Consider the following 60948-nt stretch of genomic DNA (forward strand, 5'->3'; position numbering starts at 1 on the left):
AATAATGTTAACTACATCTTAGCGTTGCGGTGAAAAGTAGTAAGCTAGCCAATGAAACACCTGTAGGACATATTTAATTAGCGCTGCATTCAAAAATGTAATTAAAAATGTAATCACTGTTGTCATTACCACTGGTTGGACAGTTCTTCTGCACGTCACTGTTTTAAAGGCACGCTGTCACTCCATTCTTCACAACATGCCAACGCAACAGGTTCTCTGTTTAATCCCACCTTATAGGTGTGAAAATGGAGGTAGTTATGACTTGTCCAAGGGCCCCTCCGCTAGTGAGGGGTGGAGCCGGGATTCCAACACGGGTTTGCCTGGCTCCAGAACCACGGCTCTGAATCACCATGTCCCCTGACGGGGCATCTATATGTAATTGCCCACTGTGGGCCACTTCCTCCGTGAGGCTGTGGGGAGGAGCCCCACAGCAGGTGCTCCACGCTGCCTGCCCCCATCCGCACCCAAGCCCTCCCTGCTCTCCAAGGAGAAAATGCAATCTACCGAACGGGTTCCGCGTGCCTCACCAGCTCTGTTCTGCAAAGGCCATTCCTATCCCTTGTCCTCTGTGGTCCTCAACACCTGGATAAGTCAGCAGAGCAGGGATTATTCCTCCCATTTGACAGATGCAAACACTGAGACTCACAGAAAGGATGGAATCAGGATTTGAACCCAGGTTTGTCTGTCCCTTTCCCTTCCTCTTTTTTTGCCCAGCCCCCGCAGGGCAAAAGTGACGCCACTGGATATTCTGGAACAGGGTGAGGTAAAGGCAAGAAGAACCTGGGGTTAGAATAGAGAACCTCAGAGCTGGAAGGCGCCTCACTGCACTGGGCCTGTGTCCTGACCACTACTTAGCAATGTAGCCAATTCTACCATCTCCTACTCATGGTCTGGAGTTCATTCACGGTATAAAGGAAGTGGAATGACACGAATTCCTGGTGCTAGCTTAATTTTGTGAAATATGCCCGTCTGACCTCTGACCAAAGGATTGTAGGGAGGAGGGGGCACCTGCAGGCTCCTGGCTCATGTTCGCCTCTCCTAACACTTCCACTCCAACCATGGGCCTTGTCCATGCTCCAGGGTGGTTACCAGTAAATGATCCCTGCGGTTCACATGTGTGGGTGCCTCAGTACAACCCTGGAATCTGACAGCCAAGGATTTAAATCTCCACCTATTCACTGTGTGGCCTGGGGCAAACCACTTAACCTCTCTGGGCTCCTGTTTCCTCGTGTGTGATCCTTTCTCATCCAGTTACTGTGAGGACAGAGTAAGATTTGTTCATACGGTGCTTGGTAAAGTGCCTGGTGTACGGCCAATGATTTTATTGTTATTTTAGGCATTAAAATCCCATGGTCCCCACACAAAAAACTTCAGAACTCGCTGTTAGCATGGGAATGATGAAAAGATTTACCTTTTAGGAACATAAAAAAATAATTTAAAAGGAAAGGTTATTTTGGTACAGTGTGGAGGATGTATGAGGAGGGACAAGACTGGAATTGAAACATGTCCATTAAGAATGGGTTTGGCTCGGGGCGCCTGGGTGGCTCAGTCCATTAAGCGGCCAACTTGGTTTCGGCTCAGGTCATGATCTTGGGGTCCTGGGATCGAGCCCCATGGGGCTCAATAGAATTCTTAATTTCAGCAGGGGACATGGCAGCCTGGAATGAAGACAATTCCCTGCTTCCTTTCCACATCCTAGGTATGGCCATGTGAGTTCTTACCAAAGAGAAATGTTTTGTGTGGCTTGTAGAAAATGTCTTAAAAGGGAGGGTATATACCTTACTCCTCTCTTTCTCTTTGCTGGCTGGAATTTGATATGTCATGGCTGGGCCTCAAGCAGCCATCTTGGACCATGTGATGAATTAAAGATGGCTACTGATTCTTTGGTCCTTCTTCCTTCAAGAGGAAGAGTTTATTCGGCAGAGTCTACTTCCTCTCCTCTTGAACCTGGGCCACTCCTGTGACTTCTTGGACAGAGTAGAGTGGAATTGATGCTCTGCTCATCTTGGGCCTTGCCCTTAAGAAAACTGGCAGCTTCCGCTATGGCCTCTTGGATCCATGAGCTGCCATGGAAAAGGTCAAACCATCCTTCTGGAGAGACCACCTGGAGAGGCCCTGAGACTTCATGAAAGGAATAGGGGACCCAGCTGAGCTCAGCATTGCAGTCTTCCCAGTAAAACCATCTTGATCCTCCAGATGAACCCAACCATCTGCTCCAGATGAACCTAACATGACCAAGTGACTAGTCAATGCCCATGGATCAGAAAGATCACCCAGCTGAGCCCTGCCCAAATTTCTGACTCACAAAATTATAGAAAATAATAAAATGATTATCATTTGGGGGTTGTTTGTTGTGTAGCAATAAATAACCAGAACAGACCACGAGGTAGAAGGTATTTGTTGAGGATGGCACAACAATTACACCATCTGGAGGTCTGGCCACCTCTGGATTTCTTGTCATACAAGAATAGTAAACCCTATTTGTTTAAGCTTTGATGATACTTTGGGTCATTGCTCACGGACCTCAGTTTCCCCACAATTGTTCAATGGAGGATTCATGCCTGCCCTGTTACCTCCTAAAGTACCTTAGAGGATAGACTAAGAATCAAGAAGAGACCTTTTTCACATAATATAAACAGTGCATATATCCGAAAAGATCAAGTGACACGCTCAAGCTGCTATAATACGTTTCACGTGTTCGTAATGGGTATGAACTTGTCAGGAACCAACTGCAATGGATTTTTAGAATCAGATACGTTAGGGCTGGAGGCTCAGCTCTGCTACTTTCTAATGTGACAAATTGGACCAGTCACTAAATCTCTCCAAGCTTAGTTTCCTCATCAATAAAACACAGACGATGCTATTTCCCTTGTAGAGTCTGTGTGAGGATTAAATTAAATGAGGTCAATCCATCCGGTTGATAAATACTGAAAATCTCCTATGTGCTAAGCCAGACCCACTCCTGATATTGGTGGGGCCCGGCCCACTCACCCTTCAAAATCTAAATATTTAAACATTATACATCAGGCTAATATATTGTTTTTAAAATGTTCTATCCTTTTCCTCAATGAATATAACTTCATAACAGCCTGGAAAGCCAGGTTCAGTTTGGAAATCTCAGACCCCTCAGATACCTGCCCTGCAATGCAGAATGGTAGCAATGGGGAGAGCTGGTCCCCAGCCCACAGCCTGCCCCTTTCTTCTCTCCCCAGCTCCACACCGCACCGCACCGTGCAGACCCCACATGCATGTGCATAGACATCCCATGCCTTTACAAGCTCCCTCCGCCCCCCATGCTCCACACTGCCCTTTGCCTCCCCTGCCCCCCACCCCAGTCTACTGTTCTGCCTCCAGACAACACACCAGGAAGATGTTTGCATAGGCCCTAGAAGCAGGCTTGGGACCTTTGGATTTCAGGGATCTTGGGAACCCAGAGTATGTCTAGAAAGGGGATAAAGACTTGGGCGGCTCTGTCCCCTTGGCCCTGGGGTGAGGGTGGGGGTCATAAACAGCTGGAAGAGGGCCCAGAGAGGACCTTTAACAGGTGAGGACAAAGGCAGGAGAGGCCCTTTAACTCATGAGGATAAGGGCAGGGTCCCCCTTGCCTAGGTTTGAGGGTCAGGCCTATGCTGGTGACTGAAACATACCAATAAGATACCTAACCCGTTCCTTCAGGCTGGGCCTTGGTGTCACCCTGTCTATAAAATGAGGGCTTAGCCGATCTGACATCTCCAGGTTTGTGTTGGAGACCAAGGGCAGGTGAATGTCATCATGAATCTCGTAGAGGCCAGGAGATCCAAAGGCAAGGGGCCGTGTTTAAGAGCTAAGTGACCAACTTCCTCCTCCAAGGAAGCCTGGCAGAGGCCCTCCCGGCTCTGCCATGTAGTCTGACCCGTTCATCCTCACAGCACCTTCAGTCGCCACACCAACAGGACTTCCCATCACAATAGCAATGAAATCCCAACTCCTTGCCAAACCTGCTCCACCCGGCCTCTGGCCACCTGCAGTCTCCTCGCCCACCACTCCTGCTGTTTTTCGCTCACCTCCGGCACTCTTGACCTTGCTTGTGTTTATGAAGTATACCAGCCCACTGTTCCTACCTCAGGGCCGTTGCCCTTGCTGTTCCCTCATCCTGGCACACCCAGCTCTTTACATGGCTGGGTCCTCTCATCCCTTCAGGCCTCGGCTTAGAGGCCCCCCCCCCCCCCCGCAGAGACGGTCCCCGACACGACACCCCGTTGGGAATCGCTCTGCTCTAGCCTCAGCGCCTCTCTTTCTGACATCGCACAGCCGGCGTGACAGACTGGAGCATTAAGAGGCCGCACTTGGAGCCCAAGTGTCGCGTGCAGTCCATATCTGGTCTTGACCGTTAGCGGGACACTTGAGGAAATTGCTCAACTGCTTTCTCATGAATAGATTCTTCAACTTCTCATTTCCCTCCAATAGGTGATCCAACCTCCATTTTCCCATCTGTGAAAGGGAGTGATAATTGCTCTATCTCAGGTTTGCCGTGCGCTTGGAGGGGCCGACGCACATCCCGCAGCGTTCAGAACAGAGCCTGGCACGAGCTGTACCCTTGCGCTTCTATTATATTAACACTTGCTGTTATTTCAAATTATCTTATCTGTTTTTTCCTGTACTTGTTTATTGTCTTACTCCTCTAGGGAACACCAGCTCCCCACGGCAGCCTCCCCTTCCGCCCTGCTCCCCGCGGCCTTCCGCAGTGCCTGGAAAAACCGCATTCCAGCCCGGAGCTGGCACGGGGCTGAGCCCTTCCCATCTCCCAGGGCAGATGGACAAACCGAGGCCAGGGCCGGAGCGCCCGGGAGCGAAGGCCCGCGGGGACCAGCCGCGCCGCGCGCGCCGCGCCCGCGCCCGCGCCCGCGCCCGCGCCCGCGCCCGCGCCCGCGCCCGCGCCCGCGCCCGCGCCCGCGCCCGCGCCCGCGCCCAGACGCGCTCGCAGCGCGGGTTTCCGCAGCGCCGCGTTTCTGTTCCGGGCGCGTGTGTGTTTCAAGACGCGGCAGAAGCGATCGCGGAAAAGCGGCGGTTGCGTCCCCTCGGTCCCCGGTGCGGGAACAAAGGCCTGCGCACGCAAACACGATCCGCGCTTGCCGAAGGGCCGGGTTGGCCGAGCGCCGCGTGCGCCGGGGGCCCCGCAGCCGCGCGCCCTGCCCGAGCCGGCCGGGGGCGGCTAGGGCGCTGGGGCCGCCGGCGGGGAGGGCGCCGCTGCGCGTTCGTCTAGACTCTGCGCGCGGGCGCAGGGCGCAGCACGCCGCGGGCCTCCCGCTCGCCTGTCCCAAGGGGGCGCGGAGGTCACACGGCTTATCTCCAGGGGAAGGCAGCGTCCCTGAGGGGTGCGCGCCCGGCACGCAGAAGCGACTCGGTGAACGCGGCCTCGAGCCCCTTTCCAGCGCTCTTTCTCAGCCACCTCTCCTGTGCGACCCCTCTGGGCAGCCCTCAGAGGCTGAATGAGTTAAGTGGTAAGAACAGGGAGTCAGGAGCCAAGGAAATCTGGATTCAAATCCTGTTCCGCCACTTGCCCGCTGTGTAGCTAGGAACAAGCTACTCTGCCCCGCGAGGCCTCAGCTTCTGTAAAACGGGGGTAAAGCAGTCTAGAAGGTCCTTAGTTCAATGGCCCAAATTAATTGCTTATTTCGTTCTTACAATCACCACTTCCAGTTTACAAATGTGGAGCAGGTTCAAGGTTAAAGGGGCTTTTTCAGGGTCGCGGCAGGGGGTCAATGGCCAACCCTCCAGATTTCCTGAGTTTAAGGACTGTTATAGTCTTAGCAGCCTGAAGGTCGAGTTTTCCCAATGGGTTTATAGAGCCGGGTGGAGGTCCGGGTCATCTCCCTCCTCTTCCCCTCCCATCCCACTCTGCCACCCACCCTCAACCCTGCCCCCTGGGGACGCTGTGGGTAATGGCTGGATGATCCACTGCCTGGAGGGGGTTCTGGGATGTTTTTGTCCCGAATCTAAACCATTTATTTTATTAATTATTATTGTTGTTGTTGTTCCTCTTATTATTTTAATACGGAAAGCGCGAGCCCTTTCTGTAGGAGCCCGCCGGCCTGCTATGCTATTCAAGGCCGACCTTGATCTCTCTGCAGTTGCTCACCGGAAAGGAAGCCGCCTGCTGCCCTCCAGTGGTCAGGCGAGGTTGTGCCGGCCTGGCAAAGCTCGCCAACAAGGAAACTGGCTTCACTGAGCACGCGGTGGAGGCTGCCTGGAGGAGGGAGGGAGCGAATACAGCTTGGCTCCCCCACTGCTATTTGTAGCCCTGTGGATCTGGGAACTCTTGGGAGTAGAGAATAATAGGCCGAAATTGAAAGGCACAGGAGGGCTTTTTTTTCATTCTGCTTTTATTTATTTTTGAATAGATAGCACATTTACATGATTCAAAAGATAAAAAAGAGTGAAAAGGAAGTGTCCCTTCCTAGTTCCCCTTCCTAGAGGCAGCCATTGTCCTGTTTCTTGTATAGCCTCCAGCCAAAAGTCTATGCACATATAAATATTTTACAGGATCAGTAGCTTCCTCTCTGTGCTCTTCTGCATTTTGCTGCTTCACTTAAAAAGCACATCGTGGGATTCATTCTTTTGAACAGCTGCATAATATTCCATTGTCCAGATCTCATAATTATTTGATCAGTTTCCTGCTGATGAGACTTTAGGTGGCTCTTAATCTTTTACAATCATATTGTTACAACCAATAACCTTGTATGCACACCTTATGCTCAGGTACGAATGAATCACTTAGCTATTGCTGTATCACAAAAAGGTTTTGTTATTGTTCATATGAATCACTGGTGGCCCTGCTGATCGGGGTGAGGCCAGGCTCCTTTTGCCTTGCCTTCTATGTCTAGATTCCTCGAGAAGAGTGGGCTCAGTCATGTGGCTGGCATTTGGCTGGCTGTCGGCTGGGGTAAGAAGGGTGCCTGAGCCATGTCTCTCATCATCCGGCGACTTGCAAGGCCTTTTGAGACTCCGTGGCTGGTCTTACATTCCACTAGTATCACATTCTTTCAGTCCAAGCAAGTCACGGGCTAGCCCCGATTCAATGGGGCAGTAGAAACCAGCTCTCCAAGGGAGGAGAGGCAAAGTCACATTGCAAAGGGTATGAAGCAGGGGACATGAACTATTTATTGTGGTCATTAAAAAATACATTTAAATAATGTTTTTGTTTTATGGTAGTTAGATTTACCCCCCCAAAAAAAGTTGCAAAGGTGACACAGGGAGTTCCTATATACCCCTGTACCCAGTTTCGCCCATTGGTAATAGCTTATATTTCTGTGGTACATTTGTCACAACTAAAGAACCAATAGTGATGCCTTACTATCAGCTACACTCCATACTTTATTCAGATTTCATTAGTTCTTCCTCAATGTCTTGTTTCTGTTCCAGGATCCCATCCAGAATACCATGTTACCCTTAATCATCTTAGCTCCCTAGGCTTCTCTTGGCTGTCACAGTTTCTCAGACTTTCCTTGTATTTGATTCTTTGACAGTCTTGAGGCATGCTGGTCAGGTTTTTTTTTTTTTTCTTTTGTAGACTGTCCCTCAATTAGGGTTTGTCAGGTGTTTTTCTCACGATTTGATGGAGTTCTGGGTTTCGAGGAAGAAGACCACAGAAGTCCTTTTCAACACATTACATCAAGAGAACATGCTATCAGCATCATTTACCATTAATGACGTTAACCTTAATCACCTAGTTAAGGTAGTGGTGGCCAGGTTTCTCTGCTGGAATGTTACTCTTTCTCCCCCTTTCCATCTTGTTCTCTGTAAAGGAAGTCACTGTGCAGAGCCCACACTTAAGAGTTACTCTCCGCCTCCTTAAGGGGGCAGTATCTATACGTAAGTTATTTGGAATTCTGTTAATTGTTTATTCAATCATTTATTATATCAATGTGGACTCGCTGGTATTTGATTATACTTTGCATCATCATCTAATACTATGTTATCTATTTTGTTGCTCACATTTTTCCAGTAGGGACTATTAAGGTGACATCCCAGCCCTTGTGACATACCCTCATCATTTTGTTGTTTTGATTTTTGTTTTTGAGCACTTCCTTACATTCTGGCGCCGTCAGAGCCTCCACGTTCATCCACTTTATCTTCTGCCCCAGTTCTAGAATCGGCAATTTCTCCAAGGAGCCTGTTTCCTTTTATTGGAAAGTGGTATTAAAAATCAAGATTAAAAATCAAGATCTGGGGGCTGAGTGTGCTTGTTGCAACGGGGGTCCATTTTCAGTGGGTACTGTGTATCTACACACACACACACACACATACACACACACACACCCCTACTAGCCTGTATATATGAATCACTGTAACTATTTCTAAATCTATCCATTAGTATCTATATGAAGCTAAACATAAGTTCATGCTAATGCTTCCAACTCAAATCCATTCACAGCATTCATTCTATGTTCTCCCCTTGCTTATCTATCATCCCCCACTTCAGCAGTGAGACGCCTGCTCCCACCATCTAGCATCCTTGTTTATTTAATAGTTCAATTCTAGCACACGTGCATAGGAGTTTCAGCGTTGTCAACCCATACTCCGTGAAAAATAACTTTACCAACTAGAGTACAGTGCTTATGGACAGTTCTTTGGTCTTTAGTCTTGTTGCCAGGGATTTCTAAAGTTTTGTAGGTCCACACATCTATTGCCAACATCATTCAGTGAGATAATGTCCTCCGTTTATAATATAGTTAAATTCTTTTCTAGAGTCTGCCTATATTAGGATTCACTTTGACCCTTGTTCTGAAAAGTCCTATGAGTTTTAACAAATGGAGAGTCATGTGTCCACCACTCCAGTGCCATGCAGAATGGCTTCATGGCCCCAAAATATCCATGGTGCTTCACCCAGGCAACTATCCCTCTCTCTTCAAATCCCTGGCAGCCACTGGTCTGTCTTTGATCTCCATAGTTTTACCTTTTTGTTAATCATATAAATGGAATCCATTCATGGATGTATGTAAATGTATAGATACACAGTACCCGCTAAGTATGTAACCTTTTGAGACTGGCTTCTTTCATTTAGCAATATGCATTTAAGATTAATCCATACTGTTGTATGGTTTAGCAGCTGGTTCCTTTTGATCACTGAAGAGTATTCTATAGGATGGATGTATCACTGTTATCCATTCACCTATTAAAGGACATCTTAGCTGCTTCCAGCTTTATTAGGAGAAGGCTGCTATAAATATTTGTGTGCAGACTTTTGTGTGAGCATAATATTTCTAATCAGTTGGGTAGATTGCTGGGTCATATGGTAAATCTGTGATTAGCTTTATAAGAAACGGCCAAACTGTTTGCCAAAGTAACTGTGACATCTTGCATTCCCAGCAACCGTGATAAGAGTGTTGTTTGCTCCTCTGCATCTCCATCCACACTTGGTTTTGCCAATGTTTTGTGTGGGGGGGTGGGGGTGGGTGGAATTTGTCCATTTTAATAGGCATGTAGTTGTTGTTTTCATTTACATTTTTATTTTAATTTGTATTTCCCGAAGATAAATGATGCTGAGAATCTTCAATATGCTTATTTGTCACCTGTGTATCTTCTTTGGTGAGGTGTCTGTTCATATCTTTTGCCCATTTAAAAATTGCGTTGTTTGTTTTCTTCTTGGTGAGTTTTAGAAGTTCTCTGCATATTCTGGATATGATCTTTTATCGGAGATGTGATTTGTAAATATTTACTCCCATCCTGTGGCCTCTCTTTTCATCCTCTTAACAGTGCGTTTTGCAGAGCAAAAGCTTAACAGAGTCCAACTTATCACTTTTTTCTCTCTCATGGATTGCATTTTGGAAAACTCACCACCAAACCCAAAGTCAAGCAGATTTTCTCTTGTTTTCTTCTAGACTTTTATTGTTTTGTGCTTTACCTTTAGGTCTGTGATCAATTCGAGTTCTCTTTAGTTACTTTTCATGTAAAGTATAAAGTCTACACCAAGGATCTTTTTCTTTTATGCATATGGACATCTAATTATTCCAGCACTGGTTGTTAAAAGACCATCTTTTCTCCATAATTTCAATACTCTAAAATTTATTAAGACTTTTTTTTTTTTGGCCTCACATATGCAATCCTGGAGAAGGATTTTCCCATTAGAATCTTAAACATTATAGTTGCAGTTATTTTAAATTCCCTGTCTGATCATTCCAACATCAGTGTCATATCTGAGTCTGCTTCTCATGTCTGTTTTGTCTCTGCAGTCTGTATTTTTTTTTTCTTGCCTTTGAGATGGGAAGATTTCCCAGGATACATGCAGTCACATCCATCCATGAATCCCACAGAAGAAGAGAAGGTGATGTGACCATGGAGCAAACAAATAGAGTGACTCAACCACAAGTCAAGGAACGGCAGCAGCCGCCAGAAGCTGAAAAATGCAAGGAAAAGATTCTCCCCTAGAGCCTTCAAGGGGAGGCTGCCCTGCTCACATTTTGATTTCAGCCCAGTGGTAGTGATTATAGATTTCTGGCTTCCAGGACAGTAAGGAAATAACATTTCTGTTTTTTTAAGCCACTGAGCTTGTGGTTATTCATCACAGCAGCCTCGGGGAAACTAATACAAGCATGCTTTGTAAATTTTTGCTGAAAGCTGGACATGTTATATAGGATAATAAATACTAAGGGAGATAGACCTTTGGTGTGAGGATTGATGATGTTAATCTTTCTAGGCGTTGAGCTGCGTTCAGTGTTTGCTGTAGCTCTAGGCACCGGGGGTTTCAAGTTCCTTTGTGTCCTTGTTCTCTCTTTCCTTTTTGGCTCTGGAGTTTCCCTTTGTACTGTTCCTCAGAAAAATATGTGGTTTATTGGAGCCTTACTGGTGTGATGGTAGGGCTGAGTGGAGGGCGGGCATTCCTAACCTGCTAATGAAGTTTCAGGCTTTTAGTAGAGTTCCTTTTATCTCAGGAGTGTGGCCTTTTGGAAGTGTTTCTGTTCCTCTTTCCAAGGTAGAGTTCCCCTCCCCCTGCTTCTGGTCTCTTCTCTGACTACAACAGCCCAGCCAGTTTACTGTGTTGTCTACGGCATGTGTGTGCGTATATATATATATATACACATCCCCCACCCCAGTCCCCCCACCTCTGATTGAAACAGGAAGTCTGAAGAGGGCTGGAGTCCTACAGAGTTCCTTTGGCCTTAGCTGGGATAAAGTCTCTGAACTGCCCTCTGGCAAAGTCCTATCCACGGGAGTTGAGGGGAAAAATTCTGGGAGGGCATCACCATGGCCACTCTCCCTCTCCTTGCCAGGGCCACATGGACAGCTCGCTCAGATCCTCCCCATTGGAACCTAGTGAGGTTCCTAGAGGAAAAAATCTGCAAAAGTAAGAGGTCTTCCCCACTGCCCATGACCGGGGCTTCTCAGGGGCTTCTGTATCTTATGCTGGTGCCTCAACTGCCTTCAGCAATTCATCAGAATTACTACCTAGGTGTTCCCATCAACTTTTGGCATGGCTACAGCTAAGCCAGGCTTGGGTGACATATCTTTTTGGATGCACCCTACGCCTCAGACTCTGGGGTGGCAGTTTGCCTTGCAACCTCAGTTCCCTGGCGGATTCAAGAAAAGTCATTGTTTTTCAGCTCACCCAACTTTTTCTTACTGTTAGCTTTTAAGCTCTGTATGTGTCAGAGTTGAAACCAGAGGTCCCTCTTATGGCCACTTTTTATATCAATCTACCATTGCAATTAAGAAATACTAAGGGCCACAAAATCATAGGACTATAATCTTGGGATCATAAAGACTGTGGCATATAGACTTAGAGTTTTGCACCGGGGAATCATAAATTCTAAGGATAAAAATCCCCCGGATTAAAAATCACCATGGGCTCTGCACTGCTTACAGGGTGATGTGACATAAAATGTTTTTCATTATCTGACCTGTCCCATCTCTCCAGCCTCATTTCTCACCACCCATCTCACCTCCCACCCAAATCCTGTCCCCACTGCCACTCCCCCCAGAAGACAAACTCAGTATCACACTCAGGGTTCCAGCCATGTATGGAATTAAGTGAGACTCTCTGATGCACCTTGAACATTGCCTGCAACATGGCCACCCTTCAACAGTCATCTGTTAATCTAATTAATGAATAAAATTATAAAGCTCTTATCATAGCGTGTAGCACATGGAGGTATTAACAGTGGGCTATCTCTATCATGCACCTGATTTGGGCCTGACGCTCTTCTAAGCACTTCACATGTATTGATTTATTTTCATAGCCTTATGTGGTTTTAAAGATGAGGCACAGAGAGGTGAGTAACTTGCCCAACGTCACCCAGATAGATGGTAAGTGCCAAAGATGGGATTTGAACTTGGAGAAACCTCATCAATGGGTTGTAATCAGCATGAAGCTCCCACTATTGTGCTAATGCTAGACATATTACATACGGGATCTCCAATGCTAAACTAACTCCCGTGAGATAACAGAGGTGCAGAGAGGTTAGGCGACTTGTGCAGGGTCACACAGCTAGTAAAAGCTGGAACTAAAGTTCAAACCAGGTCTGCCTGCTCTAAAATCCCACCCTTTCCTATTCTCAGCATGGCTCCTGGCTATCTCTTGAGAAAAGGAGTGCCTCTGCCACCTTGTCTAGCCATCCCATCAGACTCCTACTCTTCCTTCAAGACAGTTCAAGCGTCCCTTCTGCTGTAATACTTTCCCTGACTCTCCCTAACCCACCCCAGCTGCTCAATCAGACCCTTCTTCCTTGAGCCTCCACACCCCCACCTGTACCCTCAGGTGGTCTAGGGTGCAAATCAGGGCTCTGCTGGGTGTCCTTGATTACTCCTTTGTGTGACCATTTGAGTCTTGTTTTTGTTTTTGTTTTTGTTTTTCTCACCTGCAGAATGGTGCTGAGAAAAGCACTTCCCTCATGGGTTTGGGTGAAATATGCATGCATTTTGGCCAAGTGCTTACTGAAGCACTTGCTACACTGTATATAAGGATCTGCTTAAATGTCTGTCTCCATCACTTGACTTGAGGGCAGGGACTGCTTCTGATCTATCTCCGTGCCCCTAGCACCCAGCGTGGCTTACAGGAGCTATTAAATAAATGTGAAGTAAATGAATGTAAAAGAAATAAATGAATCTTAGAAGTCCAGTCTCATAATTTCATACATAAGATCTAAGAACCTTCCCTCATATGACTGCAAAGTTAGAAGGTTCTTGGAGAAGAACTTCCCGAGGCTTTCAATCTTTCTGACTAGTACCCACGGCGAGTAATGCACTTTACATCGCTGTCCAGTGCAAACACACCCACACACACACACGCACGCACACACACACACACAGAAAATTTCAAGAAACAGCATTTTTCCGTACTACATGGGATAAACCCATGACATTTCCTCTTGTCTTCTCTTGTCTCGTCTCCTATCTTTTCCATTCTTAAAAAAAAAAAAAAAAAGCTGCTTTAGGTCCTTTCTACTGATTTCATGCCCCCACAATTGCACTGTGGCCCATGGTTTGGAAAAACACAAAAAACACAAATAAACCACTTCCCTAGTCCCCCTGTTCAGCCAGAACCTTTCTTCAGCATCCATGACACGTGTCACGTCCAAGAGACAAGAATGACTTGCACACCCCTGTTGAGGGGAAGTTCCCTCTCAGAAGGTAAGAGGTTTCACTATTGGAGAGTGTTCATTGTTAGAAAGCCCTTCTTTCTCTGAAGGTGAAACACCTCCCTGGAACTTCCCCGTCGGCTCCCATGTGGCTGCGGGTCTCTATCAAACGAGTCACTTCATCTCCCCCGGCTTCGCTTTCTTCCTCCTGCTCCCACACATGTGCCCCCCCCAAGTGCATGGAGCCCTCAAGTCCATCATCAAAGCCACTCTTTGGGCCTTGATCTTCACCTGTCATCTCCTGTTATTTGCTTTTATTTTCTTTTGCTTTACGGGAGTGGGGTCACTGGAGTCAATCCACCCAAGTGGTCAAAGTTTTCAGTCCTGAAACAGGGAAGTTGTTGGGACCGTGGGGGATGGCAGAGAGTCTGGGGGGGTGGGGAGGTGCCAATGATAGCAGGGACCCAGGCACCACAGGCGGGCCCAGCCGGGGTCCTCGGTCCTGGCACACAGCAACCTGAGGGGCGTCTTCCCCTTCCTGCTGCAGGATGCCTGTCACCTCTGCGGTGGTTCCCCTCCTCGCCCAGAGGAGGCCAAGGGCGTGCAGGAGCACAGACCACATAATTAACAGGGCCCGGTGCAAGCTGAGAATGCAGGGCCCCTTGTTCAAAAATCATTAGGGGTTTCAAGACAGCGATGGCAGAGCAGGACATCAAGTGTGAGTCTGTCCCGGTGTGGGTCCTACACAGCTGCAAGGGTCTCACGCCCGTGATGCTGACCCTGCCCTTTGCTGGGGAAGCAGGCTCAGCAGACAACGTGCGAGGGAGGCCGGGGCTGGGCGGGGCCCCAGACTGCAGGAAATGAACCCGGCTTGGGAACAGTCAAGCAAGAGCCTCCTTAGAGGTCACCTGACCCAAGCCCCTACATGTCCAGTTGTGGAATCTGAGGCCCAAAGAGATGGCCTAAGGTCACCCTGCAAACTGGTGGCAGAGCCGGATTACAACCCTAGCCCTCGGACCCTCCCCCTCTCTCTCCTCTCCATTCTTTCCCAATTGCCCCTACCCCATGCAGTGAGGACACCCTTCCCTTGCCAACACTTTGCAAATGCTTATCTTCCCCTCCCCACCATCCCTCCCTGTCTCTCCCCCAAGCTCCAGCCTCCACTGCTGCAGGGGCCTCTTGCTTTCCCTCCTCCCACCCCCCATGCCACCGCCCTGCCACGCCCCTCCCTGGCCCTCCTCCCACCTGGCTCCCAGCCACCTGTGTGTGAGCTTTTAATTTACAAATCAGATCCTGTTGAACCTCCGCCCTCAGCACAGATTGCAATCCAACCTCCTTACCACAGCCCACAAGCTGAGGCCCTGAGGTTTCTCCCATGACTGTCTACTCTCCTCTCCCCGCTCCCATGCTGTGAACCTGCTGTCCTAGGACTGCACCCAGATCACACCCACTCTGCATGCTGATTCCTTCTCTGCAGCACTCTTCCCCAAGATGGCCCCGTGGCTTCCCCTCATTCAGGTCTCAGCTCATGTGCCTCCACCGCTGTTCCCCGCCCAGGTCTTCCCATGCAGTCCTTCATACCAGTTAACCCTCCCTAAAATTATGGGGAATATTTGTTCCTTTATTTTTCAGGCTCCCCTCTAGGATGTAGCTTCCCAGAGGGGGGAGACCTATCTTGCTCACTGCTCACTTGCTCGGTGACTTGCTGGTGCCTGGCACATAACTGGCGCTCTCTAAAGAGCTGTTGTAGGAATGAGCAAACTCATAATGGAAGGATTCACTTAGCAAACATGTGCTGCGAGGCTATTCTGTATCAGGAGCTGTGCTAAGCACTGAGGACTCAGACATGGAGCAAGTGGACAATGGTCCCTGCCCTCAAGGAGTTGGGTCACCATCTTGGGGAGACACACATCTTTGGAGGAGCAGTAGGGTGACCAGAGTGCCTTGTCTAAGCTGAGTCTAAGCCTCATCTGAGAAGATAAGGTGGGGGGAATGGTAATGGATCCTTGCAGGAAGGTGTTGGATTTTAGGGACCATCATTGCCCCTTTTCTGAGGACTAGGAACTCTCTGTCTCTCTGGCTCCTCAGACCATTAGGCCAGGGCTGGGGTCCACATTCATGATGATTTCTCTCGGGGCCCTCCACCCATAAGACATTGTGCTTGCAAACTGTTTGAGATTCACTTCCTGCTGCCACTGGAATCAGAAAGAAGACTGGCGTAGCTCCACTCAGGAAACCCAGCATCACCCAGCGGGCACAAGGCCCAGCCTGCATGAGCCCTGTGGTTACCTTGGCACTCCTCAGACCATCCCCAAGACAATTCCAATCTCGCACTTCTTCTCAAGCTTTCCAGCTTCCCAAGGCAGACTGCCCATGGCTATTCACCCCCTACAGCCCCAGCCTGATGTTGCCAGTCCCTTCCTTTCTTGCAGATGGTATGACTGAAGCCTAAGGGCAGAACAGAGCCCTTGAAGACAAAGTCACTTCCTCCAGGAAGCCTTCTCTGCTTTCTCATTAGTAGCCCCTCCTCCTTCTCCTTACCCCCAGAACACACATCCTCTCTTGTTTGTTTGTTTATCTAAACATCCAGCCAGCCAGCCAGCAAACATTCATTGAGCACCTACTGTGCCCCTGTTCTTACCACTTATTCACAGTGGTAAGCAAAAACATGGTCACTGCCCTCACAGAGCTTATAGTCTAATAAAGGAAATTATGCAACCAACTGCAAATTAAAAAATAAATTACAGCTGTGATAAATGCTATGCCAGAGAAGCACCCAAACCTGGGGGAGGGGGGGCGTTAGGGTAGGGATGGCTTTCCTGAAGAAGGAATGTTTCACCCAAGACAGTACTATCCAAGATGGCGACCACTAGCTACATGTAGCTACTAAGCACGTGAAATGTGGTCAGTGCCGCAAAGGGAAGTGAATTTTTAAAAATATATATAATATATATTATATTAATATTCACTATATTATTACATTATATTAATTATATTATTATATACTATTAATACAATATTAATTATATTACTACATATTAATACATACATAATTTATATACACACGCACATATTTTAAAATTGAAGTAAACATACAATGTTACATTAGTTTTGGGTGTACGATATAGTGATTCGGCAATTCTATACATTCCTCAGTGCTCATCATGATAAGGGTGCTCTTAATCCCCTTCACCAGTCTCACCCATCCCCCCACCCACCTCCACTCAGGTAACCACCAGTTTACTTTCTGTATTCAAGAGTAAGGGGTCTTGTTTGCTTGTCTCTTTTTTTCTTCTCAGTTTGTTCATTTGCTTTGTTTCTTAAATTCCACATATGAGTGAGATCATCTGGTATTTATCTTTCTCTTTCAGACTTATTTCATTTAGCATAATACTCTCCGGATCCATCCATGTTGTTGCAAATGGCCAGATCTCATTCTCTTTTATGGCTGAGTAATATTCCATTGCATATATATATTATATCTTCTTTTTCCATTTGTGGATGGATACTTAGGTTATTTCCATATCTTGGCTATTGTAAATAATGCAGTAATATAGGGGTGCATATATCTTTTCAAATTAGTGTTTTTAATTTTGGGGGGTAGGGGCGCCTGGGTGGCTCAGTCGTTAAGCGTCTGCCTTCGGCTCAGGTCAGGATCCCAGGGTCCTGGGATCGAGCCCCACATTGGGCTCCCTGCTCCGCGGGAAGCCTGCTTCTCCCTCTCCCATTCCCCCTGCTTGTATTCCGTCTCTCGCTGTGTCTCTCTCTGTCAAATAAATAAATAAAATCTTTAAAAAAAAAAAATTGGGGGGGGTAAATGCCAGAAACGGAATGAGTGGATCATAGGGTAATTCTATTTTTAATTTTCTGAGGAATCTCCATACTGTTTTCCACAGGGGCTGCACCAGTTTGCATTCCCACCAACAGTGCACAAGGCTTCCTTTTCCTCCCCATCCTTGCCAACACTTATTGTTTCCTATCTTTTTGATTTTAGCCATTCTGACAAGTGTGAGGTGATATCTCATTGTGGTTTTGATTTGCATTTCCCTGATGGTGAGTGATGTTGAGCATCTATTCAATGTGTCTGTTGGTCATCTGCATGTCTTCTTTGGAAAAATGTTTATTCAGGTCCTCTGCCCATTTTTAAATCAGATTGTCTGGGGGAGTTTTGGTGTTGAGTTGTAGAAGTTATTCATGTATTTTGGATATTAACCCCTTATTGGATATATCATTTGCAAATATTTTCTCCCATTCAATAGGTTGCCTTGTCATTTTGTTGATGGTTCTTTTCTGTGCAAGAGCTTTTTGTTTTGATGTAGCCCCAAGAGTTTATTTTTACTTCTGTTTCCCTTGCCTCGGGAGACATATCTAGAAAATATTACTAAGGACATTAGTGTCCTTAGTAATGTCCAAGACATTACTGCCTATGTTTTAAGGAGTTTTGTGATTCAGGTCTCACATTTAGGTCTTTAATCCATTTTGAGGTCTTTTTGTGTATGGTATGAGAAAGCAGTCCAGTTTCATTCTTCTGCATGTAGCTGTCCAGTTTTCCCAGCACCATTTATTGAAAAAACTGTCTTTTCCCCATTGTATGTTCTTGCCTCTTTTGTTGTAGATTAATTGACCATATAAGTGTGGGTTTATTTCTGGTCTCTCTATTCTGTTCCACTGATCTATGTGTCTGTTTTTGTGCCAGCACCATACTGTTTTGATTACAAGAGCTTTGTAGTATATTTTGAAACCTGGGCTTGTGATACCTCCAGCTTGATTCTTCTTTCTCAAGATTGCTTCACCTATCTGGGGTCTTTCGTGGTTCCATGCAAATTTTCGCGTTTGCTCTAGTTCTGTGAAAAAATGCTGTTAGGGGAGGAAATGAATTTTTAATTGCATTTAATTTTAATTAATTGAAATTTAAATCTAAAAACTGAAGCAATGTAAAAATATGTATATCTTATTAAACGCTACTTTACTGTTTTGGTATGACTACATTTCACTTCATTGAAACTTTAAAGACTAAAGGAAAAAATAATATAAAGCATCACAGTACTTTTATAGCATTTACTTATCGAAATGATACGATTTCAGATGTTGGGTTAAAATATATTAGTTAAAATTAATTTCATCTTTCTTTTTACTTTTCCCACATGGATACTAGACCTCTAAAGCTCCCTGTGGCTCCCACTGTATTTCCACGGAGAGAGCTGAGTGAAGAGCAGAAAGGTGAGTAGGAGGAGTTAACAGGTGGAAGAAACCCGAGAGGTATCAGGACGGGGTCACGTTTCTCGGGATGGAAACTGAGAAACATTTATTTAGGTTTTATTTTATGCTCAGGACTTTAGACATTATATGCACACGACTCGGTCACAGGTAACAATCACTAGTGTCTTGCTACATATTAGGAAACCGAGGCTCGGGTTTGACCAAGGTCCTGTGACTGGTGCAATGACTTCATTGAGCTGGCTGAACCTGGCAGGGGCCCCGGCCCACACTGGTTTTATTCGCCCTGCTTCTAGCGTGCCTCTGTCACATTCCTTCTGCCTGCCTCTCTTCTCTTAGGCGGAGCCCACGTTTCTGGACACTTGCCGGAAGATGCTCTAGGACAGTTGAGCAAATGGATGACCACGGATGAATCATTTCACCAAACTCTTATGAAAAAGCTCTTCTGTGTCAGGCCCTGTTTAAAGCCCAGCCCCACCAAAGCCGTTTCCAGATGCCAACATTACTCCTTCCCTCACCACGGCCAGCGCTGCCCCCAAGTCTCTGCTGCAAGATCCGGAAGGGGGTCGAGGCAAAGGGGTTCTCCTGTTCCTCCTCCCGTCCCTGAATTGGGTCCCAGCTGTGAGTCCTTGGAGGGCGCTGTGGGCGTTCACCTGTGCGTGGGCGTGCATGTGCGTTTCCGTGGGCATGTGTGTGTGTGTGTGTGTGTGTGTGTGTGTGGTGTAGGGGTGCCCACGGCCCAGCTCTCTCATGCACAGTCTGATCCAGCTTGGCAACTCCGCCTCCAGAGTCCGTGTTGCAGCCTCTTCCTTCCGGAGCCCTCTTGAGTGGGCTGCTGACAGGCTGCTCTGAGCTTGCCCATCCTCCTTCCTGGGGGCTCTCTCAGCACCTGGCCCCCAGCCACACCACATGGGGGAAGTGCAGGCCGCACCTCCACCACCTTATGTCTTTCCAGTTCCTTTTTCTCCTGCTAGTGTGGCAAGTCCACTGCCTAGGGGAAGGGCCTACTTCCTCTTTGTGCACGCACCCCTATCCCTAGGAGGTATTTTTGGCGGGGGGGGGGGGGGGGGTGGCCTGCTTGGCTGAGGTGACAAGAGGAGAGATTGCAAAGCAGCACCGCCCCCCCCCCCAGGCTAACAGCTCCATCCTCACCTGGGTGAGTGAACAGAGAGCAAGGGGGAGGAGTGACGGCTGTGGGCCCCACCAGACTTTGCTGCTTTTTATTAGCCCTGAGAACCTACCTTGTCCCATTCATTTTTTTTTTTTTTTTATCTGAGAGAGAGAATGGGAGACAGAGAGCATGAGAGGGGGAGGATGAGAGGGAGAAGCAGACTCCCCGCCGAGCAGGGAGCCCGACGTGGGACTCGATCCCGGGACTCCAGGATCATGACCTGAGCCAAAGGCAGTCGCTCAACCAACTGAGCCACCCAGGCGCCCCTTGTCCCATTCATTATTATTGAGGACTTATTATGTGCCCAGCAAGGTGCTGGGCACAGCAATGAACGAAAGACGGCAATCCTCACGGCCAATCATTCTTTATGGGGGAAAGGGATCAAAAATGAAGAGGTATAATGTCAGAGCTAGCCATTGGGAAGCCAAATCTAGTAGCATAAGGGGATGGGGAGCGGCCAAGGGGAGAGGCCAGGGCATTGGTAGCTGTATTTAACATTCGGCTTCCCCCGGCCTGGAACCTACTAGACAGTTCCAAGCGCCAGGAGAAGCCAAGCCACGCCGTGCCAGCCTAGTGAAGTGGCGGGCGGGGTCTGGGTATCCAAGTTGGTGCCCCTTCTTGGTTTTATGTCCCAGCTCACTTCACCAGCCCTCCCGGAGCGCATCCAACCCACTTTGTAGACCCGGGAGCCACCATGGCCTGGGACAGAGCAGGCTGTCCGTCACGTTTGTTCAGCACCGAGGAGGCTCAGCATATCACAGCAGCTCCGTGGCTCCGAGCTCAGGGTGGAGCCCAGCCCCTGCCAGCTTCCCCATCGGGGGACCTCAGGGATAGTTAGCACGCAGGCTAAAGGCAGCAGACACCTCCCCAGCCACAGACCCCAGGCCTGAGGGTTTGGGGTTTGGAAGGAGGCCTGGGCCACAGGGCCCACTTCTCTCCCTGTGGCTCAAGCCACTGCTCCAGGCCCCGGGATGGGCGTGTGTCCAGGAAGCGTGTGGCCTGCCCTCGGCTGTCAGGAGACCCAGCAGTGGCTCCCGGGCTCATGCAGAGCCTGGTCCAGGGTTGGTGCCCAGCACAGATCAGGGACACTGAGCCTCCTCACCATGGCTGCTACACGTGGGCAGGCCCTGGGCTCCCTCCTGTCCACCCTTCTGCTGGGACTCACAGGTAAGTCGTGGGTGCTGCCCAGAGACACCTTCAGAGCTGGCAGGGAGGCCCTCGGGGCTTACTAAACCCAGATGCTTTGTGTTGCAGGGGTCTGGGTCCCAGAGGACCTTGCTGAGCCCTGTGCCCACCTGCCGGGGCGCTAGTTTGCATCCCTTTCTCACTGTGGACCTTGTGGGGAAACAAAGGTGATGGGGGCCAGGGGGTCAGGAGGACACAAGGGCGAGAGACTGGGGAAGGCAGGGAGTGAGAAGGAGCCCACCTCCCACCCGGTCTCCCTGATGTCAGCTCTGGTCTGAGTGGCTAGCAGATCTCAGTCAGAGAGACCGAGGGAGAGAGGACCCCTGAGTGATGGCACCTCTGGCATGGCGGGAAGAGTTGCAGGACTCTCAGGCAGACAAACCTGCTTAACATCCTTCCTTAGCCCCCGACAGGCTGGGTGATCTTGTACAAGTCACTAAACCTCTCTGTCTCTGTCTCCTCTTCTGGGGTGAATTCCTCCATCTTCCACGGGTCATTTTTCTGGTTTATTTACGTGCAGCTTCATTCTCTAAGACTCCTGATCAATTTCTTGGGTGTTCAGAATGATTTGAGGGGGAGGGGAGTCTAGTCTTGCAGTTGTCCTGGGAGGACTCTAGGACACAGATGCTAGGCTAGAAGAGGGTGGGCAAAGCTGCCTCAGGTGGAGAGAGCTCCCCATCCCTGGAGGTGGGCAAGCAGAGCGTAGATACCCAATGAGATGTGGTTGGGAAGCATCTGATTAGGAGGCCCAACCATCCCTGCCTGCAGTGGCTCTCGACTTCACACTGATGTCCAAGAGGGAAATCTCGAGTCCTCACCATGCCTCTCCCCTAAAACCAGAACCATCCACCCAGATGCCCGAGAGAAAAGCCTGGGAGACATTTCCCCATAACTCACTGTGTCCCCGACACCCCTTCAGGCTGTCACCAAGTCCTGCTGGCTCTATCTGCCACATGGGTCTCCGGTTCCCCAATTGCTCACCATCCTGGTCCAGGCAGGCCTGCACCACCTTCTCGCTGGTGTCCCGGCTCCTACCCTGCCACCCTCTTTCCCATCCCCCACACGGCAGCCTGTTTCCTTCTAAACGACATCCATGAGGCCATCTGCCCTTGTGTTCACAATCTCCAGTGGCCTCCCATCATACTCAATATAGAGTCAGGAGCATCACCCTGTACCACAGGCTCTTCCCCAATGTGGACCTCTTTGCCCATGAGGCTGGAGTCCTATGGATCTCTCAGCCTCTCAAGCCCACCAAGCTCTTCCTCCCAAGGTGTTCTCACCTGCTAGTCCCACTTTCTAGAATGTTCTTCCCTTGCCCCTTCTCATGGCTGGCTCCTATCCATCCCTCAGGGTCAGCTCAAAGTGCTACCTCCTCTAGGAAGCCTTCTCCATTCTCTTCTAGAATAAGCCTTCTGGCATTTTTTACCTCTGCACTGCTGGTTTCCCTGAAGTTGAGGCCTAGTTTTAATGATATATTTGCTTGTTTACTTATCATCTGTTTTATGCTCCCCAAGGCTGGAACCAGACACAGCGCATAGTAAGCCCACAAGGCCGGACGTGCCCCGGGCAGCCCTTACAGGCTGTTGAGTGTGGGATGCGTCCTGTTCTGTGTGGTCGCAAGCTTTCTTTCACAGCTGGAAGGCCCTTCATCTCTCTGACGGGCCCATCTCAGGGGACAACCCCTGGAAATCTGGTGCCTTTCAACTGTACTGCTGGCCCCTTCAGCTCCTGGGACTTCAACGTCACCTGGATGAAGGGCAGAGACGAGCATCCAGCCTCACCTCAGCACCTGGTGACTAACGACAAAGGCAACTAACTATTCCATCACCAGTAAGGTGTGGGTGATACTGGCCCACCAAGATATCCTATTGGGGATCACCTGCGAAGTCACCCACAGGGTGCTGGAAGAACCCCTGTGAAAGATCATGAACCTCTCCCAAGTGCTCTAAGGTGGGTGGGCAGTAGGTGAATGTGTGTTGGGGGGGATGTCATTTCCCCAACAGCACTGGCTTCCAGAGTCTTCTGCCCAGAGCCCCAGTTCACAACAGGGAGCCTGGTGTTCCTCATTGCCATAGCTGACCACACATGTAACCAGTAAAAGCATAGGTCTCAGAGGCCGACCATGTGCACTGAATCCTGGCCGTACCGCTCTACATGTGTGATCTTGAGTGAGTTACTTAACCTCTCTGTGCCTCAGTCGCCTCTTACAATGGGAATAAAAATAAAACCACCTTGTAGGTTTCAGGTGAGGATTAAATGTTATAAAGCACCTAGAACAGTGCCTGGCCCCCAGCAAGTCGTTTATGAATGTTTGGCCCCAACCTTCCATTTATCATCATTATTATCTTGCTATTATCTTATGATCTGGCCCCAACCTTCCATTTTCCAAACATCTTTGCTCTATTAATATCATTGTTACTATTTTTAAATTAAAAAAATGTCTTATTCGTTCAGCCAGTAATGAATATCTACCGTGTGCCAGGCACTGTTTTAGGTGCTGGGGATACAGCAATAAAATGAAATCCCTGTCCTTGTGGGCATCCTATTTTAGTCATTCTTAAAATTATATTTCACGAGATGAAGTATTTCAAACGTGCAAAGACTAATATACCAGACACCTAGGTACTCCTACCCATATTTAATGAACATTAACATTTCACTTTATTTGCCTTACATCGAAGATACAAGAAAACATTATTTCTGAAATCTTGCCATTTGCAACAACGTGGATGGAACTAGAATGTATTACGCTAAGTGAAATAAGTCAATCAGAGAAAGACATGTATCATATGATCTCACTGATATGAGGAATTCTTAATCTCAGGAAACAAACTGAGGGTTACTGGAGTGGTGGGGGGTGGGAGGGATGGGGTGGCCGGGTGATAGACACTGGGAAGGGTATGTGCTATGGTGAGCGCTGTGAATTGTGTAAGACTGATGAATCACAGACCTGTACCCCTGAAACAAATAATACATTATATGTTAAAAAAAAAAAAAAGATAGTAGGAAGAGAAAAATGAAGGGGATATCGGAGGGGGAGACAAACCATGAGAAACTATGGACTCTGAGAAACAAATTGAGGGTTCTAGAGGGGAGGGGGGTGGGGAGATGGGTGAGCCTGGTGGTGGGTATTAAAGAGGGCACGTTCTGCATGGAGCACTGGGTGTTATACGCAAACAATGAATCATGGAACACTACATCAAAAACTAAGGATGTAATGTATGGTGATTAATGTATGGTGATTACATCCTTAGTTTTTGATGTAGTGTTCCATGATTCATTGCTAAAAAAAAAAAAAAAGTAACCAACGAGAGAGTGAGAGGTCTCGTGGCAGGTTCCTGGGAGAAGGAAAGGGCCAGGCAGGAAGGGGTAATTTCAACAGATGCTTCTGTTTGTCTAGTTGTCCCCACCCTGAAGATCACCACCAAGACCTCTGGGACGCACATCCGCGTGCATCAGAGAGTGAATCTCACCTGCCACGCGAGCCACTTCTACCCCTCCCACCTACGTCTCACCTGGATGGAGAACAGACACAAGGTCCAGACAGTGGAGTCCCCACAGGTCACAAGAAACCCAGATGGGACCTATTCTCTGGAGCACATGTGGCAGGCAGAGGCCACGCTGGAGGGGAGAGAGTTTGCCTGTTGGGTGGTCCAGGATGAGCAGCCCTCAGTCCAGGCCAACATCACCCTGCGGGCCCAGGGGCCCAGGTTGGGGAAAGGTGGGTGCGGTCTCTTGCCGGCCCCTCTGGGCAGCATGGCTGGGAGGGTCAGGCATGAACACCACAACCATCGGCCTGGGGTGCAGGCAGTAGTGAGGTCAGGGACTCAGGGCAGCATTGGATGAAGGTTAAGGAAGGGGTCTGGTGGGTGATAAAAGGGGTCTGGTGGGTGTACTGGGGTGGTGATAAAACTCTGAGCCATTCACCCCTAAGTTCCCTCCCTCCCTCCCTCCCCACACCCTCACCAAGAAGGAGCAGGACTTCCCTTCCCCAATTCCATATGCTCCTCAGGTATGAAGTTCTCAGCCTTAACACTTGAGTGCAGGAAATGGCAGACATTATGGACTGCTGGGTACCCAAGTCTCTTCCAGGAAGGCTTTTAATCAAGACTGGTTCAGCTGGAAGTTTCTGGGAGTCGTTATTATTTTCTTTTCTTTTCTTTTCTTTTAAAATATTTTTATTTATTTAAGACTGAGAGAGAGAGAGCAAGAGCGAGAGCACACACAAGCCGGGGAAGAGACAGAGGAAGAGGAAGAAGCAGACTCCCCACTGAAAGGGAGCCCAATGCAGGATTTGATCCCAGGACCTTGGGATCGTGACCTGAGCTGAAGGCAGACGCTTAACCGACAGAGCCACCCAGGCGCCCCTCTGGGAGTCAATTTTAAAGAGAGGCCGAATTCTTGACTCCCTTAGCTGGGAAGCAGAGTGGGTGCTGAAGCAAGATTCTCCTCTCTACTATTCAGTGTTCTCTGTCCTCTCTCTGTCCTTTCTCTCTCCTCTAACCCCCTCCTTCTCTTCCTCTTTCTACCCTCCCTCCTCCCCATCCTAATCCTCTCCTTCCTCCCATCTCTTGTCCTTTTTGGCCGCAGATGACTTTGTCCACTGGGGGGAGCTGCCTGCTAGCCGTTCGGACCCAGGAGCGCTCGCGGCTTTTCTTGGTCCAGCCTGCATCAGCTGGGGAGAATGAATGACTGGTTTTGGGGGCGGGGAGAATGTCGGGTGGGAAGAGAAGAGAGTATTTTGATTGGCCAGGCCTGGGTGAGCCCAGCGCGGACTGACAGCTCTCCGGAGCCACACGAAGTGGGGAAGGACCTCCAGGAGGTGTGAGCGGCTGCGTCGGCGTGAGTGCATCATGGCCCACGCTGCTCCCCGCAAAGGGTGGATGGGGGCGAGGCTGGCGAAACATCACGTCTGCCCCGCAGGGCTTCCACCTGCATCCCATCTCTCCCCGACAGGTCGGGCCTTGATCTGGCTGCTCTAAGAATTCTTGGGGAATGATCCCACTCACCGTTCAGTTTCTCGGGGTCATTTTTGTTTGTTGTCCAGTAGAAATAAGAGAACCGTTCACCCAGTGGGTTACACGGATCTGGGTGGCCAAACTGGTCTTTTCTCTTCGACAAGGGTCGTTATTTCTTTCTGACTCACTTCTTTGCTGACTCACTCCGAGGCTTTTCCTCGCTGTCTCATCTTCCTTTTCTGGCGTTCGGCCCCCTTCTGTTTTGTGTGAGCGGACCTTCGCAGCTACACCTCCCCAGTCCGGCCCACAGACCCCTTGCCTCTTCAGCATCCCCACCTCGGGCCTCCGTTGGCGTTTGGCTGACATCTGCAGGGCACTTCCCGTGTCCCAGGCGTGCTCGCATGGCTCAGCTGACATATGACAGGACAGGCAGCAGAGGTCTCAGAGGTCTGAGCTGGGGTCAGAAGGCAGGACGGTCTCTCCACAAATTCAGTGTGCCCTTTTGTATATTTCTCCCCCTTCCTGCCTGAGATTACAGACCTCCGTGTGATCTCACATCTCCTCTCGAATCTCAGTCTGACACCCTCTATTTCTGGTATTTCCTTTTCCCTGAATGGCCCCCACGGTGCACAGGGTTCGGTCCCCACAGGGACACTGAGCCCCCCGGGCCTCCTGCTGCCGGGCTCTGTCTGCTTGCCCCTCTCCTCCGCGATGGGACCCTCGCTCGCTCCTCTGTAGCAGACTCCGGACCTTGTGTTCGGATGTGGCCAGACTCCGGAGCTAAGCAGACCAGTGTCCCAGCACAGGGCTGCCACCAGCTGTCTGTGCCCTCAGGCAAAGCACTGCCTGTCCTGCGGTCAGTTCCTCATCTCTGTCCTGACAGCTGTGGCACCCTCATGGCACCTGCTGAGGATTCCTTTCCTGGACCCCTGCTTGGCAACCGAACAATGGGGCACAGAGAGCGCTGCGCCATCACTGTTTGCGGTCCCCGGGGCGCCCAGCCCAAAGCCCGGCTGCAAGAAGCAAAATATTAAAATGATCATTAGGGGACCAACTGTAGAAAAGTAAAGGCTGCTGTGATGTAACAGAAAGAGCCCTTGACCTGAAGTCACAACCCTAGGTTTGGAACGTGGGTTCTATTTGCTGTGAGGCTCGTGGGCAAGTCACTAACCTCTCTGAGCCTTTTCTTTCTCTAACATTAGAAGTACGATTAACAATTTCTCAGATGGTTATTGTGAGTATAGGATGATGATAAATCATTTATGGAGTGATCGTTATGTGATCACTCTATTCTACTCTAGTTCTTTTACTTAATTTATTAACTGAAAATTAAGAATCGTCCCCAGTTTGCAGATGGGGAAGCTGGGTCTTCGAGAGCTAGGTTGCTCAGCTCAACCAGTGGAGGGTCTGGGAATGCAAACTCTGCTGCCTGTCCTGTCAAACTTGAGCACCAAACCTGTGCTCCTAACCTCTTCTCTGTGCCACCTGCTTTTATATGACCTGGGCTTTGAGCGCGGGGGGCCGCTATTCCATTCCTGGGGATGGAGGACAGACAGACCTGAGCCGAGATGGCTGACACAGACCCTGGGGCCAGACTGCCTGGCTAAGAACCCCGGCTCTGCCACTGACTGACTACCTAGCCTGGTCTGGGCCTCAGTGTCTTCATCTGTGAAATGGAGATAGTAAGAGTCCCCACCTCCTCGGGTTGCAGTGAGAACCTGGTGAGTTAGCAGAGCTGGACAACAGAGTCCAGCGATGTGGGGGTTTGCTGGGAGGTGGGGGTGGGAGTCAGCCCCATACAGCTGCTGTCATTGCCCGGCCGCTGATGTCGGCTTCAGAATCCAGCTCCTGTCTGGAATTAACCTTTACACCCCACAGAGGAGGAAGCCATGGGACTTCTCAGGGAGCCGCTCGCATCTGGGCACCTCCATGCCTCTCACCGGGAGGGGTCTCTCCCCGACAGGTCGGGCCTTGATCTGGCTGCTCATCTTCCTTCGATTGGAGCCAGGCACAGGCATCCAGCTGACCTACACGTCCTCTGGATTCCCCTCACATCAGGTGACCGTGACCCAGCTGAAGAAGAACCTCGAGCTCCCCAAGTGGCAGACGCAGGTCCACGCCAACGGAGACACATACAATGTGACCAGCAGAGTGCTCGTCCCGCTGCGGACTGACGATGTGTTCTCCTTTGTCCAGTGCCACGTGGATCACAAGTCCACACCGGTGTTCCAGAAAACCATCAGCCTGGACCAGTACCTCCGTGGTAAGGCCATTCACCCCGCTCAGGGGGCTCAGTGCAGAGCTGGGCTGTGTGTATCTCTGCCTCAGTTGCCTCTTCTGAGAGTGGTACAGCCCTCGGTTGGTTGTGGCAGGGATTCCGCGAACTAAGACCTGTAAAGTAGGTACCACAGGCCTTGCTCGTGCTAACCACTCAGAGTAGCAGTTGCTCCGGTGGATACTCATTCTTATTGGTCCCATTCACATCACCTCTCCGAACTCCATTTCCTCATCTGTAAAATGGAGAACAGTATCTTCCGGGAATTTCATGTTTTTATTATTATTGTTTTATATGAAGAGCACGTCAAAGTCTTTTTTTTTTTTATCTGATTTTTTCGTTGTTGATTTTCCTGGCCTGGACCAATGCTTGGCAGGCCTGTAAATTCAGTGAGGTCATACGTATCACGCCTAGAAGGAATTGTAGCAATCATCCCATTGTGTATGACAACTCTAAAGCCCAGAGAAGGCAGGTGAGTGGTCCAAGGTTGCACCGCAGGAAAATTAATTCCTTAAATGTGTATAGGACTTTAAAGTTTACAAAATATTTTCCTCAATATTTTTGCTATTATCGTGGCAATAAAGACATCATGTTACATGAATAAAAATATTGATATTAACACCTCAAATGAGCATAGCACACAGTCAGTAAAGCACACGCATGGGGGTTGACTTATTAAGTGTGTGTCCCTGCCCTATACTGTTCGTCCCATCGGTGATTTACACAAGGAAACTGAGGTTCAAAGAGGTAAAGTCTGTCCCAGGTTGTAAAGCCGGTGAGTGAGGGACCTTTCATATGAATTCAGGCTTCTAGCTGTTTTTTACCATCTGTGGGATCATCTGCTTCAGTATCTTTGAGTGTGAAGCAGGAAAATGATCATTCAGGGTTCCTCCTTATCTGAGCATTTATTATATAATTTCCCAGAGTCAGGACAAGTATATAGAAAAGCAAAAATCATAGAAAATACAAATATTCACAAATGAATTAATTACTCATAAAATTAGCCCCTACTCAAACCCTGCCCTGCTCAACACTGCCTGTACCTCTTCTAGGTTTCCCATCATTGTGGGTGTCTTTATCTGGGTTCTCCTGAAAGCAGAGCCTCAAACCAGGACTGGGTGCAGGTGTTTGGGAAATGATCCACAGAAGCACAGAAGTTGGGATAAGGGATGGGGAACGTCAGACAGGGAAAACAGGACACCCAAGAAAGGGTGAGTTATTGAATGGGTGCCCTGGTAGACAACTGAGGCTCAGTGCCACTGGGACCCTCTCAGGAACTAGGTAGATTCTTCCTCAGGATGGTCCCTGGGTGGGGTCGGGAAGTTGGGACGTGCCCACATGGTCTGGGTGGCATTTCATGGTTATGGAGAAATCCCAAGGCGGAGAATCCGGGAAGTGTGGGAGTTGCAGGAGGGACAAGGCACCTCCCAGCACAGCTGCCCTGAGATCAGGCAGTGCGGGGGAGGTGGTGTGGAGCCCAGAAACCCTCTGCTCTAGATCAGCATTGCCTTGATTGAAGTGTGGCAAGCAAGAGACCACACTGTGCAGAAAGAATCTGCATCCATTGCAAAGTGAAATCAGAGATCTTGCCAAAGTTGTATTTCAAGAAGTTGATGCCAGTGATGTGGGGGAACTGCTGGGATGACAGGTGAAGCCTCTGAGTGCTTCAGATGGAAAAAGAAGAAAAAGGTCCATGATGCTTATGATTCCATGGGCACTTCAAAAGAGGACACTTGGATTGAAAGAGGCCCCTGTGAAAATTGATAGAACATTCAAATGCTTTCAGATAATTTTTCCATTACCTTTTTTTCTCCTTTTTTTTGTATTCAACTCTCTTTCTTTTTTTAAATTTTATTTTATTATGTTATGTTAATCACCATACATTACATCATTAGTTTTTGATGTAGGTTCCATGATTCATCGTTTGCATATAACACCCAGTGCCCTCTTTAATACCCATCACTGCTAACCCATCCCTCTAGAACCCTCAGTTTGTTTCTCCCAGAGTCCATAGTCTCTCATGATTCGTCTCCCCCTCCGATTCCCCCCACCTTCATTTTCCCCTTTCTGCTATCTTCTTCTTTTTTTTTTAATGATGGTGCCGCAAATGTGAAATCTGTAGGTACCATACGGATTTGTTGGTACTGTCGGGTAAGGTTTTGGGAAAAATTATATCTACCTTCTTACAGTCCCAACACTTGTTCTTTCTAAGAGTTGGTGCATCATTGTGGTTATATTTTATATTTAATTAAAATATAAATTAAATAAAATTCGTTTTATCACTGAAATGCTTTTCAAGATGAAATTTCAACCAATTCTTCCTTGACAGTGTCTATGAAATTGGGGACTGTTTTGTATAGGTTCCTTCTAAGTGGCTTCTTGTTGTTTTCTGATACCAAGTAGCCTTCCGTGTTTAGCTCATTTGGTTTTGTGAGGATACAAGGAGACATCGTATGCACCGCCATGCCGTGCATGGAAGCAGTGATCATCTGCTGGGCCCGGGTCTCTGTCCTCCAACACTGCCTGGATACCACACAGCTAGAAGGACTCACTGGCAACTAGAAGGGGAATCTGAGCCTCTTCTTCCTTTGAGTGGTCTTTGGCATCTTCTATGGCCCATAACCCTTGCCTGGGGGTACCTTACCCTGGCCTATCCTTCCTGGACATCACCCCAGTTACGAGGCATGAGTCCTCCCTTCTCAGGGTCCACCTCTTTGGTTGGGAGTAATCCCTACCTATGTGCTGAAGGGGAAATGTTGAGTACAGATAGAGACCTTCTGGGGGGTTGGCCTGCCTTGGCTATCCACCCATTAGGCAGCACCAACAGAATTTTATCAGGCTGGGTGCGTTGATCAGATGCCCTTTGTTCCTTCTATGGTACTACATAAAGAGTTACTCTCTCTACCCAAGACCAAGGGGTGAAATCTGTCTTAACTAGACCCGTGAGACATGATCTGACCTTGGACAATTCCATAATTTAAGAATTTTGGAGACAGAGGGAAAGTGACTCATACAAACTTCTGCATTTGACTGTGGTGTTAGTGCAGGGACCACAATCTGCATCTCTCTACAGTTAGACTGTACCATGCTGTGTGTTCATACGAATTCTACTGAAATACATAACATTTTAAAGTATCTAACATCTTCCAGAATTTCCTCATTTGAATACATTCTACTGCACAGCTGAAAATCAGTTGAAAAGAATTATAGAAGTTGTTAGATCATAATTTCAAAAACAGGATCACAAATGCAGAGCCTTAAAATTGGAGTGTCAGACCAGCATGATGGTAAAACATGCTGCGTCTGGCATAATCCCAGCTTTGCCCCTTGTGACCCTGAGCAAGTTACTGAACTTCTCCAAACCCTAGTTCCTTCCTATGTAAAATCTCAGTATCTTGGACTCATAACCATGTAGAGTCTGTGAATGTTCGAATCTTAGAATTATCAAGTCATAGAATGAGGCAACTGACTTGTAGTTTCTTAAATAGAATTTAATGTTTATCTTTGCATCTTTTGTAGTGAAAGTGGACAAAAACAGAGAGAGATTTGGATGGCTTTCCTCAATCCCATCATTCTTTCATCCATGCATTCCTCCATCCACCCACACATCAAGCATGCTTTCACTCAATGCACTCTCATTCAGCCATGTATTTACTCATGCATGTACCTGTTAACTGATACCTGAATCCTCTTCTGGGGCAGGCCCTGGGCAGATGACCCATCTTCAAGGAGCTCCAGGGCTCCCACAGTGGGTTTCCTAAAGTAATTGTCTGCTTTCTCTGGGCTGTGTCAGTTTCCCCTACAGTGGCAGTGTCCCAGTCTTCATCCTCCTTGGACTTGGTGGCGATTACCTGCCATGTGCAGAGATTCTATCCACAGAGTGTGCATCTCACCTGGATGGAGAACTGTCATACCTTCAAGGGAGCCGAGGAACCAACATCCAAGCAGAATAGTGATGGGACCTACACCTTGGAAAGCTTGCATTTGGTGAATGTGTCAGGGCAGGGATCTAAGTGGGTGCTCACCTGTAAGGTGCAGCATGAGGCACAACCTCCCATTCAGGCCAACCTCATACTGTCCACGGCAGCCCATGGCATATACAAGCCCATTGGAAGCTCATGTAAGCTCACCTCTACTGCTCTGAGCTCCTGGGTCACCCTTGTCTCCTGAGTGGAGTGAGGTATTTAAACTCACAGAGCCCCATTTGCTGTCTCCTTCTGCCCATTGGTACTTAGGTCCACAGATGCCTGTCCTTATGTTTGTGGCTTTTCTTCTGGGCTTCAAGGTGCTGCTGGTGATGAGTTTCATAGTCACCTGCACTTGCAGGTGGCAGAAGCTGTAACAGGTGAGTTGGGGGGTAGGCCTTAGTACATAGAGAAGTCATGTCACCATCATGGGCTGGCCAGAGGAGTCCAAGGTGAGCCCACTATTTCACACTGCCTCAAGGAAAGGTTGAGAATACTGTTGTTGTCTCTAAATGTCTGTTGGAAATCTCAAGGCTTCCAGCTCTCATGCATCCTGAAGGTTTTTCAATGAAGTCCTTTGGAATCCTGGGTGGGGGTCCAAGGTGTGGAGGTGGGATGAAGGTCAAAGCTTTGAGCTCCAAACTCCAAAGAGTACCCCCCTATACAGTTATATATGTCAGTTTTCATAGGACTTATTTTTGGAATGAATATGGAAAGTATTACTAAGATCTACTAAAGGAGCCCTTCGAGGGACTGGGAGGCTCTAACTAGTGGCAAAGGTGAACGTGGGTGTGGGAGAGGTCAGACCTGAGACAGAGGGCCTGGGGTGTAGTGAGTAGGGGTCTTATTTCTGATCTGCACCGTGATTCCAGGCATGCAGAGTGCCTGCCACATAGTAGATGCTCAATAAGTATTTGGAGAATATAAGAATGAATGAATGAATTTTTCCCTGACTGCTCCTGCATGCTCTGAAATACACTGCCTCCCATCTTGTCCAAGAGGCTCACATGGGGAAAGAAGCTGCCACCCCCCACTCCTACCCTGAACATGCTCCCTTTCTCACACCCCCTGATGTTCCTTCTCCCTGAGCTTCAGAGCTGAGTGGAGAATGGACTTTGGTCTGAGGGACCCGGGGATGGCTGGACCCTGATGCATCTTCAAACTGGCCCTGCGTCTGCCCAAAAGAGAATCAAGTGGGTCAAGGAAACAAGGTTTCCATTCTGCTCTTGATCAGGAACAACCTTTAATTTTCAGAGCACATTTTACTTTTATTTTTTTAAGTGTTAATTTCAGTTAGTGAACACACTGTGTTATATTGGTTTCAGGTGCACAATACAGTGATTCAACAATTCCAGACATTCCTCAGTGCTCATCCTGATAGGTGTACTCTTAATCCCCATCACCTTGTTCACCCATCCCTCCACCCACCTCCACTCTGGTAACCAAGAGTTTGTTCTCTATAGTTAAGAGTCTATAGTTAAGTTATTCCACATATAAGTGAAATACGACAGTATTTGTCTTTCTCTGACTGACTTATTTCACTTAGCATTATACCCTCTATTTCTATTCATGTTGTTGCAAATGGCAAGATTTCATTCTTTTCTATGGCTGAGTAATATTCCATTATATATATATATATATATCTCACATATATATAAAGAAGAGGTGATATATATATATATCCATTTATATTTCCTTTATCCATATATCCATATATATCCTTTATCCATTTATCTATGATGGACACTTGTCCTGCTTCCGTAATTTGGATGAGCACATTTTAGTTTTATACAGAGCTTTTGCAAGTATGATTTTATTTTAACACCTACATATTTTGAAATCACTATGTGCAATAAGCATTATTTGGTTCTGAAATTTATGAGAAAAGTATTAAAAAAAATCCTTGGTCCTGGGCGCCTGGGTGGCTCAGTTGGTTAAGCGACTGCCTTCGGCTCAGGTCATGATCCTGGAGTCCCTGGATCGAGTCCCGCATCGGGCTCCCTGCTCGGCAGGGAGTCTGCTTCTCCCTCTCCCACTCCCCGTTTGTGTTCCCTCTCTCGCAGTGTCTTTCTCTGTCAAATAAATAAATAAAATCTTTAAAAAAAAAAATCCTTGGTCCTACCATCCTAATTTTGCAAAATATTAACATTTTGCCATTATGGTCTTCTGTTTCTTTTAAAAACATTGTCCTGAATTTGGTGTTTATTATTCTCAAATTTGATTTTATAATTTTACAACACACTTTAAGTCCTTAAGCAATATACAGTATTACTTTGCATGTTTTAAATCTTACTTAAATGTTGTTATATGTATGCAGCATTCTAGAACTTTTATTTTATGCTCAACACATTTTGTGAGGTTTCTTCATGTTGCTGTATGTAACTCCATTTTATCAATTTTCCACGGCTCTGTAGCTCTCTAAGAATATGCTACAACTTAGGGATTCTTCACAGGATGGTACGAAAGCTCAATCGGCTGTTCGGGTAATGCAACTTTGCAATGAGCATTTTTCTCTCTGTTTCCATGGGCACACATGGGAGCATCCCTCTAGCTCCTCTGCTTTGGTCCACAGAGCAGGAGTGTTAGTATCCCTTGGGAGCTTTTGTAACACAAAAAAAAACCTTTTAATTTTTGATGAAGTTTTGTTCTTATCATTTATACCTTTGATCTAGCTTTATTCTTCTGAGCTCTGTGTGTGTGTGTGTGTTTGTGCATGTGTTATAAATGATAGGGATCTTACATTTTTTTCTCCCATTGGGATAAATTATCCAGCACTCACTGAGTGGCACAGCTGCCTTTGCCATATAGCAAACCACCCCATAAATGTGTGATTCTTTTTATGAGGTCTTATTGCCATTGAGCTACTTCTTTGTCTCTGTCAAAACTTCCCTGCCCTATAAGTCATGGGGATGAGCGTACAGCAACAGTATTGGAATAACGTTGTGTGGCAACAGGGTGATTACACTTACCATGGAGAGCATTGCATAATGCATAGAATTTTCAAATTAGAATTTTCAAATTACTATGATGTGCATTTAAAACGAATACAGTACTGAATGACAACTTTAATACTAAAAATTTTTTAAATAGTTTAAAAATAAAATTTGCCTTTGCATGGAAAAAGAAATAGACCCATACGTATTTGGCTAAGTGATTTTTGACAAAGGTACCAAAGCAATTCAATGTGGAAAGGACCGTCTTTTCAACAAATGGTCATGAAACAATTAGATACTCATATGTTTAAAAAAGAAGAAGAGTCTTGACTATTTCCTTATACACAAAATTTAATATTGTCTTAAAATAGTATTACCTAATATTAATATTACTGAACAGCATACAAAAAATACTAAGAATAAATTAATATGATCAGATGGATCACAGACCTAAATTTAAAATCTAAAATGAGAAAGCTTCTAGAAGAAACCGTGGGGGGGGAAGAAACACAACAAAACTAAATCTTTTTGGTCTTGTGTCAGCAGGACTTCATAGATAAGACTGGGAAAGCACAATCTATAAAGGAAACCATTGATCCATTTGACTTCATGAAACTTTAGAACTTTTAACCTTCAAAAGATACTGTTAATAAAAAGAAAAGGAAGGTTACCAAAGGGAGAAAATATTTGCCAAGTGAAATCTAATGAAGGACTTGCATCTGGGATGGCTGCCCATTTGTGCTAATCAGGTTTATAATCTGTGGCTTCTTTCAGGCTGAAATGTCAGAGAGAAGTGATTGCAGCCCTGACCTGATGGCCCACAAGCATAAAACATTTACTGTCTGGCCGTCTAAGAAAAAGCTTGCCAACTCCTGAGAGACAATATTTAAAGAACTCTAACAACAAAATAGCAAGAAGACAGATAATCACATTTTTTATGTGCATAAAAGATTTCATCAGATGCTCCACCGAAGAACATATATGGATATCAATGAGAGTTTTGCTGATGCAAAATGTATTTGTTTTTAAGAACTGCTCTGTCCTAATTAGAACAGCTTTATAATAAGTTTTGATCCCTCTTTTGGGCAAAACTTCCCACCTCGTCTAGTTGCTCAGAACTGCTATGGCTCTCCTCGGCCCAGATGCATTTTAGAATCACTTTGTCAACTTTCATTAAAAACCCTTTTACAATTATGATTTGATTGCATTGACTTTGTATATTCATGTGGGCAAATTGACATCTTTCCGATACTAAGTTTTGCCACTCACAGACATGAGGTGTTTTAGGGTTTCTTTGATGACTTTCGGTTCACCAGTTCACAGGGCTTTTTGGTCCCATGATGATCTTATGCATCCCTACTTAGAACTATCTTTAATACTTTCTAGTTTATGGAATCTTTAAATACTATTATTACTGTTTGCAATGGGCTAGGGACTACTGTATATGAATGTAATTGAGTTTTGAACATTGATCTTATATCCAGCAAGCTTATCACACTCAGACTAGTGCTCATACTATGGATAGTCTCTTCTGTGTAACTCTTACAACATCAATCAACTCACCTAGATTAGTTTTTACCTTCATTAAAGTTACATATGCACACACTTCAAGAGGCAAATAGTTCTATACCTTCTCCATATGAAAACTGGAGCCTCCCGACCTCCCACTGTTTTCCACCTCCCAGAGGCAACGATTTTCCACTCCTTCAGTTGATTATTTTTAACCAATTCTTCTAGATTCTGTAGACAGATCTCATAGAGCATCATTATATTGTCTCATCTTGACTTCTCACCCGTAGGCATTATTCACTGACTTCCCACTCTGGATGATGGGGATGCAATGCTTTGTTACTACGGACGCCACACCACATGTGCGTATTTCTACCCCACCACCTTAATATTTTAATTTTAGATAACGTCATAGTCAGTATCCACATTATAATGGCAATGACATTGTGTTTTGTAGCTCAACTCTTTTTTTTTTCTTTCAAGATCTTATTTAAATTAAAGTTAGTTCACATATAGTGTAGTGTTAGTTTCAGGGGTAGAATTTAGTGATTCACCAGTAACATACAACATCCAGTGCTTATTACATCAAGTGTCTCAACCTTGTAGCATTCCCAGCTTTTGTTTGCATTGATCCTCATGTGTATTTTGTGCAGCCACCACCACATGCAGGATACACAACAGTTTCATGGCCGCAGAGCTTACCCTTGTGCTGGCCTCTCTTAGTGACAGCCAGCCCCACCACCCAATCCTCTGGCACATGCCAATCTGTTCTCTGTAACGTCGAGAATGTTGTGGAAGTGGAGTCACACAGTGTAGACATTTTGAGATTGATTTTGTTCACTCCACATGATGCCTTTGGAAACTTACAAGCTGTGCACATGTAGATAAGTTATTCCTTTTTATTGCTGAATAATAGTTCCTGGTAGGAATGCACCAGTTTGTTCAACCATTCACTTATCACTGGGCATTTTGCATGTTTCCAATTCTTTTCCATTACAAAGAAAGCTGCTCTAAACATTCACGCAGAGATTGTGTGAAGCCATGGTCTTCATTTTGTTCAGATAAATGCCCGGGAGTGTGATCTCTGGGACATAAAACCCACTTCCTCCCCTGGAAGAATGGAGGAAATGATGCTTTTTGTTGGAGGCAAGCACATACAACTTCTTTTTTTTTAAAGATTTCATTTCTTCTTTAAGTAATCTCTATACCGAACTTGGGGCCCAAACTCACAACCGCAAGATCAAGAGTTGCTCACTCCACCAACTGAACCAACCACACACCCTAAGCACATACAGTTTCTGAGGTCCACACTGCACTGTGCATGTGGGCTAAGTTTACCATTCCATCAATAAAGGGTTGGAATAGGGAGTCATTTCTGGAGCAGACCTCATTCGACCCCAAAACTTTTTAAGCCCTGACAAACCCATTTCTTCCTTTAGCTCAGTAGCTCTTGGTGGAAGCTGGTGCAGAATGAGGCCACAAGCCAGCCACCCCCAAGTGTCCAGGGCTCAGGAGGTAGGACAGAGGCCCAATTGCAGCTGTTTCTTGGCTTGGGCCTCCCAAGTAGAGAATCACCGTAAAGACCTCAAGATGGGGGGAGGAGCCCAGTACAGACAGTAGAGGCCCCAGGCGATCAGAAAGCATCATTTCTACTGAGCCTGTCCACTCTCTCTGAAACGTAAGAAGAATTTCTTCCAAATTTTACTTGTGATTGAGTTCCAGTTTCAAAGCATTGTGGTCTGAAAATATGCAGGGAATAATCTCAATCTTTTGGTATCGGTTAAGACCTGATTTGTGACCCAGTGTGTGGTCTATTCTGGAGAAAGTTCCATGTGGACTTGAGAAGAATGAGTATTCTGTTGTTTTCGGTTGGAATGTTCTGTATATATCTATGAGGTCCATCTGGTCCAGTGTGTCATTCAAAGCTCTTGTTTCTTTGTTGATTTTCTGCTTAGATGATCTGTCTATTGCTGAGAGTGGAGTGTTGAGGTCTCCTACTATGAATGTATTATTATCAATATGTCTCTTTATTTTGGTTAACAGTTGGCTTATGTAGTAGGCTGCTGCCATGTTGGGGGCATAGTATTTACAATTATTAAATCCTCTTGGGTCTAACCCTTTAAGAATGATACAGTGTCCTTCTGTATCTCTAACTACAGTTTTTAGCTTAAAATCTAATGGATGAAAGACCTCAATGTGAGACAGGAATCCATCAAAATCCTAGAGGAAAACATAGGCAGTAACCTCTTCGACATCGACCACAGCAACTTCTTTCAAGACACGTCTCCAAAGGCAAGGGAAAGAAAAGCGAAAATGAAATTTGGAAACTTCATCAAGATAAAAAGCTTCTGCACAGCAAAGGAAACAGTCAACAAAACAAAGAGGCAACCCACGGAATGGGAGAAGATATTTGCAAATGACACTACAGATAAAGGGCTGATATCCAAGATCTAGAAAGAACTTCTCAAACTCAACATCCAAAAAACAAATAAGTCAAAAAATGGGCAGAAGACTTGAACAGACACTTCTCCAAAGAAGACAAGAAATGGCTAACAGACACATGAAAAAATGTTCATCATCATTAGCCATCAGGAAAATTCAAATCAAAACAACATTGAGATACCACCTTACACTAGTCAGAATGGCAAAAATTGACAAGGCAAGAAACAACAAATGTTGGAGAGGTTGTGGAGAAAGGGGAACCCTCTTATACTGTTGGTGGGAAATCAAGTTGGTACAACCTCTCTGGAAAACAGGGTGGAGGTTCCTCAAAATTAAAAATAGAGCTACCCTATGACCCAGCAATTGCACCACTGGGCATTTACCCACAGATACAGATGTAGAGTAAAGAAGGGCCACAGCATCCCAATGTTCATAGCACCAATGTCCACAATAGCCAAACTGTTAGAAAGAGCCAAGATACCCCTCAACAGATGAATGGATAAAGAAGATGTGGCCTATATATACATACAATGGAATATTACTCAGCTATCAGAAAGGATGAATACCCAACTTTTGCATCAACATGGATGGAACTGGAGGAGATTATGCTAAGTCAAATAAGTCAAGCAGAGAAAGTCCATTATCATATGGTTTCACTTATTTGTGGAACTTAAGGAATAGCAGGGAGGACATTAGGAGAAGGAAGGGGAAAATGAAGGGGGGAAATTGGAGGGGGAGAAGAACCATGAGAGACTATGGACTCTGGGAAAAAAAGCTGAGGGTTTTAAAGGGGAGGGGAGTGGGGGATGGGTTAGCCTGGTGATGGGTATTAAGGAGGGCATGTATTGCATGGAGCACTGGGTGTTATAAACAATGAATCATGGAACACTACTCAAAAACTAATGATGTACTGTCTGGTGACTAACATAACGTAATAAAAAAAAATAAATTAAAAAAAAAAGTAAGAAGAGGACCTTCTTACCATGTGAGGCCTTCTCTGCCTGACTTCCGTTTCACAATCCAGAAGCAGGTTGCTGTCCCACAGCTGTGTCACTGCATCATAGACACTTCCTCTTCTATCGCAGGAGGAGTGGGGTTTTCTTTCCATAGAACAGAGGCCCCATCTCCCCAGTACACACATTTGCAGAGAGCTAGATCCTCAGGCCTCCACAATGTCAGCCCCTGCCTCTGGACCCTGCCTTCCTTACCTGCTGCTGGCTCTGCTGTTGGGACTCACAGGTAAGCATTGCCTTGGGGGAGACTCCCCATTCCCTGCCCCCTCAACTTCTCCTTGCCCCTGGACATTTAGGGCCTCCAGGTAAGCACAGGTGTGCTACCCAGACCCTCCACAGAAGGCCATGGACTGGGTGTCATCTGAGAGCATGAAATCAGGGATCTGAGCATTTCCTCTATGGATCTATCACCTGCAGCTAGTTACCAGAGGCGTCCAAATAGTCGATGCAATTGGTAACAATGACAACTTTGTGTGTGTTCATTGATCACAACATCCCTGCCTGATAGCTCAGACTGTACTCCTGATTTGCAGATGGGGAAACTGAGGCAGAGAGAAGAACCAGCCCAGTGTCACCTACCTGAGTCAGTGGAGCAGTTGGGATTCCTGTTCAGGCCACTCAACTCAACAGTTCATTCCGTTCACCATCTTATGCTGCTTGGCTCCTCAGTGGAGGCTAATTGCAGAAACATCAGAAAACACAGAGAGGCAAACGGAAGAATAGCCATCACTTATCACACTCAGAAGTCTCCAGAGTTCCACTTGTGCTGTGTGTACTTACAAACTTTTGTTAATGATGTGCTGGATGTTTCCAATGTGCCAAAATTGTTACTGAAGTTTAACATGTATTATAATTTCACTTAATCCTCAAAACAATCTGTATACTAGCATGCTAGGCTACACTTTACATAAACAGGGAATGAACTTACCTGTGTGTGTGTGTGTGCATAGGAGTGGGCATAGGGAAGGGTATACTCATGCATGTGAGCACACACATGGGATTTTTGAAAACACTTTGCTTTTTCTCCTCATATCACATCCAGTCTATGTGAGATGCACATTGAACAGATGTTTGGCTCCCTGTCTCTCAGCTACTCACCCTCTACTTTAATTCTCTAAACCTACCTCTCACCCTCCACCAAGCTCTTAAGTTAAACAAACTTCTCTCTTAGTAAAATGAGTAGAACCTTTCGCATTACTACCTTAGAGATCCTTCCATGCTGGACTCAAGTGGGCTAGGAAAGAAGGGGATAAAAATTTGGAGACTCCTGCCTGTGTGATCTGCATCTGTAATTATATCCATATGCATATCAGGATCCATTCATCTAGTGTCCACTGATGTCTCCATGCCTCAGGAAATCTCATGAGTGATAATTTTCTAAGTTCCTGAGCACTCACCATGTGCCACACACACCTGGAAATGCCTATGTCCATTATGTCATGTGATCTTTGCATCCAAGGTAGACATTTTTATCACCCCCACCTTGCAGATAAGAAAAGGAGGCACAGAAAAGTCCAAGGTCACTCAGTATAAATGGTAGGGCTAGGATTTGAAACTAGGCAGTCTGATTCTAGATCTCACAGGTCTAACCATTGCTCTTTTCAAATCCTATGGCCCCACTTCCATCCCATGAGATTTCTGCAGATCTTCCAATCAGTGTGTGGAAGGGTTTGGTGTGGTGAAGAACATGTGTAGTTTGCTTCTCTCACATGCTTCTGCTTTCTGGGTATATGCAAGTGTATGTTTCCTCCAAGTCGTCTATGTGGGAAACTCAGCTTCTGATACAATGTCCTAAGTAATTCTCCACTGAAAATAGACTTCATGGTGTCAGAAAGGGTCACATTGGCAAGTCACACATTATACAAATATTAACTTTATACCTACTAGGTGACAAGAACTGTTACATGAACATAGGGCATATTGATGAATAAAAGAGACAAAGAAATGGCCCTCGTAGAAGTCCCATCATAGTGGAGGAAAGGACAGGAAACAATAGACACAACAAATCAGTAAATAACATAGAATACAGAAAGTGATGAGTGTGAAGGAAAACACAATGACAGTACAGCTGGATACGACAATGAGAGAATCTTCAGGGTAAGATGTATTTGAATAGGTAGCCTGGATGGGCATCATTGAGAAGGTAGAATTGAGCAAAGATTGTAAGAAGGTGGGGGAGTGAGCCATGTGATTTTCTGGGGGAAGAGCCTTCCTGGACAGCATGAGAGTAGAATCCTCTTGCTCTACTCAAGCATCTGGGCTTTTATTCTGAATGAAATGGTGGCTATTGCAAGGTTTGGAAGACAGGGGTGACATGATCTGGCATGAGTTTTAGAGTATTCTAGCATTTGGTTGAGAATGGAGTACCACAGGGCTTAGATAGAAACAGCTAGAGCACTCAAGAGCTCATTGCATCCAAGCAAACAAGGAAAAGCACCAAGACAGCAGCCAGGAGGAAGGGGAAAGAGGTCAGATTGTGGGTGCATGCAGTAGGGGAGCCCTTAGGGTGTCCCGGTGCATAGGACTTGAGGTGGGAAAGAAAGGCACCCAAGGGTTGGGACCTAAGCATCTGGGAAAATAAAAGTGCCTCAGCTGAGATATGCAAGCATGTGTGGGAAACTGAGTTCGGTTTACGACATGTTACTGTGACAGGTTTACTTCTATCTAAGACAAAAGTCGAATGGTGTTTGGACATACAAATTGTAGTTCAGGGACAAGGTCTGGGCCAGAGATGGAAATAGGAGGATTATAGATACACAAATGGTAGAGTTTTCCCCTTTCCTTGGCTCCTCTTGACTCTCTGATCCCTCTGACCTCTTCCCTCCCATGTTCCCTCCATTTCTCCCTCCATGGTGCATTCCTATTTCTTCCCATTTTGGTCCTAGCAGTTCAGCTTGCCGACCCCAATCTTCTCCAGACTTAGAAACCAAAGTACCTGATGTTCTTGGTACACCCAAGACCTGCCTGTAATAGCACGTGCCCTCCTTAGGAGGCAAGTTTGGTTGCAAATACTGTTAAGTGCATGGGTTCACTCTGCAAGGGTGAACCACAGATTTTCTCCCTGAGGAGTAGTTAAGAAATGGAAAAGAACACTGGGTGTATGAGTCATGCCACAGCAGGATTTAAAATCCTGCCTGGTTTTTAGGACACTTGGTAAGCAGGAATGATTTCATATTTCTTGATGTCTCCAGGCACTAGCTAGTCACCTAAGCAGGAAATCCAACTGCAAAGTCAAACCTGCTCTGTGCCACATCACTGAGTGTCTCCGTGTCTTCATCCTCATTTGTGATACGGTCTCATGTTACAGGCTCGTGGTGAGGGCTGCATGCAACGTGCCTAGGTCAAGGCCCGCTCATGGTGCGCACTCATTCACTGAGCTGTTGTGGATACACACGTGAGGAGACACCCAGGATCACGTCAGGATGATCTTTGTTTTCCCTCCAGGTGTGGCAGGTGAGGCGGAGCTGCAGGTGATCCAGCCTGAGAAGTCAGTGTCTGTCGCAGCCGGACAGACAGCCACTCTGCACTGCAGTGTGACCTCCCTGTTCCCCTTTGGGCCGGTTGAGTGGTTCAGGGGAACAGGGCCAGCCCGGGAGTTAATCTTCAGTTTCAGAGGAGGCCGCTACCCCCGAGTGACAAATGTTGCAGATACCACAAGGAGAAACAGCACGGACTTTTCCATCCGCATCAGTAACATCACCCCAGCAGACGCTGGAACCTACTACTGTGTGAAGTTCCAGAAAGGGAGCCCTGATGTGGAGTTTAAGTCTGGACCAGGCACTCAACTCATAGTGAGTGGTGAGTATGGCCTGGGCCTCCTTTGTCCCCTGGTTGTGACAAGTCAATAAGAATGCCCTCCGTTGTCTGAGCAACAACTAAGGATCAGGTTCTGAGGTGGGTGCCCCCGACTTCAGCCCCTTCCAGAGATCAGGGAGTTGAGGCCTGGGGAGGTCATGCTATTTGTTCAAGGTCACAGGGCTGGAAAACAGTGGGAAAATCTAGAACTCCAGTCTGCGAGCCCCACTACTCTTCCCTTTTCCAATCCTGAGCAGCCCTCTTGTCCAGGAATGAGGGACTAATAGTCTGAGTGACTTGCTCAGTCATATGGCCCAATGTTACTCTTGCCTCCAGAGAGTGCTCCCCTGCATGTGGCTGACTCTTCTCTACTCAGCACTTACTGAGCACCTGCTGTGTGCAGGCTCCGCTCTGGGTGCTGGGGAAGCAGCAGGGAACAAAACAGACAAGGGCTCCTCTCTCATGAAGCTGACATTCCCTTCCTTTCCTGTGGACCAAGGCACTCAGGGCAGGGAGGTGGGACAACGTCTTTCTTTCTCTCAGCTTCAGAAGAATCACAGTGAGAAGAAACACAGCTCACTGCTTACTCTGAGAGCCCAGGTTGGAGAAGATGCCAGAGGTTGGGCATTTGCTGTGGGTCCGTCCAGAAAAGCTCCATGCAATTGCGGGACTGACTCACATAATAGCGACTGAATCTCCCCACAGCCCGTGGACAGAGGCATGAAGGTGGCTGTATCCTGACTGGGCAGGTGTTACAGAAGTTCCCAGGGGTACTTCCCATGCCTGGGCACCAGCACTAGTACGTGGCTCCACCACCAGGCAGATCTGTGCCTCCTAGGAGAACACTCCTTCCTCCTCCCCAAGCTGCCCACACAGGTGATGCCCTGGATGAGAATGGATGGAGTCAGAAGGGACCATCTCAGCCCCTTTTACAGATGAGGACACTGAGGCTCAGCAGATCTGGCCTGAGCAGGGAAGGGAACCACAGCCTGGCTCACAGCCCTGCTCTCTGCACACTCACTGTGCTGGCCAAAGTGGGAGAAAGTTCCAACCGTCTGTCCTTGAAACTCTTGTAAATCTTGTACTGTTCTCTTTTTCAGCAGTAAGCATTAAGAAAACTCACGGGGAGAGGTGGGCTAGCTTTGCACCCCCAGATCAGACAGACATGCAAACATCTTGTAAAGTGTTGAGCCTGTTCCTGGAAGGCATGGCTCCTCACATGTAAGAGCATCAGGAGTCTTTCCCTGTTGTGTGGTGTTGATCCTTCACTGAGCAGCCTGGGCCAGGAACCTGGACAGAACAGAGGGTCCCCGCAAACCCAGCAACACTGGGCAGCCCATTCCTGGTTCTGCAGCCTGAGGATGACTGGGAGGCACATCCTGGAGGGTGTTTGGGGTCCCCTCAGCTAGAGTGCATATTCTAGACTCAGCTGTCGGGACCCCAATCTTCCCTCTGTTGTAACAGAGTCAGCAGGTCTGGGCACCCCGACGGACCCCTCCCCATAAGTGCTTGCAGTGGAGAATCTCAGAGGGAACAGGAGGGTGGCAGGCACTGTCGGGCTGGAGAAGGTGAGACACTTGCTCTGTTGTGGATGAAACAGTTGGAGGCCACAGGAAGTCCCCTGGGAGGCAGTGAGGAGTGAGGAGCAACCCCTTTGTAACTGGACCAAAGTGGGTTGGCTCCTCAGTGAGGTAGAGACAGAGACTGCCCAGGGGGAGCGCTGGTACCCACAAAGTTGTCTTTATTTGTACAGATAAGGGATCACAGGGAATAATTTCCAAAGCCATGATGCTAAACAAGGGCAAGCAGGCTCTATTGATTAGGGTTGAGACGAATATTCCGAGGGGGATTTTAACTCTATGAGGTGGAGGTTGCTGTCAGCCGCTTTCTGATTCATCTGCTCCTTTCCATCTGCATTTCAGTGACAAATTCTAAGCAAAACCGCTGGCATTCCCTTACTTTCCCCTCCTTGCAACCCCGGGAAGGAGAAAGGCATGCTGTCCCATGTCACAGAGGAAGAGCCACGCGGTGCCACGGCCACCCCTCCCGTGGACTGGCCAGCCTGGTCCCGGCTTCCATGGGGGTCCCGCCGCACCCCTGCTTCCCCTGCACAGCCTGCTGCACAGCCTCTCTGAACTCAGTGAGGTTTGCAGGGAGGCGGCTAGGATGGTTGATACCAAGAGTGAGACCCAACAGGAATGTCGTTCCGGTGCCCAGATTGGTGGGAAGTCACCTGGCAGAGGCGAGAAGGGGGACTTGAACTCAGGCCTGGAGCTGCACCTGGGCCCTGCTCCCCGACTCAGAGTTCAGCTCTGGAACCTCGGGTCCTCCTCTGCGGGATGAGGGGATGACATGGCCCTCCCCACGCTATCAGAAGGGCAGAGGGTTCTCCACAGTGTCACACGCGTATCCTTGAAGACCACAGTCATGCTTACTGTTCATAAATGCTCCTCTTGTAGCCAAACCCTCTCCCCCCGTGGTGTCGGGTCCCACGGCCAGGGCCTCGCCTGAGCAGACAATGAACTTCACCTGCAACTCCCATGGCTTCTCCCCCAGAAGCATCACCCTGAGATGGTTCAAAAACGGGAATGAGCTGGCAGCCTCCCAGACCACCGTGGACCCAGAGGGAAACAGCACTTCCTACAGCGTCTCCAGCACAACCAGGCTGGTGCTGGCCCCGGGGGACGTTCGCTCCCAGGTCATCTGCGAGGTGACCCACGTGACCCTGCAGGGTCCTCCTCTTCGTGGGACTGCCAACTTGTCTGAGGTCCTCCGAGGTACATGCCCCTCATCCCCAGCCCAAGCCCGGGTCTGGCCCCCAAGTCTCCGAGCCTGCCCCTCCCCCCACTCTCTGCCCCAGGCGGTCCGTTGCCTGAAGTCTGACTCCTGACAGACCCTCCCACTCACCCTGCACCTAGGTGTATGGTCCCCTCCTATGGTTTTTCATGGCAGCTGGGGGGTGAACACCTATCATGTGCCAAGCACTGTCTGGGTAGGTCATTTAATTTACCATAGCAATTCCAATTATTGAGCACCTGCTGTAATCCGCGCCACCGTGTGCTTGGTGATGTCATTTATTTTGCTGATTATTCTATTCCGGCTACATGCCACGGGCTGAGGATCTTGATTTCACTCATTCTTACCCTAATAGGAGCTACCAGTCCTTGAGCACCTACTGTATGCTGGGCACTGTGCTTAGGGATTTCATTCATGTGCAAAGGCTACCATCAGTGTTTGAGCACCAGCTGCATGCCTAGCCCTGTTCTGGGTGATTCCCTTGCTGTGTGGGGGAAGCTAAGTTCTCGAGCCCCTCCCCCGTGATCTGTCTGTTCCATGAGGTCAGAGCTTCTGCTCTGTGCTCTTTCAGTTCCGCCCACCTTGGAGGTTTCCCAGGAACCCGTGGCAGGGGACCACGTGAAGGTCACTTGCCAAGTGAAGAAGTTCTACCCCCAGCGCCTACAGCTGACCTGGCTGGAGAACGGAAACATGTTCCGAACAGAAACGGCCTCGACGGCCTTGATGGCCTCGAACCTCATAGAGAACAAGGATGGGACGTTTAACTGGACGAGCTGGCTCCTGGTGAACTCATCCGCCCACAGGGAAGATGTGGTGTTTACCTGCCAGGTGCAGCATGACGGGCGGCCTGCGGTCACCAAAAACCATACCCTTGTGGCCTCTGCCCCCCAGAAGGACCAGGGTGAGACCTCAGTGATCCTGTTCCTAGCATCCTGCCCCTGCTCCCTCACCTGACAGTGATAAGTCACCACGTCTGGCCAGCCACCCCCTCCTCCTGTTCTTTCTCACCTGAGCATGGTCTCTATCCCTTCTAGATCTTTCCATCCTCACCCCAGCAAATGTACGTACCTGCCACTCTGAAATTCTGGAAGGGACCCTGAGGACCTAGAGTTTTGAGTCTTGACCAGGCTCCTGAGTGACCGTGTGTGGTCACACCTGGGGTCTCCTTTCTCCCCTTATTTGTGACAGCAGACTGGCGCTATTCATGATCATTCCCAGCACACTTACTTTATGCCAATTCCAGTTCATTGCAGGTCTCCCTTCCTGCTTAACCAACCCTGTGACCTGGAATTTTACAGAAGGGACTCAGGGAGCAATGAGGGACAGATGGTGATGATATCCTGCCCTTAGGCCAGCTGCTGAGCTAAGCTAGTCTAGGGAAACTTGAGTCCCTGAAGACGGACCAGCAACCTGTACAAAAAAAACAAAAACAAACAAACAAAAAAAGCATGTGTTAATTATAGCAGCAGGGCATTGTCCCAAGGAACTATGGAGTCCCCTTTCTACAACCAAAACAATCCTTATTTCTCTCTCATGTAACATCAGGAGGAGGTCGAGCCAGGTTTCCAGGAGTCTTTGTTCCAGAAGTTCTTTCAAAGGTCCATGTTCTTTCCAACGTGCCCTATGACATTGTCCTCATGGCTGGGTCAACACTGGGTCAACGAGTGTTCCTGTCCCTGCTGGCTGGGACAACAGAGAGGGGAAGGCGAAAATGAAGGATTTCTCTTAAAGCCAGGGGTATGTAGAAGTTGCATAGTTGTGTCTAATAATGGCTTAGTCATGGATGCACTTCCAGTTTCAAATGGAGTCGACAATTGTGTGGTCATGTGATTAATGACATTATTTTTTCTATAAAACCAATACTATCACACTCGTAGTAAAATTAATAATAATTCCTAACATCATCTAAAATGGAGTATAGATTCCAATTTTTCAAAGCTGCTTCTACTAACTTTATTTTGTGGACCTAACTTGGTTTTAATTCACCTGTAAGTGCTTAAAAGAATTTTCCTGTGAAACACCTGCATCTCCACCATTCTTTCTTTTGATTTGAAAAGAATCTGAACAGCTAGGGCTACTCAAATTCTTCATTGCATGTTGGATGCCTGTGGTAAGCTGTGCTTTTGAGAAATTTGGTCCTTTTTCTCTGAATTGTCAAATCTCTGCACATAGAGATGCTCATAATATTACCTGGTTATCCTTCTGATGTCTGTAGGGTGTTCAGTGATATCCCATTTCATTCCTGATTTTGGAAATGTGCCAATTCTCATTTTTTTCATCGTCACAACTGCTAGAAGTTCCTCAAATTTATCAGTCTTTTCAAAGAACCCACTTTTGTTTCAGTGATTTTCTCTATTGTTTGTTTTTAATTTCTGTGCTTTTTCTCCTCTTTTTTATTTCCTTCTGCTTCCTTTGGGTTTATTTTGCTCCTCTTCACTTTTTGAAATGGGAACAAAGGTTATTGAATCTAGACTTTTCTTTGTTCACATGCCATGACTGGGCCTCCTTCTGTGCTTGGGGAGTCAGGAGTGTGGAGCCAGCATACCTGGTGTGTGTTCTTCCTCCAGTTTGGAAGCATCTAGCCCACCTGCCTTCCTCTTCCATCTGAAAGATTCCTCCATGCTTGGACCGCATGTGATTTCCAGGGGGCAGGCTTGTTCTGAGCCAGGAGAGCAGGAAGAGATGAGTCTACACATTCTTCTATGGACCAGTTTGGGTTTGGTGTTCAGTCTTTGGTCTTTCACTGGGGCTCAGGCCATAGCCATTACTTCTGGTGCTTCCAGGATGTCTGAACTAGGAATCTTCCAGTGTGCTAAGGCTGAGAATAGATTTTAGGGTTGTCTGGGTTGGCAGCTGGAGCTATGTGCAGGATGCCTATGGGATCCTGCTGTGCCAGGATGCCACAGCCTCCCCTGGGCGTCCCAGGGCTCCAACCACTGCCATCCCTTCTGGATCCAGTGGGTCTGGCATAATGATGCATATCTTTTTCTACATGTCTATGGTATTGAGGTATTTCACAATACTTCTAGCCTAAAAGAGCTCCCTTCTCTCAGTATAGCATGACCACGTATGTTACTGGGACTTGGGGATGGTTGGGGATTGGGATGGTTTGGACCCTGGGAGGGAGGCTCTGAGTTCTCTGATCTTTCTGGTTCTTCTTTCGGGACCCCAAGTTTGCCTCCTCCATTTTTCCTTCTCCCCCTCACCACTCAACTCTGAAACAGCATCTCTCCCTTCCTTTTTGCTTTTACCCCTGAAGTCATGCATTCTAAACCGTGCCTGTCCCTTTTCTTCACACCTATCTTTTTAAAACTTCCCTGTCTCCTTGTATTAAGTTCCTCTTGCTGCTGTAATAATTAGGACACGCTTAGTGGCTTAAAACAACACACATTTTTCCTTCCATTTCTAGACAAGAAAGTCCTAAATGGGGTAGCACGACCGGGTTCCTTCTAGGGACTCTGGGGGAGAGTGTGTGTCCTTGCTGCTCCAGCTCCTAGAGGCAGCCCCACCCCTTGGCCAAGGGCCCCGCACCCTCCGACCTCTGCTGTGATCATCATGCCTCCGGCTCCCACTGGCCTGCCTCCCTCCTTCCCTGGGACGGGTCTCTGTGATTAAATTGGCTCCACTCCGAAAGTCCCGGATAATGACCCACTCTAGACCCTAGCTAATTACCATGCAGGCTCTCCTGCCATATAAGGTACCATATAGTCAGACTCTGGGGGTCCTGGGCCAACTCCCTTTAGTCAGGCATACCTTGAAACCCCTTCCTATGATCTGTGTCCTGATCTTCAGGACACGTTTCCAAATTTTCTCAATTAAACTTGATTTAATATTGGCGGTGAGATTTCCAAATAACTGTCAGGCTCCTTGGCTACCTGCCCTTGTCTGTTTCTCCTGCCCTTTCCTGTGGTTGGTGAAGGTGGGAGGGGAATGGCATAAGGGATGTGCATTTGGATTTGGAGATTATTCTCTTCTGTCTATCAGAGATTTTGCAGTTTGGGCATTGATCGTCAAGGACTAGTGAGAGCCAGTTTTCCATAGAATTGACTGTCCTTTTATTGTTTTTCCTCTGGGTTGAGAGGCCGTATTTGGAGATGAGTAGCTAAGCTGTGTGTTGTCCTCAGCAGCCCACTAGTGCCCAGAGGGCTTTGAAAGCCTTGGCCCCAGTGTCCCTACCCCACATCTCAGAATCGATCTCCCATATTTCCCCATCAGGGTCCTATTCTGGTAGAGCAGGTGCAGTGTAGCTGAGAATTCAATCCTCTCTGTAGCGCTGATACTTTATGATTATGTTGGACCCAACTGTGTCCTCGGCTTTTTCTGCCCTCCCGTCTAGGAGGTAACAGTCTGCACTGTTGCCCCTCAAGTCCTCTGACTCTCATACATAACCTTTCATGTGAGATCAGTCAGTCTTCACTTTGCATTGTCTTTCTCTGAAGGATTAATGCCCAGCAACAGCCACCCAACCCGTACTCCTTATACTTACCAACTCCTTTCCAGAATGCCAAGGTACGTCACTCCTCTGCTTACACCATTGCAGGTCACCGTGGTGAGGTTTCAGCAGAGACAAGAGCAGGACAAGCTGGCACCTACCCTGCTCTACCTCCTCCCTGGGCTGGGGGCCTCTTGGCCAGCCAACTGATAAAGACCCTGCTCCAGATGTGCCCATTAGAGCTGGCTTTCTGGACCCCACCCAGACAAACTCCACACATCAGGTGACTCAGGAAGCAGACTATTAGATGATATGAGAAGGGGGAAAGCTCACTGTGGAGCACTGTGTGATCCACATGTGTGAGAGGGGAATGGAGGCAGAACTGGCAAAGGGAGATGTTGAACACAGTGCAGCCCAGCAAGACTCAACCTTGGACAGAGAGCTGGGGAGCTGATGCACTTCGTGAGTTGTTTTAAATGGAGAAGATTGGCTAAGCCTCTGTACCCCCACTTCTTCCAGCCCTCTACTGTAGGTTGCCTTCTAGAAGCAGGTGCAAACATGGGCAATACAGCTCTTTCAACTGAGAGAAAGTCCGGTGGCCCACCCAGCTGAGACCTGCCATCCTCCAGCACGCCAAGGGCAAATGTGGCGAGGTCTCTGCTCCTTCCTTTAAGATTGCTCCATATATTTCAAATTTTATTTGCATTTCTTTATTGAAATATAAAAGCAAAAATGGGTCATTGCAGAAAGTCAAAGGATCTGAAGGTGTATTTACAGATCCAACCTCTATATCCAACAAAAGATGTCAGCTGATATTGGCACCGGGGTCCAGGCGGGCTGGATGGTGTTTGAAACGCTCCTGAGCATTAGACCCCATTTCCTTGTCTCCCCAGGGTGTTGTCCAGGCAGCAGGCCTCCTGAGGTCAGGTCATCCTGGGACCTCCCTCCTCACCTCTGTACATGGAGTCTTTAAGCCCTGTACATGGAGCAAAGCAGGGCAGCCTTGCCCCTCACTAACCATGACACCATCTGTTTCACTCCACTTGAGGCCAGGCTGACATTTGTCCCTATTCCCCAGAAAGTTTGGATTTGTCTTGGTCCAAAGACAAGGTCTCAGAGTCACCCTGCAGGACAGCAGTGAGGGATTTCCCTGGGTCTGAACCACCTCATCTTTTGACCCTCTGTAAACTATGAGCCTGTTCCCTCATCAGAAAGAGCGTATACAACCTGCCCTATGGGTGTGAGGACCAATTCAGTAAACCAAACTTACACGTTACTGAGTGCTCATTCTCCCCCACCTCTTCCCTCAAGAAGGACACCTGGCAGTAAGAAAGGGGTGAGTGAGATGAAGAACTTCTTGCCCCAAATCTGCCTTGAGCCTGAGTGCAGGGGAAGAGATTCATGAGCTTCAGAGCATTGATAAGCTTGAGTTGCTTCAGAGAGAGTACGTGGAGGCCCCAGGGAATGGAATCCTGGGTCCCCCTCTCATGGTGCCTGTGTCCATTCTTTTCCAGACCCAAGGCTATCTACTCCACTCCTGGTCGCTGTCACCCTGGGCCCAAAGCTGCTGCTTCTCATCATGGTCTCTGCCATCTTTGCCCATAAGAAGCAAGGGCCTGCCTGTAAGTTGTGGGTCAGGGAGGGCAGGCCAAGGTCAGTCCCAGAGGGAGCAAGGTCAGGAAAAGGGGCAGCGCACAGGTCACACAAGGGGTCAGGGCCCGACTGGAGTAAAGAGCATGTGACACACCTCCCTTGATACCCTCAGGAGTCTCAGGGATCCCAACTTCCTGAGATGTGTGTTGGGGGGAGACTTTAGCCTATAAGAGGTGGGCAGGGTCAAAGACTTCAAAGACTGTGCACAGAGTCCTAGGAAATATGGGAAGGAAGTGGGCAGAGGGGCTGAATGAGAGGCAGCTGGGTGGGAGGAACCCTTGGAGATCATCTCTCAGTTATTTGAGCACTGGGGCTCTGTCAGGCACAAGGAGTCCACATTTAGGAGAATGCTGACAGGTGTCGGATGGTGGCTCTGAGGATGGCGTCTGCCTGACCCTCTGTGGGATACACTGGTGGGGATGGGGATGGGAGATCAGGCCCTAAGGGAGAAAGGTTTATGTGGCAGAGTCCTATATCAGGGGCTGCCTGTCCTCTTGCAACAGGTGTCCCAAGAGGAAAATAGCACCGAGGATATAGGAGACACATGCGGAACATTTCTGGAATGATGAGCAGATAACTAACTGTGAACATGGGTCCCACAGGTCCTACCTTCCTCCCCTGCTACATGCCACCCTCAGACTCTGCTGCCTGCTCCATTCCCTGATGGGCCCAGCCTAAGAGAAGGAACAACTAGAAGCTTCCACAATTCTGCCCCAAAGGCCTTGCTCCCCCCTGAGACCCACCTGCCCACAGCTCCTGCTGCTCCTTCTCAGAGTCCTTGATGCCCCAGAGCTGGGTCTTCATACCAGGTCCTCAGCAGAGGCCATGGGAACTTGCTCTGGGGACTGATGCATGGATCTCTGCCTGAAATGTGAGAAACAAGTCACATCTACACGGACCAGGTATCTCTCATCCATCTCCTGGGGACCATGGCCATGAACTACACACTCATGTCCATGTTCTCAGGAGTTATTCCTGCCAAGCCCCAGCCTCCCCAGCCTTGGTGAGGTTCTCCATTGGGTCTTAAATAGAATGCATCCCAACCTGGTTTGCAGAGGAGAAATGATTCTCCTTCTTTGCCTACATGTGCTACTCACAGTCCCGGAGGGAAGATTCCCTCCTCCCTGTGATGGGAACACTGCTCTTCTGTCCCCTTCATCCTTCCCGACCCCACTGCTCGTGTATTCTAGTTGGCAGTCCAGAAGCCTGGAGCCATCCTTAAAATTCTTTCTTTATATCCCACATTCAAGTCTGCCTTCAGAATGCTGTGTTCAGTGGTGAGATGGTATACATGAAACAATCCACTCTCAGAAAGGAAAGAAGCCTGACTAGTGGTGCTTGTGGACTTCTGTGGTGTCAACACTCCCAATGTGACCAATTACAAGCTAACAGTGTTTAACAACTCACTTGCAAAATTCCTGAAAAGCCTCTCAGAAGTGAGTGCAAGGCTCCTCCCACACCCCAGTGAGCTCCACCCAGAATCTACACACTGCTCACTCCCAGGGCTGCTCCCTGGTCTCAGCCACCAGCATCCCTTCCTGGACTATTGCTTTTTCTCTAACAGGCTCTCCAGTTTCAGCCACAGTGATTCTATGGAAATGGAAGTCAAACTGTGTCTCTCCTCTGCTTCTTCCCCCTACGAACCGGCATGGCTCATCTCTCCCTCTTTCAAGCTCTGCTGACATGTCACTTTATTAAAAGTCCCTTCCATAAACCACCCTACATAAAATATCAGTTCCTCTCTCTCACTCTGTGTTCCCACAGCTCATAACCTAATTAGATTGTTTCCCTAGAACTTATGATTAGCTGACATGATAAGTGGAGGCAGTTTTCACTTTGCACAATAGTGCAGGATAGAACAATGATGGTGTAGCTGAAACCATGCAAAGTGATCTCAACAATCAGTGGGAGTTAACAATTTTTCTATGACTTTTAAAAACTTTTTTTCAAAACACAAAAACTCTCCAACTGTCAATTATGAATGTATAGGAAAAAAAAAAACAATAGACCATTATTTATTTGGTGTACTGTCATCTCAAATATTAGAAACACGGAAAAGGTAAGCATTTAATTTTTTTGTAAAGACTCATCAAGAATAGTTTGCACAGTGCTTACCTTCTTCTGATCGCAAAGTTGACCATATAGACCAGTATCTGAATTACCTCACTCCAGTCTCAAATAGGATCAGCATCCAACATTCTATCCCTTGCACTTTCAATGTTGTGAAACCCTTACAATATTAATTTGAATATTTCTGGTGTCACATCCTCTGGGACAGTTTCACCCCCCCTCCCCATCTTGTTCTCCAGTGAGGTGGTAAGATTGCCTCACTCTGCTCCTGTGGCTGCATATCCACAATCTGGGGACCAGAATCCCAGTCACCATTCCCATGGCAGCTATGCCTTCATGAGCCCCACTCACATTCAGTTTGAACTTCACCTCCAGTCTCATCTCTTCTCATTTCTACATCACACTTTCAGCTTTGTGCCAATTCCCTTTTGCCACTATTCACTTTTGTACAATGTCCCCTGGGTTCCTCGCTGGGAGACCAGGAGACAACACAACCACCTGCATTGCTGTCTGTGGGAAAGTGAGTAACGGAGTCACAGAGAACCACCACTACAGGCTTTGAAAGATGTGATGCTTACTTATGGGGATGAGCACCCGTTAGTCGTATAGGGATTGGTGGCCTGAAGAAGAGCTGGCAGCAAAGTTTGTACTTGATGCAATTGCTCATGGAAAATTCCTCATGGTAAATGAAACTGGAATCACGTGTTGGGGGACTGATGTTATTTAACTGACCTATGGCAACTAAATTCGTGCACATCAACACCATGCAAACTGAGAACTGCCTGTTGTGTGTGCTTGTCTCTTCCTCAAATAGGATGTGGACTCTGACAGAGAAGGGACTGTCTGTGTCCGCAGTTGTCAGAACAATGACAGCCATGAGTTTGGCCATCATATTTTAAAAAAATAAATTGGGGACTACTTCATTGAAAACATCAGTTTCTACCAGATGTTGGATATTAAAATACCATTTCACTTCGTTCAAAGCTGGTACATGTACCTAAAACCGTTTCATTAAATACTACTCTCACTTCTTTGTGTTTAAAAGTTCTATCAGAAATTCATATGCTCCAGAAAGTAAGCAAGTGGATTTTCAAAAAATGAAACAATAACCCACTGATTGGAGTCTGTCAAACAGATACAGGAACCTCCTGGAAGAGCTCCCACTGGCCAAGGTGCAAGAGTTTGAGCAACAAATAAGTGATGTCTGGTTCTGCTCTGGTCTGAATGTTCTTGTCCCCACAAAATTCAAGTGTGAGAATCCTCAAGCCCACGTGACGGTGTTAGCCGGTGTGGCCTCCAGAAGGTGAGGAGGGCATGAGTGCTCCACCCTCATGAGTGGGATGAGCTCCTAGAGAAGAGGCCCCCCAGGGTTTCCCAGTCACTTTGGCCACATGAGGACACAAGGAGAAATCTGTAGATGGCCCTTTCCCAACCGGGCTGGCTCCATGATTTCAGACTCCAGCCTCTACAACTATGAGCAAGAGCTTTCTTTTGATTATTAGCCACCCAGTCCGGGATACTTTGTTGTAACTGCATGAATGTCTAAGACTGATTATAACCGCTCACGTAAAATAAATATCTTTGAGCCCATATTGATATAAATTAATAACTGAATAAATTACTAAATTGAGAAGAGAAGATGTCCTGTGCAGAGAAGTCCCAAATGATGTATGTGGATACTTCACTTAAGGAGGGGATCCTAACTGACCACTCCTGGAGTGTAGGCACTTGTGGTGATTCCCCTCCAAAGAGGAGAGAATGGAAAGGAGGGAAAAAAAGTAACTACAGAGGGGACACCTGACAAATACAGTGCAGCCAGGTGATCACGAGTTCACCAACAATCATAAACCACTGCCACAGTGTGTATCCTGGATTAATGTGATGAAAGCGGTACTTTTCCTCTGTGACCTTCCTCTCCAAACCCATCACCGCAGTCTGCTTATGAGATAAGGATCCTACAGATTACAATGAGGCACATTCCACGATATAGGTGAGCAGCAGTCCTCAAAACTGTCAGGCCATCACAAGCCAGGAATGTCTGAGAAGCTGTCACAGCTGAGAGGAGCCTAAAGAGACATGACAAGTAAATGTAATGTGGTAATCTGCATGGAATTCTGGAACAGAAAGGGACATGGGGTAAAAACTAAGGAAATCCTTTCAGGACTGAATTTATTTCTCCAAAGTTCAAATGTTGAAATCTGAAATCCAGCGTGATGGGATTTGGAGGTGGGGTCTTTGCAGATAATGAGGTCATGAGGGTGGAGTCCTCAGGAATGGGATCATTGTCCTCACAAAAAGAGACTAGCCAGCCAGCTCACCCCATCCACCATGCGAGAATACAAGTAGTTGGCGGTCTGCAATTGTAAAGCGCGTTCTCATCACAATCCAAGCATCCTGGCACCCTGATTTCAGACTTCCAGCCTTTGGGACCTTGCGAACTAAGTTCCTGTTGTTTCAAGGCATCTGGTTTATGGTGTTTTATTATAGCAGCCCAAGCTAAGACAAAATCAAAATAAACTATGTATTTTGGTTCATAAGGATGTACCAATATTGGTTCATTAACTAGAACAGATGCACCAAATTACTGTAAGATGCCAATAAGAGAGAAAACTGTATTCAGCTATATACTGGAACTCTATACTATTGTCCCAAATTTCATCTAAATGTAAAACTGTTCCAAAAAAGTAACTCTATTTAAAACAAAATGTCAACATCCTGTCCTCAGCTCAATGTCTGCCTCTTATGCCCCTTTGGGGGACAAGGCAAAGAAATGTGTGGTGGAGAGATTTCCGTGTTTCTATACCCAGGTTTTATGTCACTTCACAAGTCTGAGGTTCCTTCTCTTCTTTCCTCTGTCCCCTGCTAGAGCTCACTCCAGAGCCAGGCACTCAGAGATTCATGAAGAAGCTGCTTCTTGGTCCCCCCATGATATTCATCCTAAACGTTTCCAATTAGAAAAGCCCAGGTTAGACCAAGTGGGGTCAGAGAAGCCTGGGTCCCTGGTTGAGGTGACGTAGCTTTAAGATCTCAGTGGAGGATTGCAGTTAATTCATGTCCTGAGCCCAAGGAATTGAGGTGGAAGGGTCTGTGCAGAGGGTGGGGGAGGCTGTGATGCACCAGGCCTGAGCAGATGGCTCTCAGCTGTCAGCTCTCTTTGGGATGGTCTCAGTTGAGCAGAGCCACCATGCCCAAGGTCATGCCTGAGAAACTTCCACATCCAGTGGCTCATCAACATGGGGATATAAAGGTCCAGCCTCTCACCCCAGCCCAGGACCAGTCTGAAGGAACATCTTAGCACCACAGCTCCATGGAAGATCAGCTGAGGTCTTCTTTGGGACTTCACTACAACTCAACTTCTTCTAAACAATTCTGCTCCCTTCTCCCTTCTCCTTTCCACCATTGGATCCTAAAGCACTCCCTGAAAATGACCTGCTTGTTAATATTCATCTCAGTGACTCTTTCCCAGGGAACCTGATGTGGAAGAGAGAGGCTGTGGTGGGTACCAGAAAAGGTGGGGATCCTTTTGTCTCTATGGGCCAAGCCAGTCATGGAAGGATGGATTATTTACACTACCACACCACATATCATATACTACATACCAAATACATACGCCATATATAATATACCCTATACCACATACTACCTACCAATTCCATGTCATTTAAATATACCACATACCACATACCACATGCCACATGCCATATATTATATAGCACATACCATATCCCATATACCAAAGAGTTTTATATACAAGAGCAATGAAAATCAGAAAAATTGCGTTCTGAAAGGCGTGTGTGTAGACCACCCTCGATGAAGTAGAAGGAAGAGCTTAAAACAGGGAAGAGAAGTGAGGTGTAGCCCATTAGGAAGTAATAGTTTTTATTCATGCAGGAGATGATGATGGAGGTGGTGACATAGATTCAAGAGGTATTTAGGAGGTAAAACTAACATTACTGGGTATGGGACAGACACAAATGCACAAGTAAGGGTGTAGAACATCGGTCCCTTCTTTTTTTGACCAAATGGGCAGAGGATTGCCACATACTGAACAGCATGTAGGTGGAGAAGAGAAAGTCCGAGTGCTACCTATGAACACAGTTTTGAGTATTTGAGCCATACAAATGAAAATTTCAAGGTTAAATTAATATATAGGTCAGCCTCCAAGTAGTGAACTCAGGATTGGAAACTAAATTTCATCTGGTTACAAAGCCAGGGCTCTTGACCATCAAGGCACTAAAAATCCCAGGCTCTGAAGAGTTTAGAGTTTCATGGGAGGTGTGAAGTCTCCTTAAGTTGGGGGGAAGGGTAGGTTGCTGGAGGCTGGTGGAAAGATCCTGTCCAGCTATAAGCAGGGGCCATGGAGGGTTTCTCAGCATGGAATTCATCATCCCAAAGCAATGTGATAGGATGGTGACATCACTGGGGGAAGGGAGTCTTCTCATCCCCCATAGGCAGTTTGGGCCTGCTCTGCATTCTGCTCTTGTTCTAACACTTCTCCTGGCCTTAACATCCTGTTGATCCCTAAGAAGATGTGGGGCTCACAAGGAAGCAATACCAAAATAACCCTAACAGTCAGTACCTGACTATGGACCTGTGGACATTAAAGGGCACTCGCTGAGTGTGGGCTGAGAGTCCCTGGACATAACCTTTGTGCTTGGGCAGAGCCCATTCCAGAGGTGAGAGAGAATGAGGCCAATATGCTGGTTCCTCTCTCTTTCTGAGGGCAGGCATTTCTCAAGTCCCTCCACTCCCTCCCTCCAGAACTGGCCCCAGACCCAGCACAGACAGCAGAGACCACCCTCACCTTCCAACACACAGGGTGTGTTGCTTCCCCTCTTGCAGAGTGTTCCCTTAGCCCCACTTTCCCTGTAGCCCCCTCCATCCTCTAAATCACAAATCATCACCATCTCCAAAACTCTAACCTCTTTCCCACACCATGTCTCTGGGCCTCTAAATCAGCAGGTGTACAGGTTGGGGAGACCTCAGATAGGACGAGGCTCAGGAAAGAGCACAAGCCTATGGATGTCATGCCCTTGACTCTGGAAATCCCAAGCATTTCAAACAGCAACTTCTGCACTTGTGGCCACCTTGTCTGTGCAGTTGGTAATCTTGAAGAAAAAGTGTTGCAGTCCCATGGTCCTCTCTTCACAATCCCCTTCCGCTGACATGATGGAGGCAGGGAGTCTTCTCTCCTCTGAGCACAGAGTCCTGGGCCTCTCCAACACAACACTCACCACCACAACGATGCCCATCCCTTCTTCCCCACCCCGCCCACCACTTTCATCCCTGCTGCGGACTCTGCTTCTAGGATTCACAGGTAAGTGGGCTCAGGTTTGTGGTAGGGACTCCCTTATGCTTGTTTACTGTGTTCTCCTCACCTGTTTACCTGGAATTTCTTGGGGGAGAATTTCTCTAGCCAGAATTTATAGAACTAGATTGGAAGGGCTCCTAGCTCACAAATCTTCCAGTGTCCATGTCTGTTCAACACCCTTTTGTTGAGGGAATAGACACACCCCCATGGTCACAGGCCTGGCCCAGCACACACATTAGAGCTCTCTTCTTCCTGCCCCCCACCCGAACAAAGATCCTGTCTTTTCAATTTATTACCATCACACAGATGCTACCTCTCAATGGAGAACAAATGTTGGGAAACATGAAATTATGAAGCAAGAGAAGAATCCACAATGCTTCCATCCAAACATAATCACTGTTAAAAATTTGCAGAGGTTTGCATGTTCATGGAATATTGGCTGGAAGTGGTCACTAGGGTCTCTCAGGTCAGTGATGGAAGCTGAACCCTGCAGGCTCTCCAGAAAACTAAGCAGTTCTGCCTCTGCTTGCTGAAAAGGCTAAACAAGAATGTGGAGTCTCTTCCCCAAGGCCACGTGGTCCATGTTGGCAGAGGCTCTGAGTCCCAGTTGCCAAAGCAGAAGGCTTGAGGGATTCAGATCAGATGAAAGAGGAAGCCAAGACCATTATCT

At 47.4% G+C, this 60948-nt stretch overlaps 1 protein-coding gene across 1 annotated transcript; it reads left to right on the forward strand.

The window, feature by feature from the left end:
• Positions 1–43618: 43618 nt before the first annotated feature.
• Positions 43619–57866, forward strand: LOC123852079 (signal-regulatory protein beta-1). The gene is made up of 5 exons (XM_064572928.1): positions 43619–44019; positions 46476–46793; positions 47384–47713; positions 52759–52866; positions 53500–57866. The coding sequence occupies exons 1-5, from the start codon at positions 43644–43646 to the stop codon at positions 53559–53561; spliced, it is 1194 nt and encodes a 397-aa protein (XP_064428998.1). The 5' UTR covers positions 43619–43643; the 3' UTR covers positions 53562–57866.
• The last annotated feature ends 3082 nt before the right edge of the window (positions 57867–60948 follow it).

Source organism: Mirounga angustirostris, unplaced genomic scaffold (genome assembly GCF_029215605.1).
Source record: "Mirounga angustirostris isolate CCGP_5_RB_7025 unplaced genomic scaffold, mMirAng1.0.hap1 SCAF_10, whole genome shotgun sequence".
NCBI classification, from domain to species: Eukaryota; Metazoa; Chordata; class Mammalia; order Carnivora; family Phocidae; genus Mirounga; species Mirounga angustirostris.

Excerpts from the sequence above, each read along its gene's own strand:
- LOC123852079 (XM_064572928.1), top strand. The coding sequence starts at position 43,644 with ATGATCTTTGTTTTCCCTCCAGGTGTGGCAGGTGAGGCGGAGCTGCAG. Across the intron at positions 44,020-46,475 it reads CACTCAACTCATAGTGAGTG|CCAAACCCTCTCCCCCCGTG; the intron begins GTGAGTATGGCC and ends CTCCTCTTGTAG. Across the intron at positions 47,714-52,758 it reads TGCCCCCCAGAAGGACCAGG|ACCCAAGGCTATCTACTCCA; the intron begins GTGAGACCTCAG and ends ATTCTTTTCCAG.